This window comes from Scomber scombrus, chromosome 2, assembly GCF_963691925.1.
Source record: "Scomber scombrus chromosome 2, fScoSco1.1, whole genome shotgun sequence".
NCBI classification, from domain to species: domain Eukaryota; kingdom Metazoa; phylum Chordata; class Actinopteri; order Scombriformes; family Scombridae; genus Scomber; species Scomber scombrus.
This window is the reverse complement of record NC_084971.1, coordinates 8,946,101-9,017,269: the sequence shown is the minus strand read 5'-3', so window position 1 is coordinate 9,017,269 and position 71,169 is coordinate 8,946,101. Positions and strand designations below refer to the sequence as shown.

The following is a 71,169-nucleotide window of genomic DNA, read 5'->3' as shown; positions in this document are numbered from 1 at the left end:
ACAATTTACTTTGACCACTTTTGGTGCATTATCTTTATGCAACAGGTGTTACATCTCAGAACTGCAACTGCAAAATTACATACAACGACCTTAGACCTTCAAGAAATATAACCCTTAATAAATAAACCTAACTTAGCCCGACTCTGTAAACCTAGCTACGACTGCGCTGACCCATCAATGTCCATCTGTGCTGCAAAAGAATGAATATGTTTGAGGGGTACCATGGGGTAAGCGAAAGTGTGAAATGGCACTCTGTGACACGAAGAATGTGGCATGATGAATGAGTGAGCAGAAACAGGAGCATGAGCTCACTAGGTAGAGATGGCTATTGGGAGAGTCGAGAATAAAAGGAGGGGTGGAAGGCGTAAAAGTATATCATCACCACAGGAGTCAAATATCCATTCTTACCTCTTGGTGATCACTGTATGGGAAAGGCAGGAGGGAGCAAATACAGCTCTGAAAATCACACAAACAACAGAACACAGTCATTTCTAGGCTTTAGTCCATCTTCATTTTTATCACCTGTTGCGTATTAGATCTGCTGTTATCATTTGGACAGGCAAATCACATTATGTTACTTAAAAAATTTGTGTTGGCAACATACGTGACTTCTCTCAGGGAGTTCTTGAGCTCCCTGCCCAGGTTCTGTATGTACTGCCACTGCTCCGTGGATAGACTTTGTCCTCCCATATAGATGTTTTCCACTCTCAGCTGCTCCTCATCAAACAGCCACTGCACGACAAACAGAGGGGCTACAGGGAAAACAACCAGAGTTCATTATTAAAGCTGCTCTAATCAACATTTTATATTGACAATGGTTGAGATGGCATTGTGTAATATGAGAGGTCACTAGTAGTGATGAACCCACAGAGAATTATCAGACTCTGCAGTTCCTCTCAGCTCTACTGAGCTTTCTAACACATTTAAACTCATTGTTGTGGTTTGGTTTTACTGCCAGCAACCTACTATTTTGGTTCAATCTCAAAACTCTCATTAACATAATTTCTAATTTTAGTAGGGAGCTGTTTTTCAGCAAAAAAACCCTCAGTGTACACTACCTGTCGAGCAATCAGGAAAGTTAGTGACTAGCTGGCTAACGTAGTTGAGCAATTAGCAGCTAAAGAGCCAGAAATTTCCTGCAGGAGTTCGTGGAGCAAAAACAGCTAAAATGTGAATATTGGATTTATATTAATTAGGTCAACTGAAGCACAATTTCAAATAAATGCTAATGCTGCTTCATGTTTACAAATACATTCACCACAATAACTTTGTTAGGTGATAATATGTCCATGCTGTGTTTACAGTACAGCTTGTTGCACCAGCCCCAAGTGGCCAAAAAAAAAGTCCTATGCCACATATCTGCTACCTCCGCACCTCAATTTGGGCAGCAGACTTTTTTTGCATCTCACTCCTCAACTCTCTACCATTAGTTTCTCTCTCAACTGTCTCTATGTAATAATGGCATAAAATGCCCCCAAAAATATTTGAAAAACAATATTGCTGGCTCAAAGAGCCCATGTGAAGAATTTTTATGTGATTATATCATTTTTCAAATAACTCTAATGGCATATGTTTTTGTATGAAGAAAAATGAGACACTATAGGGTCTTAAAGCTGAGGACACAGACCTACAACATATAAACTGTCCAGAAATTGAGTAAAAGCAGTATTGATTTTCAGTTTGCCATGAATAGTTTTTGTCATTAACCCAGGGAATTTTGGAAGTGTTTTATGAACCCAAGAGTTGCAGAGGTTTTCCAATTCCTAAGGGACTATATACTTCTTCATCATGAAGTTAAAGGATAAAATAACCAACACTGGACTCTTCATATCTGCAGAATCAATTTACTTTTACGCCCTTGAGTAAATTAATATTCAGTGACTTTCGAATTTTAGTGCACATTTCTGTTTAATGCCTTAAGTCCCAAATTTAGCACCTTCGGTCTAATCTGATATGATGGTAAACTTAGTTGACAGGCACTCACAGGTCAAGGTAGAGTACAGTCTGTGGCCAAAGAAGCACTGCCACTCCTCTCCTCTCTTGTAGAGCTGTCGACACCTATCAGGCACAACCCCATTCCACAGCCTGAGAGAACAACAAACACTGTCAACACATACACAAAACTAGTGTTCAGACACGTAACCTAATTACTGTGAGCCTAAGAAATCAAATCTTACGAAAAACAATATTTTTAGGTATTTTTACCTGAGTCCTATCTTGATAGCATCTTCAGGCGAGCAGGAAACTGTCTCAGGACAGTTTGGTGATCTCTGCTGCTTACTTTCAAGAAACCAGCCAGAATCCACTAGACCCCGGACCTGAGTCTCTGCACCGAGCTGTGTCAGCTGGCTGGCCACTCTCTCAATGTTCAGCAAAACACCTATCCCCCCAGCGCTGTAGGGGAGACGAGAAACCTACTGAGTAATTTGGCTTTGAGAGCAACATTTTACTGAGGGGCATCAAAGTGATGGTACGTGCCAGTTAACAGCAGGGAAGTTCAAATTTAGTAGCTTTACAACCATAATAACAGTGGATTCTGTTTTAGTCCTCAGGGGTGTCCCAACAACCATGTTTGCTAACCTGGCAGGAATGTTCACCGTTACAGGGCAAACCCCTTTAATAGACATTATGTAATTGTTCACAGTTGACTGTAAAGATCTTTATTGTTGACAGGAGGATGCACCTAAAATAGGACATGTTAGGGATGGAGATGTCCAGAAGTGGCCCAGGACTGAGCCAAAAATGTATTTGTGTGCAGAGGATGCAGGCACTTGTCCAACAATTGTTGACAAGTGGTCAGCATCAAAGCACAAGCAGGAAAATAAGCTTACCTTGTGCCAGACAGCATGACAACCTTGGCCTGCTTGATTCCTTTGGGGATGAGGTCTTTGATGACCTCACGGATGATCAGGGATCCCATGAAGGTGTACTCGGCTGATAACAAATATACAGATGTATGTAGATAACACACATTAAATGAAGGAGAAGGCCAAGTGAGCTATTTGTGTCCTGTTATGAAGGATCTAACTGAAAGATTTCAGAAGTAAGTCTGAAGAAACTTACTTGTGTTTGTGTTTCTGTCTCTTACTTTCTCTCTGCCTTGCCGTTGTCTCGGGGGAGGGGTTGGAGCAGGACCAGTGCCACTCCATACATCACTGGAACAGTACGGGATGAATCTGCAAAAAAGGAGACACTCGTTGTGTGTGTACACCATGTGATGACACCCTTACCGATCACGACAATTCTTGACGTATATAAAGATATCACTTAAGAAACTACACACAGTAAACACTAAATCAGAATTTAAAAATGTGAAAGTTTCTAACATTAGCCACCATAAGTTACAGACCATACCAGAACAAGTAAGGCTATAGAAGTGAAACTCCTGTGTATAAATTTAACTTATTACTTTCAAAAGCAAGTCTAGCTTTAAAACTGCACAAATCAATATTTTTATATATCTATTTTAACAATTGATCATGACTTAGTGTAATATGAAATGGTTTGAAATGATGAACTAACAGAATTATTATTCGACTCTGCATTTCCCCTCTATGGACTCTCTGTTTTCTTATCTGTCTCATTTTCATTATTTTGGTTTTTCAGCTCTTATCTTTACCATTTTGGTTCAGTCTTAACCGTCTCATCAATCTCATTATGAGCTGAAACAGGCAACTGTTTTCAAGAAAAGGTCCTGATACACCCATTGTTACCTGCCCAGCACCAAGCACCAAGCACCAAGCACCAAGCACCAAGCACCAAGCACCTAACCCTAACCCTTACCCTAACACATTTATCAGATTTGAGTATAATGATGAATACAAATAGATGCACAAACAAAACTGATTTTCTGCTGTTGTAATGTATAAGCCATATGATCATATTTTACTGTCTACAGAACTGTATGTTTAACTTTATCTTCAGCATGGATGGGTCCAGGTCTAATAAACTTTTATTCATATATACTGGTACTTACACAATGTTTGCATTATGCCAATGTGGGTTTTCCTCTGCTTGAGAAGACAAAATTCCACTTCCTGCAATTCAAGCAATCAGAGATTAGACAGATGTCCCTCTCACTGAACATTATGTAAAACAAGTAACACAACATGTTGACATTCTAAAACACGGCCAGCTGACCTACCTCTTTTTGTCTGGGGCCACCCCGATGAGCTCATTAGTCGAGGGATATTTTGGTACCTGGAATCACAGGTCTCTTTGCTGTAGCAGCACCATCCACCTAAAAATAATAGAGACTAATATTAGACATTCACATCCGGAACAGCACAGGAGACCCTCGTTAGCTCATTATAAAGGCCTGTGAGGAATGGAGAGGGAAAGGAATGCACCTGTGGTCTGGTCTGCTAATGAGAATGCACACCCAAAGAGGGCAAAAAAGATGGATGAGTCCTTTAATTTGTAAACTTGCTGTACATTTTTCATTAATTGACTTCCAGTATGTGTGATGTGTTTTTACTGTGAATGCAGTATGTTATAAGGAAGCTGGTTAAATCTGAGTTAACATTTTTCTACAGCCAATTTATTTGGTTCTACTGCTCGGTCAAGCCGAAGCTCAACCCACATAAATTCACCCTACCGAAGTCCATCGAAGTGACAGGCGGAAACCAAAAAAGGAGAAAAATGGAAGATGACGGAACAAGATGACATGCTCATCAAAATTCCAATGGGGGCGTCACGCCAAAACAAGCTGACCTTTGGGGACCAAATTAACCAGTTGCGTTTTTAAATACTCACCTTCCAGAAATAACAGCCATCGGCGGCTTCCTCTGAACTCCTTTAGGTAAAACCTGTAGAACCACAAATAAATAGGAATGAGTGAAGACAAAGTAGCCATGTATGGACACACCAACTCCAGTAGCTTCTCAAATCATACACAAACAGTAAATGGAGAAAATAGAGTCACTGAATTTCCTGTAAAGAAAAAAGAAAGTTGAAAGAAAGTGTCCAAGAACATCTCACCCAGCTGCTGTTCCATCATTACATGTGACTTGGGTGTTCTTGAGGAAGTGCAGCCTCATATCATCTGTCTGTTGTCCAGCTGCTCGAGCTCCTGCGGTGCCCTCCCGTCCTGATTCAGCTGTGCCTCCAGTGCCTCGATTGTTCCCAGTGCCTCCAGTGCTTCCAGAATTGTGATCAACCTCAGGTGGAGACTGGCCAGCCTCACCTCCATGGTTTCCACCAGACTTCCTGGTGGACTTGCCACCAGCTTTGGCATTACGGTTGTTCTGACACCAGATTCCCCCGAGCAAAAGCAGGAAAGCAACCTGGCCCAATAACTTCATATCTGCACAACATGCAAAGCAAGAGGTTCATTTTTGATACTCAATCATGATCTGTCTTGGTATATGTATATACAGAAACCACTAAGACCTAATCTTTCAAATTGTTTAAATTGTCCAAAAAATCTTAGAAACTTGAAATCTTACCTGCTCTGAAGACTGTTGCTGAGGCACCTCAGAGGTCAGACAGATAGCTTGTGCTGCTGAGGAGAGAGTGAGAAGTTCAGAGCACAGAGACCAGGTGTGAGAAGAGGATGCCAGTCATGAGCAGTGATGAAGCCTTGACCAGGTTTTGATGAAGCCTGCAAATCAGCGGTGAGTTTTATAGTGCCACCATATGGATCAGATTTCCTCCCATTTTCTCTTGCAGCTCCTGCCAGGGCCTGAGATAAGCTGCTGACGACACACGGCGAGGGGAGGTACTGGATGACCAGTGGCGAGGAGAAAAGATAACACACGCTTCTCCTCAACATATTTCAAGTCTTTGCACACACCCACCACCAAGCACTTTGCCATCTGACTGTGGCTCAAGAACAAGCTCTCCTTCCCCCATCCTCTCTTCTCTTCTCCCTCCCACCGTCCGCCTTTGATTGCCAGTGTTTTGATTTAAACATCTACATGGTCGGCATAGCTGCATAGCCCCTTTGTGTGGTATGTGACCCCGAGGTCATTGGAGCACACACCTCAAACACTTTCCGACACAGGAATGAGCGGTACCGTAAGGTTGCCGCATCGTCAACCATTTACTGGACACTCAATGCACAGGTGGTGGACACTCTGGTTGGCTGCAAGCATATCATTCTCCCCAATTTTCCTCTTTTATAACAGTGACAGAGATTTAGCACAAGCAGCTAAATAAGAGTTTCTCCTTAACAGGCCTCAAAATGGTAATTACATAACAAGAACATATTTTCTTTTTGTTGATTTTTGAGGTCACATGAAGAAAACTATTTAAAAAAGATTACTGTGAATAATAATATGACTGTATGTGACTGCAGTGAATACATATTTATTTAGCTCTGCCATGACAAGGTAGATGTAGCATCCATGCTTGATTGCTAAATACATCTTTATGCAGCCATTGATAATGGCTAATAGAAATGTTCGAGAGCTAAATGGCTAGATGGCTAATTTAAAAATTACACCTAAAATAAGTAAAACACAAATTACAGCTCTCCATTGATTGGACAAAAATGGGACTTAATTAATGTTCATTAACCATAAACTGGATGCCAATAAACCTAAATTCATGCTGCTACTTCAGGTCTTAGGCTCTTAAATGCAGTTTCCTGGTCTATTCTTAGGTTCATCACTGAATATAACAATAGCAGAACTCAACAGAATTTAACTCAATAGTTCAGATAGATTAGATGACAGAAAAGTTAAAACATTTCCATTCTGCAGATTGAAAGGTTTTGTACAGTGTTGTGTGATAAGGTGTTTACCTGTGGAAGTGTCCCCGTCCAGGTCGGCCTCTGCAGGCTTTCCTGGTTGGCAGGTTAGATTGGTTTGCCTTTGGTGAAGAAAGAGACCGAGTATTTGAAACTGATCTGTGGCCGTACCTCTGGGATGGCTGTAGGGTGACGTACCACCGATCGTTGAAGGATCACGAGCCTCAGGGCTCTAAAATTCTCATCAATGAAATGCACACCATCCCGACGTGTCAATCATGGCGAATAATGGTCTTTTAGAAGGCTAGTGCTATAGAGGCTGCACAGGGGCTACTGGGGCTGAAAGGGCTGCAGGGTGGCAGGACATCTGTGTGAGTGAAGCACAAAAATTTAAAGATTAAATGTTAGAATAAAGGCAATAAACCTTCAGTGCTTATCCCTGTAGACACACTGACAACAGCAGACTCACTCTACATTCAAAAATCTGAAATATTAGACAGATGAAGGGTTTTACAATGACTTCACTTTTATAGACACTTGTAAAAACATTATGATTAAGTCAGAGGTGCTACTATAAAACGGTAGCAGAATATCTGTCTTTATTCTGGGTGTGTTGAGGATTATCTATCTCTTTTGGCAAGTGAGCATCAAGAGCATTCAGTATGTTGTCTGCAATTATCAGGTAACCATTTTAAGACTTACAGTATAAACAAGGCAGACACATTTATCAAGGTTTGTCTCATTGCTTTGGCAGACCAAAAATGGTATTTTTGTCTCATTGTCAAGCATTTCATGCTATTTTAGTTACTTTCAACTATGGCCAGAAAGAAAACAAAACTACTCAAAAATATGTCTGTGAGATCGTATGCACCTACGCGCAATAAAAATGTACCCTAAAGACATCACTATACGGAATTTGATCTACCGAGCTGAACAATTCTTCATTCCTTCAGTTGTCTTGAAGCATGCACACCACCATCTGTCTTCCCAGAAATCAATGCAACAATGTGTTTAACAGATACCTCAAATAGCTGAAAAACGAAAGAAGTTGCTGTAAATCTATCACAGTTTCGCCAGAACGTCACGAACAGAGAGATGGCATTGCTGCTATTTTGTTTTTCTTTGATATGGGATTGGACAGAATGATACGTTTTTCAAAGCAGGACTCAGATCAATGGATTAGAGCGAAGACCTCCATCTCAACTCTTAGAACCCAGTCTCGGGTCAAACATTGTCCCTTAAAGCATCTCCAACCCACACACACACACACCACTAAACACAAAGAGTGAGAACTGACACATTCCTGTAGTCCATTACATTTTTCTCTTCACCTTTTAAAAACAAACATTTTGCATAATCCTGCCACAGAATGCACAAGGGGCTCATGAGACGTGTTGAACTTCACCCTGACAGGGGCAGCAGCTTGACCCCTTGTGCAGCATAGGAGGCATTCTTTCTCCCCTTGTGTTGTTATTTTTCACAGCCAACCTCCAAGGTCAGGACACCTAAAGCCCGGGTGGTCCAGGCACTTTGTCTGCTGAGCATGTGTGTCATCACCAGCCTCAAGAGCTGAGGGCCTAGCCGCGAGTGAGAATATTTGTCGGCTGATAGCTTCAAAGAACAACGAGCCAGAGACAGCAGTCATATGCTAGATTATTTTGTCCGTGCCACGGAGCCGAAAAGGGGTCAGCTCTATGTTCCCACAGCCCTATGTTCCCACAGCTCTATGTTCCCACATTACTTAGACTTTAACTTTTTTTCAAAATTAGGCCCTATGTTCTCACAGCTCTATGTTCCCACAGTCCGATGTTCCCACATTTCTAATTTTTTTTCCAAAATTAGGCCCTATGTTCCCACAGGATTAGGGTTAGGTTTATATTTTACAACTGCATCCATTACATTCACCCCCCAAAATTTCCCCCACACTCATCCGGGTCTACGGCACCGAGTGTCACGCGTGAATCTTTTCGGCCCAAGTGGGAAACAAACCCCAGTCTCCAGCATGATAGTCAGGCATCAGCAGATTGGATAGAACTTCAACATTTAAATGAAATTTGAAAATTCGGCTCCGTAAGTCCCTGGTTGTGCCAATGCTCAAAGCCCATGTGCCATGCCGTATCAGATGGATGAAAGGAGAAAAGCCTGGTCTACCTGATCTTGCGAGTGCAAAAAGACGGCCCAATCAGGACAGCGTTGTGCCTGCCCCGGTGCTTAATTTGTAAATTAATGCTCATGAGGGACTTTCACTCGTAGCCTCACAGAGGTACAAAGACACCCCACATGTCTGTGGGACGGAGGGCTGTGGGAACATAGGGTCTAAATTGTAATAATCTCTTAGAATTGTGGGAACATAGAGCTGTGGGAACATAGGGCCTAAATTTTAATAATCTCTTAGAAATGTGGGAACATAGAGCTGTGGGAACATAGGGTCTACATTTTAATAATCACTTAGAAATGTGGGAACATAGGGCCTAAATTTAAACAATTTCTTAGAAACGTGGGAACATAGGGCTGTGGGAACATAGGGCCTAAATTTAAATAATGTCTTAGAAACATGGGAACATAGAGCTGTGGGAACATAGGGCTGTGGGAACAGAGGTGCTGTGGGAACATAGGACTGTGGGAACATAGAGCTGTTGGAACATAGACACGCTCCCGCAGAAAGGGTGCAACTCACAGGTAACAACTACGTGAGCAGCGGATTCAAAGTGCAGAGTGGTCCAATGATGAACTCTTCTTTTAAGACAAACTGAAACAACAATGTTGGATGAAGCACAAAACAGTGTGCAAGGTTGTGATCCACACCACAACAATGCATGCACTAAAGCTACCATTGCCGCGTTGCGTGTAATTTGACAATCTGCAGCAGCATCACTCCGAATCTATGTTGTCACCAGTAGTGGAGGGCATAGCCTGGGGAAAGAGGCCGATGATTAATAGGAGATAAGAGTGGCATCTTTACAAGCTACATGAAAACGAGCCTCGGGCGAGAGATATGAGACCTGGCCAGAGTAACACTGCCAGAGCTTTGCATTCAATCAGTGAGAACGACAGACGGGGTCTTAGCGGGATCGGTGTAAAGTGCTGAGCCACTACAGGAGGCAAGCAGGTGGGGTGGGCAAAGCTATCCCTAAAACCAGGTGTTAAGAGGTCTAGCGTGGTAACCTTCTGCAAACTGCCAATGCATCAGTGTGATAGATGGAGGAGGGGTCGATGGCAAGGATACAAGGCGTTGGATTCAGGAGGGGTGGAGGCAGGTGATGTAACAGGCATAGAAAAGGGTAGCTGACAAATGAAAAAGTTTTGTGTGTGTAAGTGTAGTGTAAGAAGCTGCAGCTCATTCTGCTGAACCCCACGCAACCAACTATGCGCTCTGTCACTTTTTTCGACGTGCCAGACGCACCTTCGTCCAAGCCAAATATGTTCACCCTCAACTATGAATGCCACAAACACAATCAGTAAAAGATGCGTAAAGGACACATGAAATTAGGGAACTACAAGTATAACAAAATAATGTCTACAACTGTAATTCTTATCAGGTCACGAAACCCCAAACAATTTTGGCTACAACATGTGGCCTTCTCCATTTGAGTGGAAGTAATCTTTGGAAATAAACAGAGCATGTGGGTGAAAACTTGTGCAACCTGACATTTAATTGTTCTAATGGACTTTTTAAGCCTTCGCAGGTTTGCAGCTCATTGCACTTTGTTGCATCAAAAGGTTCCCCTGGAAATGAGTGTACATTAAACCAAATAATAACCACTTCTAACTGCATTCTTTCACTCCCTTCAAAAATTTTAAATGTTTATTATCTGATGTGTTTTATGACGCTTGTAACTGTTTTCAGTCATGTTAATTTTGTGGCTGTCTGGCTTTGTGTTGTTTCTGTATGCTGGTTGTGTGCTTGTCTGATTATGAATGTTTTTGTTCTCAGGTCACTCTGGAGATCTCAATCTCTTGGAGACTACCTGATTAAACACATTTTGAATTAAAAAATAATAATTTGAGAGGTAAGTGACCTGTTGTTCACCTCATACCAGAGAGCCTCACTTAACATGTAGTCTGCAGGCATCAATTCAAAGCCTTTGCCACAGTCCTCATGCCTACATTGGCTATTGGTTTTGAAGCGGGAGGAGGGAGGCATAATGTGCTTCAGTGAACAGCTTTTACAGCTTTAAGTGTCTTTGAGGCTCATGACAGAGTGGAGCAGCAACGTGGCCTTGGAGTCATGCTGTATGAACAACCAGGCCTGTCAGTGCAGTGATGGATACCAGCGGAGGGGTCATGCCACGCTCAACACCGGCACTCGACAGTGGGTCCTTTACAAAAGTCCCCCCACCTGATCGACAATACAACAATCATGCAACACCGGACAGCTGTGCAAGTCCCATCTGATAAGGGGAGATATATGTAAATGTCATCCTGAGGTCATGGTTTAATTAAATATATCTTAAATCTTTATACAAATTTGAGCACAACCTGCAACTTTACTGCATATGTTCTAGAAATCTGTTTAGTTTTGAAGTGTGGAATTTACATTTTACATGCAACTATTATGTACAGTACATAAGTCTACATACATAGTGAATGTTAGAACAAGTATTTATACATGCAAGCCTAAAATATATACAATATAATCAGGGTTTTAAGGCAGAACATGTATCTAAATGTAATTTGTTTGTTTGTTATTATCTTAAATATAGCTTATATTATTACAGTAATACAATCCACACCCTGAAAACTTTAGCATAGTTTTTTGGCAATGACATGCTTTGATGTACAAGTACATGTTAGTACATCAATTGGTACAAGAACTTAATTATACATGCACGCTTCAGATATCTAGAACATGATAAGGGTTCCTTAACCACCACTGTGATTGTGGTTATTGTTTACTGCATGCCTGTTGATTGTTAAAATTGACATATGATGAAAATGGACACAATGTTTCATTATAAGGTGACATTTTACAATTTTTGATTTTCAATGAGCCTTCCTCAAGGCTGACCTTGTGTGTTTTGTCTTTCTCCAAAGCAGTTCGTAGATGGTAGTGTGTGACAGGCCGTAAATCAGAAATTCCAGCTGAAGTGATATCAGCTCTTTGCATCATGTGTTGTAGCTTCACACTGTGAAAACATGTGCACACATGTTCACAGCTCTTTCAAGCCACACACGCCTAAATCACCCGAAAGATTTATCATGGGTGTAAGTATTCAGATGCAGGTGAGGTGCACAGTATACTTTCAGCACACATATATTTACTTAGTAGCAAACAAACAGGAACAATTCTATATGATATCTTAACTTAGCCACTCTGAGTAACACAGTGACATCACTATACAGGTATTTATATGTATAGACATACAGTACCACAGAACAGTAAAAATGTTTACTATTCACTATTTATAGAGTTGCCTGTCTGTGTGGCTGTTTTTCAGCACGTGCTGCTGTATGTGAATAGTTGACCTGGATAACCAGAAGTACATGCAGAGCTCAACTGAGTCAGTTCAAGCTAAGGGACCCTCACTTCTGGGAACCCCTTGTTAAAGGTTCAAGGCAATGCATACTCTGATACTTACTGGTGAAATGACAGTCAGCATCTGTGTTACCGTTATCACCCCAGACTGTCAACTGGGCTGAGCTCATCAGACATAATAATAACGAAACATAATGTCATGCATGTCCATGCTTAGCCATATACGATACGATACGATACGATACGATACGATACGATACGAGACGAGACGATACGATACGAGACGAGACGAGACAATACAATATGAGACGAGACGAGACGTGATGATACGATATTACATTGGTTTCTAAGATTCCTGTGTTTGGGGATAAATCAGTGCCTATTGATGGCAGGAAGTGGTGAATTTTGTGTCTTATAGTTAGTATTTATCATTAAAGAAGCTCATGACGTCATTACTACTGAGAGCTATAGGAGTATTCTGATCATTAGAGTTATGACTCTCTGTATGACTGGCCAAAGTGCTTAAAAGAAACCCTTGGCTGTTTTTATTCACCTCTATAAATGATGAGTAATAGGCTGATCTGGCATTATAGAGGTCCTTTCTATATGTTTTAAGACTATCCTGCCTGACCCAGTGAGATACGACCAGCTTGCTGGAATGCTATATTCTTTCAAGTATTCAAAAATGTTAGCTTTAATTTGCAGGTTTGAGTTATAAAATGCAACTTAACCACTTATGTTTTCCTCTTTTCTAACCTCTTTTTTAAAGGTGGCGATGGAGTTGAGTACCATTTGGAGTGAGCCTGCAGCACTATCAACAAGATGATTAATTTGGGAGGGGCTAAATTTCGCCTCTTGTATTGAGACATTGCATTGAATTCAGTACTGATGGAATCACTTCCTTAAATGTAGCTACAGTAATCAGATAGACATCTAGAGAATACATTTTTGTCTAATGGCATGCAGTCCAGCAATAGGAATTTAAAAGTTATTAAGTAATGGTCTGATAAAATGGGATTTTATTGAAAAAGACTATTAAATGTTCAGTTTCAATGTCATATGCCAGACTGAGGTCAAGAATGTGGTTAAGACAGTCAGTGGGCTTATTTACGCTCTGACAGAAGCCAACTGAGCCTAATAATGAGATGAATGCAGTGCTAAGGCTATCATTATCAACGTCCACATGAATATTAAGGTCACCTACTATAATTACTTCATTTATAAAACTCTGAGAACATTCGGAGTACATCTGGCGTCCAAATATCCTCACGGAACAGATGTTTGTTAAAGGACGATTCTGTATATTCCATCATTTAGAAGAGACTAATGTGAGATGAAATCCTGTATGTTACTGTTTAAAGCTGTCAGACATGTGAAACAATATCTAATCCCCCAAGGCTCCTCAATGCTACAGATGGACCTTATGCTACCTATTAGTTACCATAAACCCCAGACAGGCCTGCTGACTGACAGTCTGCATAAATCCAAGCCAAGAGGCGATACAATCTGTATCCGAAAACTTTTATGACTGATAGGGATTTGTATTATTCGCGCTGCTCAAAATTTACAACCACAATTATTCACGGATAGCAAGACAGTCCCAGTCTGAGTTTTATTGCCCTTTTTCAATTTCTTGTTGCCAATTGCTCAGTCAGTGTTTCAGCAGATTCCTTTGGACGTGATTCTGAGAAAAGAACCTAAACAATTCACACGAACTCCTGATGGACATAGATGGCTGCACAATGTAGCTTCAATTATGTAGACAGAATGTATTATATAAAGGTGTTATGTAAACTACTATATTAACACGTATTATCTTATTATCTACCGTTACATACAGCGGCTAATTTAGTTGTAGAGTTAATGGTTTAAGGTTATTAACACCTGCATTGTGACTGAGTCATCACCCCTGTTTTTATTTACCGGTGATTTCGTCACTCAAGATGGCGCTACAAATGGAGCTGTACATTTGTTGCCTTATTTAAGCAGGTGCACCTCGCTATAAACCTGTCAGCACTGTTAATCATTGGGAGAGTTAATGTATGATGATCTACCTTTGATTTGCAAAGCTGCCCAGTGTCTCATGTTTCTCATGTATAGTAGGTGACCTCCTACAATCAGTAAAGTGACTTTTATGACTCTTTGTGCAGGTCATATCAAAACAAATACACTTCTTGTTAATTTAGCACAGGGAAAATACTGAAACTGAATTTTTAAAATTTACAAAAAGAAGAGATAATTGTTGCAGCACATCTGGCTCAGGTTTCATCACAAACAGCTCATCTATTTATAGTCAAGAAAACATAAATTATTAGCAGTATAAAGGCTAATACCAGGATGGCAAATTAGTTAATATAATAAGGTGAACAGGGTATAAAAGGCTCCTTTAAGCACTTCTTATAGAGTTGTGTTGACTAATTGTGATTAGCTGATTACACCTAATGCCATTTTACAGGGTGTAGTAGACATGTGAAAAAAAGCAATTAAGCTGCTTGTGATCACTGAAGTTTATTTCTTATTTCAGGTTATTTACTCATAAGAAGATGCACTTAAAAAAAAAAAAAGTCTCATAATGTCCATCATCATAACAAACATGGCAAGCTGGGAGTTGTTTTACTTGTAGAAGGACCTATTTTTATGGAATGGGGGCCATACAGCACGTTAACCCTTAAGGTCAAGTCTGATATGTAAACCCACCACAGCTAAAATAACTCCTCTGACCTCATGCTCGGCAAAATAGATTAGAGCCTGTGAACCTGGGTAATGGCTAAACCTCGGTGGGACACTTCTAGTTTTAGAGATTGAAATGTGAAAAATTAAAAGAAAAACCAGAACAAAATAGTGAGAAATAATCAGCAAATGCAGTGGGTGTGAGAGGTCACTAAATGGTTTGATGACTTATGATTGTTTTCTTGACCGACTGATTATTTGATTTAAAAATGTCAGAAACTATTGAAAAATGTTCAACAAAAAATCCTAAAGCGCAAGCTGACGTCTTAAAAATGCACAAGAGTATAAAAGCAGCAAGTCGTCACAAATGAGAAGTATGAATTAGGGAATGTTTCAGCATTTTTGCTTGAAAAATTACTTCAATTATTAATTGATTAGTAGTAGCCAAATATTTTTTCTGACAAATCACTAACTGATTAACCATTTAAGCTGCAAACTAAAAAGCATGAAATGATGTAAATCATTAGGTATGGCCTTCGCTTTCACCACATCTGAGAGATTGAAGCAGTTCAGGTGCTTTGTAGTGGTCAAACACCTTAATAAGACATTATACAGTGTGTTTTCTCCTTTAATTTGTCACCTATCTATATAATAAATATCATTAACCATTCAACAGGTTGCTACAGGCAAATTTCCATTGCAGGATTTCTGTGAAGTCCTATCGGCCGCTAGCCATAAATCACTACATCGTTGTGTCCCCCAGTGCTTGAAAAGGCTAACCCATGGCCTTGGGTCAGTACTCAATGTACAGTGAGGACAAACTGATCAAGTAGAATGGGAATGAACACTTTGTTCAACCTGCTGAAAGGCCTAATAGATTAGGGGCCCCTGGACAAGCATCTTCGGTGACCTAATGTACCCAGAACAGCTGTGTGAGGGTGCTCAGCAGTTAGGCCAGGATGACAAGTCATTGCTCAGCTTGATATATGAACGATTACATGTGACAGAGGAGAGTTTGCTGAAGGGTATGATGGCATGAGTATGTCAGTATCAATGTCCTTATTATGTCTATTTTAGGTATTTATCTTTTGGTGACTTCAAGAGTACGATCTTTAAGTGAAGGTAAATATTGTCCAGATGCACTGGTAAGCACAGGGATACTTTAAGCAGGAAAAGAGCATTTAAAAATGTTGTTACATAAGGTAACTCCATCATACTTTTTGTGAAATCCGATTATCTTCATTCAAAAGTAGTTATTCCACCAATTTTCTCACAAATACCACTTTTCAGGCTAGCTGCCTTTAGGGGGCAGCAGTGCAACAAACATGACAAACAGTGTTGAGGTCTGCCATTTAATCAAGAAGGGTCACCTCCACCTTCTTAAAACAGAGTCCATGTATTAAACACTGCACAAACAATCAAATATATTTATGTGATCGTTAAAGTTTTTATACCGCACTTTTAATCACAAGGTGCTTCATTTACAGTATAGCAGAATCTGAACATCAATTCAAATTCAAGTCAAGGTATCAATACAAAAAATACAATTTTTTTTATTTTAAATACAGAGTCAGACACGTGTAGAGACATATATCGCAGCTTTGCAGCCCAGCTGTATAGCATTTTTTAGGAGCCAGTATCCAGGTAGCTAAAAACAAAAGAAAATGACATTCAGTAACAACAAAGCAAAAGACAGCAAAATACTGCTATATATTATGATTGATATGTATGTGTTTTGTACTTATTTCAGTGTACTTTGAAATCAAAAGGTGTTCTTTGATCAGGTTTTTGTGAAATCCAAAGTATTTGTGTGGATTGTGCGGGGGCAGGATAAGTAAATATATAACAGATTGCACTAAACTAAACCCAGAATGGAAGAACAACTCTGCAAGAAAAGATAAGCAGCACAAATATAATTACCCAACAACATTCTTTTTCTGTAACTTCATAAATATTTTAAGCAATTGCTCTATCAGAGATTATCCTATACACACAAGTTTGATAGAATATGATAAAATATGTTTACTGTTAAAACAGAACATCATAAATTATACTTACTGTTTCAGCGTCATGCTCCAATCCAGTATCATGATGTTCCATCTCATCATCTCTGAATTCCTTTATTATCTATTAAAAATATAAACAATCAAAGATACAAAGATGATTCATTAAGTAAGTCAACTTTAACTGGACAAAAGTCTCAAGCTTTTCTGACAGAACTGACCAACAATGACCAAACGTACGTGTGTGTGTATGTGTGTGTGTGCATAAGAGCACACACTTTTTGAATTGTATTGTATGTCACAACATCATATTTATTGATACAGATAAACTGTAAATGGTGCTGGCATTCCAGTCAGGACCACTGCAGTGCAAATACGGCAATCAGGATTTGGTCTGGTGAATACTGCCAGTCTTTCGGGTCATCTCTTTAAAACATACAAACTCATCTATCTTATTTATGTCTTCCTTAGGAGATAACCTTTTTCAGCTCCTTCCAACATTTGGTCACCCACTTCTTTAGGATCTATCTATTCTGTGATAAAATCACACCAAAAATGTATTCAATGTGATGCCACAGAGAGCCCTTTGGCAATGGAGGTGAGAGAATTAAGTGGTTGACTCACTTGTAACAGTTCAGTGTATCTCTCTGGGTCCTTCTCCATCAGAGCTCTTATCTGGCTGTTGTAGTGCTCTGAGATGCTCTCCTCCACCGCCACAGTGCAGGCCATGGCCCCCTCCTTTCCAAGCATTGCAGTGGATGCCCCTGTAGGAGAATCAAGAGAAAGACCATTAAGATTCAATAAAGCAACACCTGACTACATATCTCCAAGGTCAGCAACCTTGTTTATGCACTTGTAAACTCATACATCAAGTTCTGATATGTGGGTGAACAGATTCAACATGATGATGAAAGCATTTTTGCATTTTCCTGGGGCAGATACAACTTTAGCCCTAACCAAACTAAGCTACGTTAACTTACAAGGAATCCAAAGATCCAAGCGGAAGTACTCTGTAAGCATCTTCACTGTGTTCCTCAAAGTAAAATATTATATAACTTTATGAACTCCACTGTATGTTTAGAGGTTGTACCAACCTAATAAAAACCCAGCGACGTTCCAGAGGGGCAACAGCGCTGTGGGCCGAACTCTGTTCTCTGCTAGAATTTCATTGAATTTCTCAAAGTGTTTCTTTTCTTGATCCCACATTTCCTACAGAAAAACAAAATGAATACAGAGTGTCAAATATTACGCAATTATACTCATGCAGAATTTGTCGTTTTTAACCACAATACAGCAACCAAAAACACTACAATTTCTCTATGTATTAGCAAAAAATGATCATTTTGGATCATAAGACATTTAAAGGTGCAGTATGTAGGATTCAATGGTATCCAGTGGTTAGGTTGCAGATAGCAACCAACTGAATTAGGCTTGTGGTGGTAGGCTGTGTTACCAGCGTTGCACGGTGTTCAGGCATACACCAATTATATTACTTGCCCACCGTCATTTTACTTTTAATTTGTTTGTTTTCGTCAGAAACGCTCCCGCTTCTCTGTATTGCAATATCCCTCTTCTTCCAGCTGCAAAAGTGCAAAAGAAGCAGAATTTGGCAACAATGTGCTCTGGCAGCATTCTGACTTGTGTGCAGCTCTCGGTAAGTTTGCAGTGATCCATAACTAACTCCAGTGCGCCATTCGTTTTTATGATCTTCGCACACTGGTAAGATATATCCAGACTCAATGTAGAAAAATGTTTTGTAAATGAAAATAAGTCTCACAGAGAAGCAATGCTGATCACTACGATCTTTGTCTCTTCTAACCAGACATTCTGCTGGGTAACATATTTGCCATCTGCCTTTTGTAAACACACCACCAGTAGCTCTGGGTAGGAACAAGCTCAATGCATTCTGGTTGTTGCAGGCTTTCCATCTTTACAGCAACAGGACAATCTACAGCCTTTTTCTCAGTCTTCATAGGGCAGGTGACCTAGTTTTAAGAAATAATCCTTATTTATAGTGGTGACATTCCTCTTTAAGGGAAAACAGGGCATTGCTCTGTGTGTAGTTCAAGTTCTGGACACTTAGCAGTTTTCAAACAACTTATCATTTGGTGCCACCAGTGTGCACAGCTAGCAGGAAAGCAGGTATGCTGTCCTACTTAAAGCCACATGTCTCACTCTGTTCATACCTGGATGAGAGGTCCCATCCTAGATCTACCCAACACTGCCATCTGGCCGGCGTAGATGCGGTTGGCACCATATTCACCTGCATGGTCCACGCGCAGGATTCGGTCCAGCATCTCCTTCTCCTCACTGTCCCGAGGGGGTGGGACCACACTGTAAGCACGTGAGCTCAGCTGCAGGGGCACTGCTACAATACAGGAAAACAAAGAGCAGGTAAGTGCTATATGGCTATTTCAAGGACCTTAAGGCTCAAGGGTTGTCCCTTCTCTGCAACCTCTAGCATTTGTCTTGAGTTTCAAGTTTAGACAGTTTAACTTAAAATGAACAAAATGTCACAAGCATTTGGAGAAAATTGTACTACATGTGCACTGTAACCACACTGCTGAGGCTTTATGTTCCTCTGTTGATAAGCAAGAGTATCTTTTTTTTTTTTTTAACTTTATTTACACAATAGAACTTACAAAAGATTAACCATTCCAACAGTAACAAGGTAATGTATGTTTGAGGTAGTATACAGATTATAATACATCAATACACAACAAAAATGAGCAAACATAAACATTAATGTTGTAACATTACAAATCGAACTACTTCCACAAAGTCCTAGTTTTCACAGTTTTAGAGTGTGTGCAGTATTACAGTGTATGCAGGTAGGATTTTAGGATTTTAGGTAGGACATGAAGAAGATAGTAAAGTTGGGTCTCTGTTTTGCATATTTGCTGGCCTCAGTTTTGCTTTATGTGGACTTTTACTAATGAAGAAACAAGGCTAATGACAGGCATTTCATCAGCAAAAAAACAAGTGAAATCAATTCAATTTAGAGTTTAAGTATCATATCTTAATTTTGTGTTAAAAAAAGGTTAAGTTAAGGTCATATCAAAAAGTCTGACTAAATGTCTCAAGGAGTGTCAGTTAGCTAACAAGTCTGTTATGAAACGTCCAGTGAGGCAGCTGTTTACCTGAAACATGACTTACAGCATACTACACTACTTAAAAAAACTGAAGAGCACAAGTCATATAAACTTCAAACATAACCGAATATGAGCTACCAATATTAATACAAAGTCACCAATAAAGGACCCGGGGTGTTTTTAGCATATTTAGCATGTTAGCTCACCGCTGTCGCTGTAAGCTACAAATGCGCTGCTCACCTCTGCTTTTCAAACACTGTCGTATCATCGCTGCACTGACTGTGTGAGGCCAAACATACAGTGCTGTATGTGCGGCTCTTTGCATGGTAGTCGGTTTATACTGTCACTACCTTTAGTTTGTTAATGAAACGTCGAAAAACGTGTGCAAACTGTCATTGAAAGTGCCAGGGGGTAGACGTTCACGCAGATGTGTGACGTAATCGCGCTACGTCTCGTACGCTGGGCATCCTGCGTCACTGGCGTTGTTACTATGGTTACTACACTGAAAGAGGTTAATTCAGTGTATTAATGTTACATTTGTGGCTGATATAGCTTTATTGTATAAACATGGCCTGTTTGGGTTTTTAAATTCAGACTGAGATTGAGGAACTAGTTTATAACATCAATCTTATTATGATTTTAGCTAAGTTTTATATCATAAATGTAAGTTCGCCAACAAAAAAAACTATTTTCAATCTTGTATTAATAGGTTGGCTGTAACAACTCTTAATGACTGTATTTTTGAAAATGTCTTCAATTAACTGTTATGTTGTTTTATTTAATTTATGTTTTTATTTGTATTCATTATTTTTATTCTTTATTGTTTTTCCTTTTTTCTATGTCTTATGTGTTGTTGGTGATTCTTCCTGGCATTATTTTCACAAGAGTGCATGTTGTCCTTTACTGTACGCAATTAAATTTTAAAAAAGGAAATAGGGAGCCTATATTTTAGTTTATCAAGACAAGTGTAAGTTGGAATTGCAGGCTAAGTCATTTTTTTCTACATAGGTCAAAGCATCTCTGCTGACCTGTGACAACCCTTTATTTAACCTAATAATACATATTTACCACTCTCTGAACAGTTACATATTTTTCCTTCAAAAAGGAAAACATAGTTTAAAAAGAATATCAAACGTAAGGGATTTATAATACTGTTGAAGTCTTTAAACACAACTCTCTTAGGAGACACTTAGGTTTTATTTGAGGTGTTGAGGGCTTACAGCTGTCAATGAAACTGCCTATAACATTTTCTCAGTTTGTGCAGCTCCAGGGTTTGTCCCTAGATGGCAATACCACGAAGATATTTCATGTGAACAAGAGATTTGCTCAAATCAAAAATTTTACTGATGTGCAATACTCAGTAGAAGTAACAGGTCAGTAATGAATCAGTAGGTCTAAATTATTCAGCATGGAGGTACATGCAGTTCTTTGTGAGTGCAAGAAGAATAATTAAATTGACATTAAAGGTTATTAAAGGTTATTTGACCATTAACTTTTAGCATTATGTATTTTTTGTAGTAAACATTTTTTTGAGTTTTTGTTTTAATATGGATTGTATCAATCAGGAGGACCATCCAGTCTATAGCTGCCTATGCAGGGTCACAGGGTCAGCTCCAGTCTATCTCTGTGCCCTGGACAGGTCACTGGTCTGTCGCAGGGCTAAAGCTTAACACAAACAAATCCACACATAGCAGCCAATGTAGAGTTCACGTAGTTCACCTGGCTCAAATATCTTTAGCCTGTGGGAGGAAACCAAGCATTTAAGTGAAAGAAGTAAATACAGAAAATTACCTTTTGGCCAGACACTCTCCAGACACACCAAACCTGACAACAAGGCACAAAGAAAATGGGAGATTTTTTTTTTGTAAGTTTGTTGAGCAATCAGAGTTAGTATTGATGATCTGCAGGTGGCAGTGTTGCACAGATAAAGGCAGCCTGGGGCAACTGTACCATGTGGGTCCCAGTTTGGAGTAATATATGAGTTTCAGTAAAATATGTCACTGTAGACATCAAGCAGACCAATAGGAATGAGATGAGATGAGATGAGATCAAAAGAGATGAGATCAGGAGAGATGAGATGATATAAAGATGCATTAGTCCCATGATGAAATCTACAGTGTTACAGCAGCAAAGTGGATAGCAAATAGTGGATAAAGTGGATAGAAAAAGCATCAATAAAAAATAAAATAAATAAATAAATATTGCTTGCAAACAAGCATTATGAACAATGGAACAATGTGAGACAAAAGGAAATATTAAACAAATAAAACATAGAGACAATTTAACAGAGGAAATATAAAAAATAGGAACAGTATTAACAAGAGGAATACTGGTATTGCACAATCAAGTAGCTTCTGCATTATCGGTCATCTCCATTCACCTTCATTATATTAGTCACCATAATTTAATTATACCTGCATGACTCCCACCTTTGATGAGCAGATTTTTTTTTTTTTTAAACGCACGACTGCTGCAAACCATATAAAATAGTGCTGGGATTCAGGAATCTGTGGAATGATGGGGTTGAGTGCTGCAGAGCTGTGATGGTCATGAATAAACAGGACTAGGGCTGTGAATGGTGGGGTGTGTCAGTTTCGTCTGTGTATGTGTGTATTTGTGTGTTTGTGGTGAGACGCCGGTTATGTGTTTCCTTATCTGTCTGTCTGACTGTGGGTGGCTACACATGTGTGGCTGTATATCAGTGTGTGGGTGTATGCTTTTGTCCTCAGTGTGTGAGTGTGGGTATAGTTCTCAGGTGTGATCCAGGCTGGATTAACAACAGGAAAGCGGGTAACTAGCCCAGGGAGCCAGAGCCCTACAGGGACCCCAAAAGCTCTGAATTCACTCTGTGTCATTTGTTTTTTGGTAATTGAGTGAATTGTACATTTGTTGAAGAATTTGCACCACAAATTTACAAAGATGGATTTTGCTTTTGTGGCCATGTCTTGTAAAGTGGTCCTGCGTCAAAATGTAATTTAAAGGGCTTAATTATTTTTAGTTTATATTGTGCTCGACAAAGTGCTTTACAGAGACTAAGAAATACAATCTAATAAAAACACAGACACAGTTATGAGCATCAAGAGAAACATTTATAAAAGTGTAGAATAAAATAAATAAAAATGGCATTAAAAATCCTAAAAACACAACAGCATTGCACAGAAAATAGAATTTATAGAGAGAAGAGTGTAACCAATTATGTCTTTGTGATGACTATTAGAAGGCTGAGGAAAAGAGAAGGGTCTTAAGAAGGGTTTTAAAAATATGAGTTAAGGGAGGGGATCTAATAATAAGAGCCAAACTATTCCACATTTTAGGAAACAACTATGGGAAATGCCAGAAATGGTAGAAATGGTAGAAAAGGGAGAGAGGAGCTCCGAAAGATAAGCAGAGTCAGTCCATGCAGTGCTTTGAAAAATAAAGCTGACTGACTCATTCTGAAATACAGAGAATTATAACAGTCTGTGCAGGCGAAAATAAAAGTGTCTCCAAATCCTTAACAAAAATAAATGATTTTAGTTTTAAAAGTGAGAAGGAAGACACTGGTGCTGACTAATTTTTTTTATCAAAGCTACCATTTAGTCTTCAGTGTGCACTATAACTGATGAGAAAAGTGTATGTGAAAGTGTATGTCTACAAGGCACAAATAAGGAGAGGTGTGGGTGGACAAAGGTGGTTCAACAGCAAATTAGCCCCCTGACAGGTTAACCCAACCATGCATGTGAGGAATCAGGTGTTTTCAAAGGTGAGTTTGCTGTGAGCCTTTTATGCAGCCTGAGTGCTCCATGCTGGAGTGTGTCTCACACACTGAGGCCACCTGGTTGGAGGATCTGTGGGGAGAAAACTGAAGCTTGTAACACAAGTGGAGAGGCTGACAGGTGTACCGTCTATCCCCAAAGAGCAAACAGTCTCTGTCAGATTATGACGGATATGTGAGGTAAGCAGCGGTTAGGTCTGAAATTCAGTAGTGCAAATGAAGACAAGAAAGACCAAAAGAATGTTTTGTTGCTGTGTGTGTTGTGACTGATGGAAGATGGATTAAAGAGCAAACCACAGACATGGAGAAAAGAGAGAGACCGGCTTATACATGTGTCTTTGTATCTGTATGTATGTGTCTGACTGTGTTTGTGTAATGTTTGCATGCATCCATGGATGTGTGTGAGTCTGCACACCCTTGCTCCGAGGCTCTGGTCAGACAGTGCATAGCTGTGGTGGGACGCAGGCTAAGCGCCTCTAGACTACAGTGAGTCAACAATGTCTGCTCTCACTGAGAGGAGACATGATAGGTCTTGTCTCATTTGGTCCTTGAGTGGTGTGGTGGGACACCCACAGCTTGTGTGTGCGTGTGTGATATGTGCATGATTTTAAGTAAAAAGTTGTTGTTTACCCAAATGTAGAATATATGACAGCAACATGCGTCAGCGCCTGCACTTACACGCACAATATGGTTCTTGACAATGCTCTCCTTAAATACCAGAAATGATTGTTTAACGATTTATACGAAAAGTCGACCTATATGAGTTACATAAAGCCCAACAGTTTAGAAATGAATGAATATTAAATTATCATGATGGCTAAAACTGTTAAATAAAATAATAGATCTGGGGTAAAATCCATTAAAAATCATAATAATATTCTTCAAGAATATTCAAATTTAAAGGAGCAGGGTAAATATTTAGGTCAAGCTCCCCAAGTGTTTGAAGTTTGAAGTTTAAAGTTTTTATTTTGCACAATAATAAGACAAAAAGAAAAAGATAAAGAAATAACAACAAAAGAAAGGTGCAAGGTAGCGGCAAGAAACCCAAAAGGGCTTATACAGGGCCTCTACCTATATTAAAATTCACAAGTTAAATTAAAAACAAGTAACTATGAAATAGAAAAAAATAATAATTACCATAAAAATAAAGCAAAATTATAATAATATTAAAAATAAAAATTTAAAAATAAACAAAAGTGTAGAAATTTGTGTGTGTGCATGCGTGCGTGTGCACACGCGCCTGTGTATGAGTGTGTGTACTACTTAATGACCTGAGCAATCAGAGCAGCCCCTAAACTGCTCTTATATGTGTTAAAAGAGGAGAACTGTATGGAACTATTAAATTGATCATTCCAGAGTATTGTACCTCTGTATTTTAAGGAAAATTGACCAAGGGTAGTACGATACTGAGGAGGGTGAAGTCTTGTCAATTGTCTAGTATTGTACTTATGTAATTGTTCGTTGACTTGGAAATATTCACTGAAATTTTTAGGAATGGAATTTGGAATATACATATACTTAAAGATAAAAATGCATATTTGGTATATATTGATCTGAAAAATTGTCATTATCTTGAGTTTTTGGAAAAGGGGAGCAGAAGGATGTAGTCGTTTTGCAAATGTGGCAGTTCTAACAAATCTTTTCTGAACTAGATAACTACTATGGAGGTTCGAGGCATATGTACTGGCCCAAACAATGTTGCAGTATATGAGGTGTGGATAAATCAAGCTATAATATAAAGTAAGTAGACAGTTCTAATTAACCAGGTCACGAATTTTCCTGATAACACCAAGCAATCTGGTAACTTTACCACATACCAGATTGATGTGCTCTTTCCAGCTTAATCTCTCATCAACCAGTACTCCTAAACAATTTGTGGAAGTAACCTGGGAAATTTCTGTTCCATTGATTATAATTTAAGGGAAGTAAGATTTGTATTTGTCAAGATCACATTGGTTTCATCAGCAAAAAGTATGGGAAGTAAGGTGGAAGATATAGCAGGAAGATCATTAATATATATGAGGAACAGCAACGGTCCCAGAATTGTTGCTGGAGTCTACATTTCTTATGGTGCAACTTGATATCATTTTTCACTTAACTTCACTTAATTTCTTTCAAACCTCACACCTCTATTTTATAAAGCTGGCTTTCTGTTAAAATTGTGTGTCCTTATTTTTTCAGGTTTTGGAGCACTCCCTGCAAAGCCACAGAAGAGGCTCAGTAGTACTTCTAATGATGAATAACCTGAACTGGATGTGTAAAATCAGTAGAATGCCCCTTTAAAGTGGATTCAGTAAACTATGGATGAGGTCAAACTTGAGGTCTTGGTTGTTAGACACATGCGCAGCACTCATTATCCACTGGATAAACAAACACACTGTGCTTTCTACATCAGCATGTGTCTTTAAAACAACAACCAAACTGGGGAAAAAAAGTGTTTCCCTGCCCACTCAAGAGTGACTAAATTGTCCAAAACCTGCGCAACAACCACTCATATTATGTCACCATAATGGCACAAAAAAATGAAGAACTGAAAAATGCACAACCACATTAAGCCAACGAGCCTTGAAATCACAACCATTTAGGATAAACAAATGTTTTTGTTAATGCTTGAGGGCCACCAGGACAGGGCGAGGCCCTGTAGACGTTGTTGTTTACCTAGATGCCATGGACCAGCCCTGTACATAAGAAAAGTTAAATGTTCCATTCATCACTTTTCTATATCCTACAATTTTAATTCAGGCACAGCTGGGAGAGAAAAACATATTCACTCTCACACCTGAGGGACACTGGAGCACCCACGGAAAGTGTATACAAACATGGGAACAGCAGTGGCTTATTGGGATGGTCGCTCAGTAACAGGGCAAACCTGCGTTTTAATATCACACCTTTATCCTGTGTTTTGCAGTCTCCTTTTAGCAGCTACTTATTACTGTGGGAAAAAGCAAACTTTGTGGTTTCTCTACTGGAAGGTCAAAGTGCAAGTTCAGCTACAAGAAAGTTCCCTTAGATGTGCTAGTTGTTGTCTTGTGTTCACATCAGTAGAGCAAAGGCTTATTTGTATGTGGACTTTCCAGTGAAGTGACTATCACTCTCATATTATGTCACCCTGGTTTCCTTTATGACCTTTGTTGATATCCAGAAATATTAGTTGGGCTGTCCATTGCAATAAACATTCTTTAACTGCATGGTATTCCCCAGTTGTTGTTTACTACGTAGTTGTTATTCATCCCAAATTGTTTCAAAACTAGGTTAAGAGAGAAATTAAAGTTATGCAACATTGTTTAAAAAAGCCAGCAATTTTATGGTTTGGTGGTATCCCTCTGGAAAAGGCAAGATGTCTCATAAACTAGGACAAAAAAAGAGATTCATTTTCAGATTTAAATTCACCAAGTCTCCTTAAAAGCCACCTAACCATTTTTATAGATGGCTGTACAAGATTAAAAACAGAGAAAAGTGATTTCTCTTCCACTGTTGAATTGTTTACACTCAAAAATCTATCTTGTGCACCATACAGAGTAGTTAAATCAAACTCTAAACCGCCTGTTTTCATGGACACTGGAGAGTGTATTTAGCCTTGTCTGGTACAAGTTAAATGGCCCTTGTCTGTCTGGCACTATTCCTTCAGTGATATTTTTTATACTAAAGGGATAGAAGATAATGTTCGTTATTGTGGGGGAATTGAAAACTCAAGCGTGTTCAGGCAGTCCTTGTCAAAACACTTAAAGCGATTTCTGAATGAAGCAGTCAGATAATAACTACCATTTCAGATAGGAATGGCCACCCGACACAAGACTGTTTGAAGGAAGTATGTAAGCAAGCTTAGCGAAATGAGGCCAAAGTACAGTCTAGTCAGCAGGAATTAGATTTAGTAGCAAGCTCAGGCACATCGGCTAGTTTATATAAAGATGTGTGTGATGTATGGGAATTATTTGGGAAAGGTGATGTGTTTGAAGAGAAGCTGAAGCTGACTCATCCCTGAATGAAAGGATCATCTTGCATGTTTATAAAAGGCACCAAAAGCAACTCTGGATAACGTCATCACAGTTTTTCACATTTACGTATTTACTGTCAAACACAGACGCAGATAAACTTAGAGAAACAATCCATTTACAGGGTGTGATGGTAAGCAAAGCAGCCCTCCATTTAAGAAACCTGTCATTTAAACAGCATTTCCTGTTAGCCACAGGATGTGGCTCTCTTTTCCTTCCTTGCCTTTGCTGTCCTATATGGTCTTCCGGAAGTCATGTTTGTACTCTCTTATTTACAAAGTGCAAACTGTGGGTTGCCAGTGTATGAGCACGTACTGTAGTACAAATGGCCTTACAATAGGAAGCTGAGTGATGCGTGCTACTGTCGTATTCTGGACCCGCCATGTGGGCAGAAACATGATTTAATGTAGCGCATGTTTCTTATTTTTCCAGCACTTCTGTGACTGAATTTAAATGAAGGAAAATGGTCATGGATAGTATGAATTCATGGAAATAATGGCTTATGTTTCTAAATCCTTGAGCATTATGTTAACAAGTTTAATTGGCTGTCAGGAGGAAGTCCTAACTTCAAGCACGAAAACTTTAGGGTGAAAACAATTATTATATTCCTGGATCATTTTGTCACTTAGGTGCTGCTGACTGGCAGGCACATGTTCAGTATCTTTGCTACTATTGTGAAACAGCCATGACTCAAAAGACTGGAATGAATGTCAAACAACTGGCAGCAGTCCAAAAAGCATAAAACAAGAAACGAAACAGCTCAAAATGAAGACTGTGGCTATATTCTGCGGTATTTAGTACACAGAAATATTATATTAAAACAACAAAAACCAGTGGGAGAAAATCTGCTGGTCATCAATTCATCGTTTTACAACATTGTACTCATCCCATTTGTTTTCCAGTCTGAAAAGACAATGTTTTTACAACGCGTATGGGAGTGGATGATTCCCTAATAAATGTCACAACCACAATCCCGGCCTCCCCCTCAGTTTTTCTTGGTGATATTTTTAGAGGGGTTCGGTCAACAATCCACAAGTGAAAAGGCGAGGAAATTGTTTTTGTTGATGTTCGTCTTACCACTTCAGTGTGGTGACTCGTGATGAGCTGGTGCCTTCATACGTCACGAGAGGCCAGATTGAGTGGGAGTCAGGCTCCGCGCTCTATTAAGGGGGGAGCCAGTCACACAGGTTATTGGGCAACTAGTGACGGGGACCGTCCCGTGGATTTCCACTCGCTGCTATTTTGGGTAAGCAGCAGGTCTGTTTTGAGTTTAGAGAGAAGCCACAATATCCTATTAAGCATTGTTAAAGTAATTGAGCAGTGTTTACTCAGAGGTGGTTAAACTGAGGCTCCTGAGTCTCTGTAAATGTTGTGTGAGACACATCAAGATTACTGGCTGTGGATGCATGAATTAGTGACTTTATCGTAATCTGCGCTTTATACATTTTATATTTAAATTAGAGGGTGAAAAAAACAACAATTTTATGTGAAATGGAGCAGTCAGAGAGTTTGCATCTGATTCCTTTGCTGCAGCTGCAAGAGTCCTGCCATTCTGTGTCCTCCTGGCTCACAGCCAGCATCTCCACTTTGTTTAAAAGCTGTCTAAACCGGGCTGGACTGTGGCTGGGTCAGCTGTGAGGCACAGCTAGGTCAGACCTGACCAAAACTCACCACTGACTGACACATGAAGCAGGGCTACCCAATGTTGTGCATGTGGCTTAAATTTTTGTCCTTAAAAAATAGGCTCTCTTTAAAAAAAGTGTCCTTTTACAATAGTTTTGGTGCGTTGTCTATTTTGATTCTGTTCAAGGAGTTAATGTTGACAGCCGACTGATTACAAAACACATTCATTTGTATTTCACACGGGTAGGAATTGAATGTTACGGCAGATTTAAACTGCAAACTGCAGATAGACTGCCAAACAGGTCTGTCAGTCCAAAGATCTGTGTTGATGCTTAAGAAAAAGTTGACAACACATCATTTTTCTTGTTTCCATTGTTCCAGAGATGGATGGGTGTCTTTGCTTCACGTCATAAGTAACCACTGAACTCAGAATATTGTTTGTTTACCCATTCATCTTTTTTTAGAGACTTTGCTTGAAGTCTTTTATCAGGAATTTAAAATTAGTATAACTACACAATCCTACTTATTTACAGTATGCATTATAGCAGTTAAATGCAAAGTATTACTGACATTTATTTACACTGTATGAGAGAGAGTGCTCCACCTCTCCTGCCCCGGCTGGCTGTCATCCCGCGTGGTTTTCCTCTGAAGGGTAATCACAGCTCAGTCTCATTCAGACACCTTCTGGTTCCAGGACTGTTGGGAAAGTGATGGCAAACCATCTGCTGTCTGAGGAGAAAAAGAGCATCTTTACTGTGTGTCTGAGGTTTGAGATGTCAGGTTGAGATTAGAGGCACTAAAAAAAGAGACTGCAGCCCAGCAATTACCTTGCTAATTCTAAATTGGTTATGCAACTGATGAGTTGCCTAATTCATGAGTCAAGTCATTCATGAGAGCAGAAATTCAGAGTAAATATCATTTGTGCAGACAAGAAGCATGTAAACGCCTTTGCTGATGAGCCTTAATCCATGGCCCTCTATCTGGTGTTAAAGAAATAGTTCAACATTTTGGGAAATACTTCTTGAGAGTTTCTTTCATTTTTGTCTGGCAACAATCATCAACTGTAGAGCCAACAAACTGAAAACTGTGGTTAACAGCTGGCTAGCTCGGTCCCATGGTAACAAAATCTGCCTGTCATCACCTTTTGAGCTCACTAATTAAACATTATTTGCTGTTTGTGTAATCATTAAAGACGTTTCTACCTCCAGCCTATAAATAGTCTGACAAAACCACAAGATGACTCATTCTTTTACAGTTTTTATACAGATTGAACAAGCAAGGTACAACGTGTTAATTAGTGAGCTTTAAAGGTAAAGTGGGTCAGATTTCATTACCCTTGGACAGAGCTAGGCTAGCTGTTTCCCCCTTTGTCTAGTCTTTTTCCAGTCGTATGCTACTACCCCACTAGAACACTGCGCTCCCAGAATGCGGCTTACTTGTGGTTCCTACAGTCTCCAAAAGTAGACTAGGAGGCAAAACCTTCAGCTATCAGGCTCCTCTCCTGTGGAACTATCTTCCAGTTTCAGTCAGAGAGGCAGACACCCTCTCTACATTTAAGAGTAGGCTTAAAACTTACTTATTTTTGATAAAGCTTATAGTTAGTGCTGGCTCAGGCTTGCCTTGGACCAGTCCCTAGTTACGCTGCTATAGGCCTAGACTGCTGGGGGACTTCATATGATATACTGAGCTCCTCACTCCTCATTTTCCTCTTCATCTGTACACATTCACATATACTTTAATACTAACTTGGCTTCTCCCCTTGAATTTTGGTCTTTCTCATCTCACAGGTGACCCTCGGATGCTGTCTGCTGTCCCCTTGGTGCAGTTTAAAGCCAACTGCTACTACTATTAGTATTAGTTATATTTCTATAATTATTACTGTGGTCATTATTGTTGTTACAGTGCTTCTCTGTGTCTCTCTCTCTCCCCCTCCCTCCTTCTTTCTCTCTCAACACAACTGGTCAAGGCAGATGGCCGCCCATTTAGAGCCTGGTTCTGCTTGAGGTTTCTTCCCTTTACTGAGGACCTTTTTCATTGCTGCTGTCACAATGTGCTGCTCATGGGGGGATGTTGGGTCTCTATAAATTAAAGAATATGGTCTACACCTGGTCTATGTGAAAAAGTGCCCTGAGATAACTTCTGTTGCAATTTGGTGCTATTTAGATAAAAATGGCTTGACTTGAACTTGACCTGACTGTTTTGCTAATGTGCTGCTGGCCCCAGCCATAAATTTATCAAACAAATACGAGTGGTATCGATCGTCCCCTGTAACTTTTGACAAGAAAGTGAATAAGTGTGTTTACCGAATGTCCAACTATTCCTTTAACAGTATATGAGTAATCAAGCTGTGAGTTTTGGATTTCTTGTGAATAAGCGGCTCCTCAGCGGGTGCCAGGGCAGCAGGGTGGTAAATACTTTTAGCCTCATATCACTCACAGAGGCATGTGAGACAGGTCTGCAGTCTGCAGGCAGAGAGGAAACAGGTCTGATGCATACAGCACACCTTCCTCATCCTTTCAAGCACTCTTGCACAACACATCGGTCCCGCCGAAAGACAGGAAGCATTTCACAGTCAAAGCTCTGTCTCAAATAAAGAGCAAGGCCGTGAGGACAGATTAAGATGGCACTGCGGGTTAAAGCGGGAGGGAGAAAAAAGCGGAAGTCAGAGCCCAGTTATAATTGCTTGCTGCGTAGGCTGACACATCTGAATTTACAGGCTGCACTGGAGCTGTGCCACTCATTTCAGACTGCTTATTTAAGAGTTAAGAGAGAAGAAAAAAAAAACAGAGGAGATATTTTGTTCACTTGTTTTTTAATCTGTTGTAGGCCCCTCCCTTTGCTTTTCTGTTGCTAAATTTGTCTCCCCTAACTCAAACGTAAGAAACCAAAATGACACCATTATTTTGACTAGACTGTTTTTCCTCCCAGGGAGAGAGGCCAGAGGAAGTGTAGGTGACCTAGACTGGTTAACCACTGCTTGACCACGGGTTGGCTGAGGCACTGCCACCCCCACAGCACCCTCTGCATCCACCGCTTGCCAGGTCCACATTACTACTACTACACGCCATGACCACAAGTAGCCCAGCTCCAGCACTAGCCTCTTATTGGGTCTATGCTGGGTGCTTTCTCTCTCTCCCTCTATTGGTGTAAACAGCCTGCAGTCTAGCCATCGGCTGGCATGGACCTCATTTGGGTCGTATTTACAGGCCAGGCGTGTGTATGTTTGTATATGTTAAGCCATCTTGGACCTGTACCAGCAGTTTGCACAGCTCTTGCTCTTTATTGAATGCACACAACTCTGTGGTGTTGTTACTTTTTCTCCATGAATTGCAACACCTCACTCTGATCTCAATCCCTGTCTGGAACTGGGACCTATCAGCTCAGGAGTCTTGGCTCAGAGGCTGCAATGAATTTTATTCTAGACGCAGCAGGAGAGATATTACACCAGCTCTCCTTCAGTCAGAAAAAACATAGAATCTATATGCACATTTACTGCACATAACAACATTTATGGTCAACATTTACAAATAGAAAACACTGCAATTTCTGAGCGTACACAAGACGGCACAAGTAAACTTGGTCACCGCAGAGCACAGGGCCCCTTTTTTTGAGAATAGATCTTTAACACACCCCTAAAAATGTCCTCCTTAAGCCAAGCACCAGATGTTGTCATCTGTCTCGTGTTGATTGGAAAACACAAACATACTCGGCCACAGAGATTCAAGCATGTCAGTAACATGAGTTTAAACAGAAAGGAAAGCCATGCCAAAAATCTCTGTGTTTGGATCCAGGGTATTATTTGGGACAAAATGTGGACTGTAAACACTGGAGCCTATGTTACGGTCGCACACACACAAGTTTGTGCAGCTATCCTTGTTATGACATTGCATTGATTTCCATTCATTGTGGACAACCTAAACCAAACCCTAACCCTAACCTTTAACTGGGACCTCAGAAATGACGTTTTGCCTCATTAGGAGCGGGCTTCGTCACACACACACACACACACACACACACACACACACACACACACACACACACACACACACACACACACACACACACACACACACACACCACACACACACCGCCCACCCCACTGGTTGTGGTACACTGCCTGAGGTGTTTCGGACCATTTCTCGTTAGCAGCAACTCTCAGCCTTTAGGACTGAGACATAACACAACAGTTGGTTAGACCATGGATGTTCTTTTGTTTAGATCTGTCTGGCATTAGACTTAGTTACACTAATTTATTTACTCTTAATCCTCCACTGGTTTACGTTGAAGCCAGCAGGGTAAACTTTGGGACAGAAAACGGTCATTTTGAACTTTCTGACCTTCTGACCACACCTCATAACAAAGCAAACCTAACGCACATGACCTCAAAAATATTTATTTCAACCCAGTATTTTTAACCACAATTATAACTTCAGTTCCCCGTCTCTATGTCACCTCGAGTTGAACCATAAAACAACAGCTTGAACTTTTTTTTGTATTTATTTCACATTCAAATGAATTCACATGTGTCATGTTACATAATTCTCATCGTTTTGCAGCAGGATCTGAAGCCCCAAATAAAAGCACTCGCCGGCCTGAAAGAAAAATATAAAATGATGACTCATTTTTAAAAGAATAATAATCTCATATTTGCACATGGCGAGACACTGGACCTGGTGGTGGTCTGCTTCTCTGCCAAGCTTTCCATGTTTCTTCTGTGCGGTGGTGATGATGGCGGCGGTGTTAGTCCCAGTCAAGACAGTGTCATACTTTCCTGCGCAGCTGCTGTGCTGAAGTTTTCCCCTGGGTCTTGACCAGGGTGACCATCATCACGCCATCGATGATGCTTCTCAGCAGACTACAAAGGGCTCTAAATACACTTGTTTTTATGCATATAGGGGGTGGACTAATACATCCGGAGACAGATTTAGCCTTATTTTTCATTTAACAAGTGTTTTTTTAAACCCCAGTGGGGTTTTGTGTGTCAGTATGTCAGTTATTGAGATATTTGTGCACATGCCTTTCAACACGCAAACAGCACTGATAACTTTCTGTTAATGTTGCTATTATTAATTAAGTCCCTCTTGTTTCCATCAGTGTTACTTTACTGACAAAATTGCCAGAGTTTATGACAAAGTGGCATGATTACATCATATTTTCCACTTACATTGCAATTCCCAGTCCGACATAGATGACTAATTAACCAAATACACAGTTTTCTTACAATATCAGCAAGTTTTTCTTTAGCAATACTTGGAAATGCATGTGATGCTTTAAGTCATTGAGGTGGTTTTACATTTTCCACACAACAGCAAATAATCAAATCAATCTGTTTTGGGGCTGAAAAAATAATTCAATCCAGTATGTTACAGTCTACTTGAGGGGGTTTCTAGTATGTTGAGCTTTGCACCACATTGCTTATAGATTTGAAAAGATGTCACACAACAACAGTGAACAGTGGTTCCTAATATCTTGGATTTGAGTTTAGGGAAGATCTTGAAATCATGGCAATTATCTGAGCGTTGCTAGTCTCATTTTGCACAAACAGACACTGTGTGGTCAGACAACTGGTGGTTTGGGATGTGGGGAAAAGAAGGGGGGAAAAAAGGAGCTAAAAAGGAGGTAAGGGGTAGCGAGGGAAAGTGGGAGGAGCGTGTCTGGGTGTGGGACTGTCATCCCATTAAGGGGAGTAGCTGTGGTGTTTTGATCGAAATCCAGCAGATGTGGGAGAGAAGAGAGGGGTGTGAGAGAGAGAGAGAGAGAGAGAGAGAGAGAGAGAGAGAGAGAGAGAGAGAGAGAGAGAGAGAGAGAGAGAGAGAGAGAGAGAGAGAGAGAGAGAGAGAGAGGGAGAAATATTTCCACCCACCCAACAAGGAGACACACTCATAAACAGCAGGCAGACGGAGAGAGAGTCAGAAAGACACAGGATCTCAGGGCAGCAGCAGTTCAAACAGCAAGGCAGACAGAAAAAGAGTTTCATTGAGAGAAGATGTTTTATTAAAGGGGAGGAAAAGTCACACAGAGATACTCAAACACTCTCACACAAATAAACATAGAGCGTGCCACCCAGACAGACAAGCAGGAACAGGCTAAACCCAAGAAATACTACCATTACCTAGAGGAGAAAAGTCTTAGAAGGACACACGCCTCACTCTTAATCCCCACTCACACATACACACAAAGCACACTGGTGCTGAGTGTGTGCTGCCCAGCGTGAGGAGTTCGACCCCAACAAGTGGAGCATCAAGGAGGAAGGAGCAAGCGAGTGGATGGATGCCTTTTGCAGACTCAGTGGCCTGGACCCTCTGTGGGTGAGTTTGAGATGTGTTCACTGACCCTGAACTCTCATTTATTTATGTAAACCATCTCCACAACAGGTATAAAAAGATGGATTTTTTATTTTTTTTTGCCAGTCAGTTAATGTTGCAGAATGTCATGTTCATTCGATAGGCCAAAACAGTAGTCATGTCTATCAGTTACTAAATATTTGTGTTTTGGTAATTTTGAAGTTGAATGTTGAGCATCCACTGTTTTTTATGGAAATTTAGATACATAACACAATGAGATCATTTTGATCTACTAATAAACTAATAAAATGGTTTAATCCAGAAAATAATTAATGTCACTAGCTTTAGTAACATTAGCCATCAACCATTCTGCAACACATTTTTTGCAGAACAGACCTAGATTTTGACTAAATAATAGAATGAGAAATACCAAGCGTCCATGTTTGTGCATATTGGAGGAAAATGGGGACCATGTGGCTACTTAAAATGTGAGCACATAGCAATGCAGGAAGAAAAGCACCATAGCACACACCAACCTTCTCAGTTTGCAGCCTGTGTACCGAGAGTGCATTACAAATCCAATCCAATGCAAGGCTGAATGAGAAAGTTTGTCTTTGATGTGTGTCAGAGTTACATTTACCGTCACTGCTCTATGATTCAGCAAAATGAGATGCTGAAAGGAAAGAGATGTGTCACACTGGATGAGCTGCTGTTGTTGGAAAGGCTCTTGTCTTGTATATTAGCAAACCTCCACATTCTGTATCTCGGCTCGAAAATATAAGGATGGCTGCAATCCAGCTGGCATGCCAAAATGATCCCATCTAGCCTCTATTCCCACTCTTCCCCTCTCTCTCACTCTGTGTTTCTGTTTCTCATTACAGCTCGTTCTCGGTTTTTGCTCCTGCAAACCCTGAAAAACAACAAAAGCCATCAAACTTTGCATACAAAGTGAAAGTAAAGTGTGTGTCATCACATGCATCTCTCTTTGCAGTAAAAGTTCAAAGTACAGATAATGTTATTATATTGTTAGCCAGAGAACATCCATTACATAGCAAGGCCGATGTTTTAACAGATGTTTTTGTCTCATGTTGGCAGCAAAGTACCTTCAGTTTTTAACTCTAGTAATCAACCTTCCACATGCTTTTGAGATTGCGTCACTGCAAACCCACTAGTCACAGCCCCGGGGTAGTGATGGGGATTTATGTGGCTAAACGTGCACGATCCAGCTCAGCAGAGGAGGTTTGATCCAGAAACACCTAGCTTTCAATCTCTTTAAGGTGGACAAAGGGGCCAATTTAGGAGCTAGCATTGTGTTCTATTTAAATCAAGTCATCCTGTAATTTGGAATCAGGACAAAGTCTAGAAACTGTCAGGACAGTGATTGATGTAACCTAAAATTACATGGTGTTTAATTTATCCTCACCACATACTCACATTAGGTGCATTATGCTGTTTCAAAACCAAACACACGCGCTTTTGGCTAGTGCAAGATTTGATCAATTCAGCCAATTATTAGCTCATGCATTGCATTACAACAGGATTTTAGATACTCAGCCTGTCTATCAAATGGTCATGATGTAATAAGGACATTAGACAGATTTGCAGTACAGTGAAAGTCTATATTCTCTGGTTTCACATCCCTGTGTTTGTCAGGTAAAAATAGGACCCAAGGCTCTGGCATGTACTAGTTTACTGTAACCACTTTAGCCAAAGGTGATGAACGGGATAAGTACTGAGCAAAATGCACAAGAAAAATCTTGGACTGTGTTTGACGAGTTGGATTACATACAGAAATCGCTCTGTTCGTCCGCCTGCCATTTACCACAGGAGTGAGAAGGGTCTGTGAAAGCAGCCTCCCACTCACTGACTCTCAAGAGATTTATCACTTAAATGGACTTTGGTACATCAGTGCGCACAGAGACCACTAGTATACAGTACGTGCAAAAACGTGCATTCATTATATAACCCTACTACTACTGTGATGAGTATATATGTGGGAATATTACTTTTGTGACCCTGTGGTGAAGTAGTCAAAGACACGTACCGGCTTTGATTTAAGCCGAAACAGTTAGTGTACAGTCGGCGCATGATTCAGATCCTTGTGACTCCTGAGGCAGCAAACTGTAGCAATTGATGGTAAACTTGAATTAATCACTATTCATGCTGGGACATGCCCCTCCTGTTTACCTGTATAAAGTGCATCTCATCTGCTGCGGTTCACTGGAGGTGCTGTGGGTGAACAGTTGTTACATAATGATTCTGCAGCTGCCATCAATTGTGGTCACTCTCCCCTATCCCAGTTGGGAGTCTACCAGCAGGGCCAGACTGCTCCGCCATGCTAGAAGCTTTAAACCACTTCCTGTGTGGTGACTCCGCAGGGCAGTCTCGTTAGCACAGCCAGACACCCTGCCCCTCATTAGGCCAGTGAGGTGATAAACAAGGGAAGTAAGACAACAACAAGTCACTTAACTATTTTTTTTTTAACAACAGACGACCTATCGTGGTTCTGTTGCTGTTACATAATCTCAAAACATTTGACTGCATTTCCCCAGTATTATTATTATAATCTCTGACCTCGTGATTTAATGTGTTGATAGTTTACATTGTCCTACTCAAATTAGGACACAAGCCAGAGACATTGGTTAGAAAAAAATCCAAAGTCAAGTGACTCACTCTCCACTGCCTTGACAAATGAAATGTAGGACCTGCACCTGCACCCTCTGTCAGATGATATAATCTCACAGTATATGTTCAATTTTTGACTTTTAGGTATATTCTCATGTTCTTATTTTGTTTCTGTTGCAGGACTGGAACCGTACGTGGTACACAGCCAACCCAGACCTGACCCAGTGTTTTCAGAACACGATCCTGGTGTGGGTCCCATGTGTCTATCTCTGGTTGCTGGCCCCCTTCTATTGCCTTCACCTCTACTGCCATGACCGCGGTCGCATTCGAATGTCCTGCCTCTGCACCGCCAAGATGGTGAGACTTCACACTGTTTTATCTTTCACTGAGAAAAAAAAACAAAGACAGTACATCTCTTAATATGAACTCAAATATACTTGCAAATTTGAACGCAGTCTCCTGTTATCTGCCTGTCCTGCTCAGGTGCTTGGTTTCCTGCTTGCCTCTTTTGGCTTTGTGGAGTTCTTCTATATCCTGCTGGAGAGGAGCCAGGAGATTCAGCATCACATGGTCTTCCTACTCAGCCCCATCATACGCAGCATGACTGTGGTAAATACTGAGGATCATTTTTACTTCATTCTCCCATATTTGTTTGTTAGACACTATCCATCCATGCAGAGAATTATTCAACCAGATTGTGTGTGTGAAAAAAGCTTTGCCTATTGAGCTATGCCACTGATTCACTGCCCAAATCACACATCTGACATCACTCCAGTGTTGTTCCAGGCAACAGGGAAGTTTTGTGAATATTTCGGCCTGTATCCCGCTAGCTCACATGCCGATGTGCAGACACATGAAAGAATATATAGCGTATGCACCATATGTTGGCTAGACACTGAGGTGCAAAGCTGCTCAACCAGGGATAGATTTATCATGTTGCAGGCAATGCAAATATCACAGTAACCTGTAAACACAGGCTGTATTTGACCATCACTCATCAGTTTGCGTACTTATGTACTAACATCAATTAGTATTTGATGTGGAATCAGTATAAACAAGTGGACAGTCAGTGTTTGTCCAGTCAAGAGTCAAGTTATAGTTATATCATGGCAGATTTCTTTATGTGGTCATCTGCTCCACATACTTTGGGGGGTAGCCATGACTCCATTAAACAGCAGAGCAAGGTAAAGTAAGTTGTACTACTCTACTCAAGGTGTGCTGATCCTCTGCAGCTCTTCATCAAACATCATCATCACTCTGGCGGATTCTGCCTGTACTATTCCATCCTGCATTATTTTAAACTGATCCGCTGAACAAATAGTGACAAATATAAGCACATCTTGTTATTTGACAGTTTTTTAGCATCGCTAATGAAGCTGTGCTAATTCAGTGAGGAACACGCTTCACTTCTGTAAATTCTTACAATAAAAGTTTTTTTTTAGTCATTTAAAAGATTTTAATCTGAAAAAGTAAAGCAGAAAATGTTGGGTTTGCATCAGCGGCAACTTAGCACAACTAATAGGCTGCCCCTCTGCAGCTTCTGGAAAGCTGGCCAATCAGAACAAAGTAGGGTCATCTGCATTAAGGAGACAGGAGCTAAAACTGCCTGTTATGGCGCTTTTCCACTACACAGTTTCAGCACGACTTGCCTCGACTTGTCTCGGCTCGCCTCGACTCGGCACGGTTCCTTTTCCATTACAAAAAAGTACCTACTCAACGTGGGCGGGGTCGTCATAGCACGGCTCCGTGAAACTGCCGTGACTTTGTTTTATAAGCGACACAAAACACATAAACAATGGAGGACATTGAGGCAGTGGTGTACTTGCTGCTGTATGTGGCTTTTTGTCTCACACAAAGCAAGAAAATTGAGCCGTATGGCTGTAACTATGGTTGTAACGCTGCTGCCGGTATTTAAAAATGCCGGGTTTGATTCTTGTGTGGGACGGCTCATGACTCTTCCAGCGACAACTACCAATCAGCGGCCAGCAGTGTGTCGACGTCACATTTTAGTACCGGCTTGGCTCGCTTGGAACCTCACCAGAGCAGGTACTAAAAAAGGACCAGGTACCAGGTACTTTCCCTAGTGGAAACGCAAAAAGAAGCGAGGCGAGTCGAGGCGAGGCGAGTCGTGCTGGAACGGTGTAGTGGAAAAGCGCCTTTAGAGACAGAGGCTAAATTGGGGGTCTACATAAAGGGCCAGTATATGATAAATAAGGATTTTTTAAAACTGTGAATCCTGCAAAGCCACACTAAAGGAATCCAAAAATAAAACTTAGTTGTAAATAAGCACAGTAGGTCCCTTTAAGGTGCAACATGTTTAGTTGGAATGTCTCCGAAGAAAGGAAGAAAAAAAGACATTTATGCAATTTACCGTGGAACAAAAACCTGTAGCTTTAAATAAACAAATGTGACAACGAAACCATACCCAAAATGGAGTATGTAGTAAAGTATAAAGAGAAACATCTTAAACAACTCAAATGTTTAGATCAAAATCAGCGCAAGACTGGTGCAGATGTATGCAGTCTAGATGAGAACTATAATCTTCACAAATTTTGTTTGTCTTTTCTCTATTTAAACATCTTGAATTAAACCATAATGGCTCCCGTACCTGGATCCCGGTGGGTTACAAAACATTATTTAGAGGAGATAAGGACTGGTGTGCAATCACAAAAATGATTTTCCATGGCTTGTGTTGATGGATAATGAGTTTGAATGTTTCTCAAGACATTGATCCTACTCGTTTTCTGCAGATTTTAACCGACGAGTAGGAGCACATAGAAGAGGGGTGCAGCTAACTACATGGGTGGCATTGCAAGTATAAAATGCTGTTTATCCCGCACAGAGTGATGTAAGATTTACAATGCAGCACAACAGTGCAAAGCCCAGAAAGGAAGGCTTGCTTGTGTGCCCACAGAGCCATATAGCTTTACTCACAAAGCTTCCTCTCTCTGCAGCCTTATACAATTTCTGCACAGTCTCACTCTCTACAGGTCAGACAGCCTTGCCCACCTGCGGTCTTTACAGACTCCTGAGTAAATACCATACCATCACGTGTTTGGATAAAAATACACTGAGACATCTCTTATATCAAGGGATATATTTCAAAAAAAGGTAATTTATTTTGAGGATATCATCTATCACAGCTGCAGGGCAGAAAACAAACATCTGCTGAATGATATAAGAGCATGTCACAAATCTTTAAGATCTACTTGCCAGACCTATTTATATTAAAGGATATAATTTTCTAGATGTTGATTGTAGCCACCCACCACCACCCATTCCTTGAGTGCAGGCCTGGAACACTGTGCTCTTGTTACTCCAACCAACTTGTTGTATTGCCCTAATGTATGGAAACTGTTTTGTTCAAGTCATTCAGGCCATGAATGGATCGTGGTAAATATTGATGAAAAGTCCACACGACACTGACTATAATCAGCAATACCATGACGTAAAATTCCTATTCCTTCCCCAGCACTGCACACTTCCTATGTAATTATAAGTTAGGGTTTTGATTTGGGGCTTAGCGATGACTTAGTTCCACCCACTGACTTATACAAACAGATGGGCCGATGGCGTCAGAGCGGAAGGCTATAATAGGACCTTGCCCTCAGATGCTGACCTGAGCTATACATTTCCATCACTTATATGAAGGTTTGGACTAGGGCTGATGCAGCCTTAACCAAAGTACCAGCAGTCATGAACAAAAAGTTCTTGCCTTGGGGTTAGTACTAGTATACACATTGCTTTCCCTAGAGTTCACCTAGAGGCATCAGCTGCACTGATCAATATTTTTTATATAAACAATGGATCAAAAGACTATGTGGAAGGAGTCCCTCAAATGATGAACTTGCAGAAAATTAGTTTTTAGCATATTTCAGCTCATTGTTTTAGTTTTACATGCTCCAAATTTACTTTTTTGGTTAAGCGTCACAGCTCTCATCAAGATTTCCAGCAGCATTAGACAGCTGCTTACAGAAAAAGCTCAAATAAAATCAGTGATATTCAATTCAGGTTGACTGGAGAATCTAAATTCCACGAGTACGAATAAATGTCTTTCTACAGTCATTCCTCGATGGACTGGCAAGCTGTTCCCCAGACTTCTCCGTGTTTGCTGAGATACATTACAAACCCCCCTGAAAAGTTTCAGGTTTGTAGGGAGAAAGAACAAGTAAAAAGAATAAATAATCATTTTGTCAACACACCAAATGTATTAGAATTCTGGACGTTGTTAATATCAACAAGGCACATAAAGACGTTCACCCTCTGCACATGTCTCCCCTAAAATGTATCAGGTTGTTGATGTGAAAATATTTCTTACTGTGGTTCAACAGCAGATGCATGACTGATGTCCAAAGAGCCATGTCCAAATACTGAATCAGTCCTATTTTTGAGAAAATGTCACAGTATCGAGGTTTCTTTGAGGAAAGTATAAAATGAAATTAAGCAATGGCAATATGTGGAAGGCGTGCGGCATACCGTACATGTGTCACTTTTTATAGGCGGAAGTCAGCAAGATCCCATCTGTGTCTGCGGCTAGGGAAATCCCAGAAACCCAATTCTTTCTCAAAACCACCATCCGCTGCATTAGATCAGACTAAATCTTCTATGCTCTGCTAGAAACATTGGCAGTGACTGCTAATACAGGAGATATAGTGCTTTATTTTCTTCTACTGAATTAAAATGATGTAGCCATAAGTGGCTGCTTGGAATGGAGTTCTCAAAAAAGAAGTTTGTTTTTGATGGTTTAGAACTGATAACTATAATGTAAAACTGGTAAAATTGGTATGTAAATAAGATTTGAGTCCAAAAAGTCAGTATAAGCTTCAAAATCTTTTTTTCTGTCATTGTAGGACAAGGATTTACTCCAAACTGTTCATCATTGTGGCGCCAGAGATTGGAGATTTGGCTCTCTGCTCTCTGGGACAGAATGGTTTCTGTTACTCACATGTGAATTTTTAAATTCAGTCTTCATTCTCTCTGTCTCTGTCCAGATCCTGACCTTATGCATCATCCAGTTGGAAAGAATAAGGGGCTGTCGTTCCTCTGTATTCCTCTTCCTGTTCTGGGTCTTGGCTGTTATTTGCTCCCTAGTGCCTCTCAGAGCGAAGATCCAGCTGGCCATGGATGAGGTATGTTTGTCCTAACAATTAACATGGAGTATAAATACCATACCGGATAATATGAATATTTTTACCCTATCCTTCATGTTAACGTATAATGCTGTTTATTCCAAGCTTTCAAAAGCACAGCAATCCTCTAAATGAAAATCAAATCACAGTCAAAGTGAATGTGTTAGTCAGGCATGAACTCAGTGAACCTGCAGTGTCAAAACACCATGCAGGGATATCTAATCAGGCCTGCTCCTACCCATAGTCTAGACATAAGACTCCAGCAGCACAGCTTGAGATATACTCTGTGTCAGCAAAGAGTTTCTTTTTCATCTCACAATTTTAACCAAGGTAACCTAAAGTTAACCAAGTGCTGGGGTATGACACTGCCAATTCTGGTCAAGCCTGGGTGTGTTTAAGTTTTTCTTTTCTTCCTGCGTCTTCTGTCAGACACTGCAATCATTGTTGTATGGGGTAAGTTTCTATTTAAGTGATTGAAGCCGTGGGGCAGTGCGTTTGCATTTCTATAAAAACACACAAACACGCACACATCCATATTTCTGTTTTATCGCCCTCAGTGTGACATTCCCACACTGCTTGGGGGAGAATAATGATGGCCCTGGGATAAATGCTGGTGAGACATGGCAGTCCAGGGTCAGACCAGAGGAACGTCAGTGCTGTGTTTATGGGCCTACACTGCTGTAAACACAGCCAGATGGAAATCTATGTATCCGCACATAATGCAAAAAGCCATTTCGATTTTAGACACAGATGTTTCCATTTTATACAACCGCATACATGCACATAGGATACACACAATAACCACCCATATAATTATTCCCCACATCGCTTATCTACATACTGATGACCTACATTGATTAGTCACGGGAGTCATCACATCAGGTTTTATAAATGTCAGATTTTCAGATGATACAGCCATAGTTGGATTTTTGGAAATGATGAAGAAAACTATGAAGTTCATAAGATGGAACAAGCACCACTCACTGCACCATGAAACCAATAAAAGAAAGGAAGTCATACAAAAACTAATGACGTAACACCTGTTGTGGGAATAGTTTGTCAGGTGTTTTAGAGAGTTCTTGCTTTTTGCCATATTGGTCCTTATGACTGTTAAGCTGAACCAGTCTGTTAGAGAAAGTGCTTCACTGTTTGTCCAGTAGGTGGTGGAGAGGGTGGTCAGGATTATCCATAACAGATAATAGTTTGTTCAGTTTGTTCTCCTCTCCACCACAACTTCAAAGGTGTCTGATTTGAAGCCTTGTCAATCAATTCCAAATCTTCTAATTCAGTCTGTTGTCCATATGGACGCTGAAGTACTGGGTTGCGTAGCTGTCCTCCTCTTTCTGAAGATGATCACCATCTATCTAGTCTTGGCTGCGTTCGGAAGCAGATGATTTCTTCCAGGCCACTAAACAAAATTGTCTATCTGTGCTCTGTACTCCTCCGCTGGCACATCACGTGCACACCCAACCTCTGCAGAGTCATCAGAGAACTACTGCAAGTGGGGAAACAACTTGACTGGCCCTGTAAAACTGGTTTACCAGCCTCTCTAAAACTCACAAATTAACACATATTTAATTTGCTTCATTCATATCTATACCTTTGGACAGACATGACATCTAACTCTTGACAAGAGAAAAGTGTATTTCCCAAAATGTCAAATGATTTATTTAACATCTATACAGCTACAATAGAAACTGCTAAGGATTATATACCTTGGTCCCATTATCAGTTTAATCTAAGACAAATATACCTCATTCCAAAAACATACATACATACAAATATGTTTCTCTAACTTTAAAACTCTCCATTACCCATCTCATCCTTTCCTAATTCATCCCAACCAGTATTAGTTTTCTGAACTATTTTCAGTATATACTAGTATATTCAGTAACAGGTTTATGTTTATGTGTTCATGTTACAGCATGTGTTGTAAAATGTTTTACTATAGTTAATGCATAATATAAAAGTATTTTTCTTCTTTGGCAGACAAACCAGGTAAAAGAACAAAAGTGACACAGCACAGCTCATTAGTTTTCCCGTGTCTACTGTTTCAGCTTACATTTACATATCGTACTGACACATTTTCTAAATATTTATAAAGATAGTGTCTAATTCACATCACAGTGTTGAAGGCTTGAGTTAACAGAGTTCATGTTTGTGGACCCTTGGCCATTCTTAGATGCTTGACCTACATTTTTCCCACCCACTCCCCGACCATCCTGACCCTGTTTTTCACTGTGTGGCCGGATCCATTTGGCCCCTTCGAATCTCCTTTCTGGGCATAGCACCACACTTTTCATAGAAAATCACTTTACTGTTTACCATGGCTCTGACTTTCTTGCATACTCACATGCATGCACGCAAACAGACTGGCTGTGGCAGTGGTATCAACCCAGTAGTAAACAATACGTCTGCCAAAACCCACAGTTTCTGTATGTCAAGAATAACATGCAAGTCCTACATTTCACAAAAGTCGACTCTGAGCGGTTAATATCGCAGCTGCTCCTTTGATTGAAACTAAGTGTGCTGGTTTGTAAAACCACAATCTCCCTATTTACAGATATGGGCTTTTAGCGTGACTGAAAGGCAGCTTTAACTATCACTTCATTTATTTAAAGTAAACCATTAAAGACTTTGGGTTTTCAAACCGATGTAGCTTAAAGGTCCAAAATACACTTTATTGTGTCTGTGATGTTGGTGTATAAACCATATCCTCTGCTATACAATGTTTAAGCATAGGAAAAGCAACATAATGAATTGAGTGCTGTGACTGTTGTGAAACTACACACAAAGCCACAGTGAATAAATGGCGCTGTATACCACAGGATGTTGTGTGATTTGTTAAGCAATGCTAAAAGAGATGAGGCAACCAACATAAAATGTAATCCTATTTAAAAACCTTATGTCTTGATGTAAGAACAATATTATTTTCTGTGAAATGCACTTAATCACAAAGCAAATTAATTTTATCACTGCTTTAAAATAAAAGACTGACTTAAAAAACTTGTCTGTGACAGATTAAACTAAATTTTAAAAAAACTTTAACTTAAAATGCTTTTTCAGCTTTTAAGCAGTCTCTCTGTGTTTTCTTATTCCACAGGGCATCACCTCTGATATTGTCCGATACCTCGCCTTCTTCTCCTATTTCACAATCCAATTGGCCCAGCTCTTCCTGTGCTGTTTTGCTGACCAGTCTCCAGAGGGAAAACCCGTCTTGGAAAAGGTAGGCAGAGGAGAATGTATCCCACTTCCGTCAAAACGTCCACTCTAATCCCGTACCCAGGAAAGAAAGTGCCTGAGCAGCTATATTGTGGTTTCCAACTTTTGTTGTCAGAGCACTTTCCCTTTTGGAGGAAATGATGTGATCCACCTCCTCCCTCCTTCCTCTCCCACTCTCCTTTCACCGCTTTGGCTTCTTATGAGGAGAGTGTGAATGAGCATGTGTGTCTCTGTTGTTGTTCTCCCTGCATACCATGAACGCGAGTCACGCACTTCAGCGTTGAATAACATAATAACCACTGCTCACACAACAGCAAAGCCATTACTTAAAACAAGTCCACATCTCACTCTCCCATTAAACATGAGACTGACCAAACATTTTCAGGCCCAAAATAGCAAGCGGATACAGGGCAACTGACAGGTAAATGAAAATGAGCCCCTAATCAATCAAACAGACATGTGATGTCATATTTCCCCGGTGATAAACAATCAAAATAGCTGGAAAAGTCCCTCACGGATTCTTGGCCGGTAGCAAGTCGGCTGAGGGTATAGAAGCCACAGTCTGGCGTGGTGGACACACCCATTGGTCGCTCCTTGGTGTGTCCTTTTCTTCCTCCACCTCCTCCGCCTCTCCGCCCCGTGCTCTGGTTAGAGTTACTCACAGGAAGAGAGGATGTGAGGGACGAGGAGCGAGAGTTCGGGTAATAAAGAGAGCAAACACGCTGGTGAGGGGGTGTCAGGGTGGAGAGATGCCTTAAAGCACAAAGGACAAACTTTCTGTATGCGTGTATCCATGTGCATGTATATCCCCTATTGGACAGTTTGTGATGACACATTTCCACTCTGTCTGCACTAGACCTCAAAACGTCATCTTCACCCTGAGTTAAAATTGAACTCTATTTATTCTGTCCAATGGTTGTTCACGGCCTCTGCTTCCTACAGTGGGCCACCTGACTGTATCGTGCCGTTTACACTCATTTGCGTTCCTAAACACACTCCTCACAAGTGCACCATTCAACCACCAATCAACTGTCTCGGTGACGCTGTCTGTACTTAAGTGGTGAGAGATTTACTGCGAAAACAACAGTAAGTTTGGTCTTTAATCTGTTGCAGAATCCCTGTCCAGTGAAAGATGCCTCTTTCCTGTCAAAAATCCTCTTCTGGTGGTTCACTGGGTAAGATGGTTTTCCAAACCCCCTCATTTCTAGCCATTGGTTGACTCACTACAGCAACCGTTTGTACTTGTTTACAATAATAATGTGTGTTTTGTTGATGATCATGCATGTGAGTCATCCCCATGCTCTCTCCCCTCAGGCTTGTTGTGAAAGGATATCGTTCTCCGCTGGTAGCAGAGGACCTATGGACGCTGAGAGAGGAAGACACATCACAGAAGATCATCTCTGAGCTGCAAGAGGACTGGACAGCTGAATGTGCCAAAATTCAAAAGTGAGACTTTCTGATGATTGACATCTGTTAGTTTAAAGGGGAACCCTACTGATTTAGTGTGGTGCTTCCATACTATTGAGGGAGTCTCAAGAGACATAGTACATAAAGAATGTTCAAAATCGAAGAAACAGAGGACAAGACATCCTGACTTTTAGTGTCCAGTAAAAGTCAACCTCCAAAAACATTACATCTCCCATAATGCAACAAAATATTGTCTGTCCCTTCTTGCCTGATGAACAACTGTTTGCTGTGGCTTGCTAGCTGTAACTTGAACGCGCTGCAGAGGACCAATTTTCACAGGGAAACGACGACATGTGCCGCACGTGCACATGTCGTCTTTCATGTTTCCTCTGGCTCATATTGTGCCTGGTTGCTATTTTAACACAGGCCTGTGGTCCAATGTACTGCTTTTACTATTGTCATAGCTTAACGGCCAAGAAATCAATTCCATTTTATTGCAATACGGTCAAACAGCAGCATGGTACTGTTTGAATTAATGTTCCAAGCAGAGCTTGACTTAGCTATGATTGCGGTTAATTGAAATTCAGGATGTCTCATCACAAGAGGTATTCAAGGCCAAAAATAGGTCCAGAAGAGTCCCTTAAGGACATCCAGTACCATAATGTTAAGACAAGAGCCCTCTGTCATTTTCAAGGCTTGTTAACATGATCCTTTGCTTTGAAGATACGCTGTTAAGTCTAATAACTATGTCAGAGAATAATGCTTTATACGGCCCCTGGCGAATTCTTGAGTCCATCAGTTATGGCACAAATAACAACATTTGTTTTTATAGTCTGTTTTACATTAAAGACTTAAAAGGCGCCAGCATCATGTTGGAGTATCTCTGACACAGATGTCTTGTCTGTAACCATATGCGCTTCTCTCCCTCTGGCAGGCAGGAGAAGGCCTTGGCGTCGGGTGTGGCACTGGGGAGCAGACTGCCAGACCAAGCTCAGCTCCTCAGGAAGCTGCAGAAGGAGCAGAGCTCTGGGTTCTTCCTGCTCAGGACGCTGGCTCGCAAGTTTGGTCCATACTTCCTGACTGGTACCATGTGTATCATATTCCATGATGCCTTCATGTTCGCCATCCCCCAGGTGCTGAGGTAAGGCTTGAAGGGACAGAGCACCACAACCCCTTACTGGCAATAAATAGCTGTGGTGTGATTCATCACATGCTGGGAGATATTAGGTGTATCTCAACACAGAGCCATGGAACTTTGGTTTGTGGCGGACCAAAAATAACATTTCTGTGTTGAAGATAATCCACAGATGTTGTTGTGAATAGTTTGTTAGTTGGTTCCTCTCTGTATGAAGATAGAAATCAAGATGTTGTGCTTTGATAAAGAAACATTCTCAATACAATTTCTTGTAAGAAGGATTATCCCAAGTAACCATATATTTGGAGAGAGATTACTTTTATAAATATAACTTGTTCAGTGCTCTGAGTCCCACAAACCAAATGGCATTGAATGCACTGTATTAAGGAAAGCTGCAGCCAATATTTCCAAACCTCAAGTCAGATTGAAATCACCTGAATGGACAACAATCCAGGCTAGAGTAAAAATAGGTTTTATTGTGTTTTTGGGAAGAACTGTGCAATTCAACTTGGAGATTTAATTGAAAGAGATTATATTTTCTTGGTATGGTCTTTTAAAGAAACAGTATTTAGATTCTTAACAGTCTAACTAACACCCCCATGGATATATACATATTAAATGTTTATATCATCTCAGATATCACCTTCGTTGTGCTATTTTTAATGATTTGTGACATCAAACAACCAAACAACAACAGAAGCTGGTAGCAGTGAAAGCAGGTCATGGTTAACCTGCTACCCGCCACACCATTCCACTTGCCAGTCTGGAATGTTGTTGTTGATGCACAACACAGAATCAGTGGAAGTGTTAATTACGGTCATGGAGCTGTGAGCAAGAAAAGTAGACAAGACCACAGCCCTCTGTGCTCCAGTTAGGGGGACAGCGAGGCGCTGAAAGGCAATGGGCAGAGAGAGGAGGCTCTAAATGGCAGAAATGCTGGCGGACCACAATAAGGAAGCCACTGGCCAAGTGTGAGGGCAGCCTGGCCACAAGCTGAGCACTGTTGTGCAACCCGAGCTACTTTGTGTGGACCAGTCGGCCAGCAGCCACAGCATCGCTCAAGGCAATACCATTGGTTTAGAGCACAATGAAAGACAAATAATAACAGATTGAATGAAAAAAAGAGTAAAATAATGTGTTGACTGAGTAAAAACGTGTATGCATCTGTTTTGATTTATGGGATTCACTACTTTCCAGGAACAATCATACATAGAAAAGGGGTTTTGATACATTATATATAAAACTGAACACTTGCAAACTACTGAAGATCCTGATTAAGTCTCAACCATATCTCCATTCACAGTCTTCTTCTGGGTTTCATGAGAGACGAGGATGCTCCATTGTGGAAAGGCTACTTCTACGCCACTCTTATGTTCCTGCTGTCCTGTCTCCAGTCCCTCTTCAACCATCAGTACATGTACACTTGCTTCACAGTGGGCATGAGGGTGAAGACAGCTGTTATGGGCTTGGTTTACAGAAAGGTGGGTAAATCTGTGTCCACGGACATGTAGCCACTAACCTCTAGACACAATAAATTACATCCTAAATGGCAAAAACAAAAGATTTCTTTCTTTCCTGACTGGAAAACAGTACACACTGTATGATTAACAGCTTCTACCTAAGATGAACGATCGTCTGAAATCTTTACGAGGGTTTAAAATTATATTGTACAAACACAGTGCACTGAGGGCTAAAATGTCTTTGTCTCTTTTGTTGTCAATTCAGTCTTTGGTGATAAACAGTTCTGCCAGGAGGACTTGTACTGTGGGCGAGATTGTGAATCTGGTTTCAGCAGACACTCAGAAGCTCATGGACTTTGTGGTGTACTTCAATGCTGTTTGGCTGGCACCTATTGAAATTGTTCTTTGTCTCTTCTTCCTCTGGCAGGTATGTCCAAATGTAGTGTTTTCACAATGCTTCCCATTCATGCACAACTGCATTTTAACTGAAAAGCCTTTGACACAATTGTATCTTTTTTTCTCCTCTTTGTTTAATTTTTAGCATCTTGGGCCATCTGCTTTGGCAGGAATTGCCACAGTCATCCTTATTTTTCCACTGAACGGATTCATAGCAAAGAAAAGAAGCAAGCTGCAGGTAAAAGCTGCTAAAGGAATTTTTCACACTTTCACTCCAGTAGCCCCGACATCTGGCATGTTGGGTCAGGGATGCCACAGCTGGTTTAGATAGTGGCTGAAAAGCCGTGTGGGTGTTTGGCCTGAATGGTACATTCTCTCTTGTCCTTTTGATGTCTGCCCCATATAATGTGTTTGAAAAACAATGACAGGAAAGGGTGGGTAGTAGGAAGACATCATTTTTCATTTCTTTGGAGAAACAACAGACGGTTCTGTAAATTTGGATGCCAATTTAATCGAACTCTGCCTTGAATGCGGCGACCACATTCCTGGCCCTTTGTTGTTTCCTTGTCATAAAAATCACTAAAATGTAACGAGCAATAAATTCTTACTGAATTAAAGAAGTTCTGTGATGTTCAAGAAAACTACTACAGCTGTAATAAGAGCAGACAAACCCATGTTCACAAACGCATGTATTGGGTTTGGTCTGGTAATTGTTTTTCCACTGTGGCCTGTTCTTTAGATAATAAAATGTAAAAACATCTTTGTCTGGTCAATAGGAGGTCCAGATGAAGTTCATGGATGGCCGCATCAGACTGATGAATGAGATCCTGAATGGAATAAAGATCTTGAAGTTTTATGCTTGGGAGAAGGCCTTCCTGGAGCAGGTTTTGGGCTACAGAGAAAAGGAGCTCAAGGCGCTGAGGAAGTCTCAGATCCTTTATTCCATCTCCATTGCATCCTTTAACTCCTCTTCATTCCTGGTAAGAGCATTGAACTGAACATGCTGGTATTCCTTATATCTCTCATTGTCAACAAATCCCATGAAAGACCGATACCAACAATGCACTCATCACACTAAAAAGTAATGTCTGTTTTATCCAAAACTACTAAAAACACATCAGTGAGCTCAACTGTTGCACTGACTGATGTGTCCCTTCATTACCATAAACATGGGCACTGTAGTATAGTTTGGATCAAAGCCATATTCACCATTCTGCTGCTATAGATTTCCAACTAAAGCAACAAATGTGTATTAATCCGCAGCTAAAAAACGTGCCCAACAAATTAACAATTTATTCCTGTTTGAATAACATTTGCTAAAATATACTGTGCCCAGCTGTTTAGGAAATTACTCAGCTATTAAATGAAACCATATCTTTCTGGCTTGTAGTTAATGTTTTACATCCTCAATAAGAACCTGTGGGTTTGGAAATGAGTGCTACAGAAAGGATTGGAACAGTATTAAGGGAGACCAGCCCATTGTTGCTTTTTGTCTTTTTTTGGGGGATTTGTTGATTGTAAGGGAATTTTGGATAACACCTGGTAATCCATCACACACGTTTCAGTCTGTGGATGTAACATTTAATGTCTTTCTTTCCACCCAGATTGCCTTTTCCATGTTTGGAGTCTACGTGACGCTCGATGACCGCAACGTCCTGGATGCACAGAAGGTTTTTGTCTCGATGGCGCTGATCAACATTTTGAAGACCCCACTTAGTCAGCTTCCATTTGCAATCAGCACAACCATGCAGGTAAGTCATATTTTATTTTAAATTTGATACTCATGGATGCTCTGATAGTGCCTGATGAGGAATATTCTGTTGTTCCCATATGATGGACAAAGGTCAGAGAATTAACCAGTGACTCTGTTTCAGGCTGTGGTTTCACTGAAACGTCTGGGAAAGTACCTGTGCTCAGAGGAACTGAAAGTGGACAATGTCTCAAAGGCTCCATTGAGTTCTGGTAAGAGCTCCACCCACGCATAAACTATTACATTGAATGAATAAACTACTATCCTGAGCTGTTTAATTTCCACAATTTTGTTCCCATAGTGCATGCAATCATAGGCTGTCAAAATCAATATAAGCAGCCCACATGATTTTGTTGTTTATATCTGTGGAGTACCACAGCCTTGTATGGATCATATGCACTGTCACTTCCTGGGTCCAGGCCTGGCTGGTAGACAGGGTAATTATAGTACATTCCCATTTAGTGGTTGAACATAAATCACAGGATGAATTCAGACATATGATTCATAGAAAAATTGAACAAAAAATACTGCACTCCTCTGTCTGTAATCTGTCAACACTTCCTAAGACAGCTCGTGAAAAAGCAACAGCTCTGTAATTTGTATGATTAAGCAAATTCACTTGTAACTATGCCCAGACCACATTCTGACGAGTATCTTCAAGGGGGCAATATTGTTTTGAAAGTTTTGTTTGTTGCTCAGGTTGGAAGAACATATCCTGTCTTCAATTTTCATTGTAGCTTTTGCTCATCTAACCTTATTTTCTTACTTAGACGGTGAGGATGTGGTGATAGAAAATGGCACTTTCAGCTGGTCTGCAGAGGGCCCTCCATGTCTTAAAAGGTATGACTTAAAAAAATAGAAAAATACTTAATCTACAATAAAATCAAGAGACACTTACAGGACAATTCACCTCTTTGTTCACAGGATCAGTGCCCGTGTGCCACGGGGTTCCCTTGTCGCTGTGGTTGGACATGTGGGCAGTGGAAAGTCCTCATTGTTGTCAGCCATGCTTGGGGAAACAGAGAAAAGAAACGGCCAAGTCACTGTTAAGGTACAGGGCTTGTGTTCCATGTGCAAGGTCTATTCATAGTTGCGGGTTTGATTTAATAAATACTGACAGTTTCTCTTTTGACATCTGTCTTCACAGGGTTCAGTGGCGTATGTGCCCCAGCAGGCCTGGATCCAGAATGCCACAATCCAGGACAATATCCTTTTTGGTCGTGAGAAGCTAAAGACATGGTACAACCGTGTGCTGGAGGCTTGCGCCCTGCTGCCCGACCTCGACATCCTACCTGCTGGAGATTCTACAGAGATTGGAGAGAAGGTATTTGAAGTTGTACTTTTAAAATAATTCATGTGAGATGCTGCCTTGCATCTAAAGTATATATCTATGAGTTATGTCTCAAAATTATCAAACAACTTTGTCCATGTAGGGACTGAACCTCTCAGGTGGACAGAAGCAGAGGGTGAGCCTGGCAAGGGCTGTCTACAGGAAGGCTGATGTATACCTGATGGATGATCCACTGTCTGCTGTTGATGCACATGTGGGTCAACACATCTTTGACAAAGTCATCGGACCAAAAGGAGTGCTCAGAGACAAGGTAATACACGTAATGAAACCTTCAAATCAGCCTGTTCAATTCAGCTGCAAAGTCTCAAAACACAGCTTTAAACCACCTAAACCAGAAGTTATTGTTATCATTAAATACGAATCGCCACTTTGCTGACAATTTTGCATTCATGAAAGGCTCAATTTAGTGTTGGATTGTGCATACATTTTAATTTTCTGACTCGTGTGGCTTGCTACACAGACCCGCGTTCTGGTGACCCATGGGATGAGCTTCCTGCCGCAAGCTGACCTCATCCTCGTCCTAGTAGATGGAGCAATCACAGAGAGTGGCTCCTACCAGGAGCTCCTTAGCCGCCATGGAGCCTTTGCTGACTTCATCCACACCTTTGCCAACACAGAACGAAAAGAGAGCGCCATACAGAGAGGTGAGGAGTCATTTCATCTGTAAATCTAAAAGACACAGTTTAGTTTATATCAGTTTTTGACAGTTGTTTTAATTATTTCTATTGCACATTATAAATAATAAACATGACTTAAATAACCAATAGCATTTATAACTTACAATAATAAAAACGGAACTCTCCTTCTTGTAGCTGGCTCCAGGAGGTCCAATGCTCGTCTCAGCATGGTTGATTTCATGCCATTCTCCAGAGACTTGTCACAGGAGCAGCTCATTGGGTAAGTAAACAACCCTGTAAACTGCAATGTCATTAAGATGCTCGGCATCCCAAACGTCTTTCTTTCTTATCTTTCTGACCTCTGGCCTCTCTGTGTCCTCCAGGGGTGACACCACTAATACTAACCTGCAGAATATGGAGCCCGTGTCTGAAACAGACCAGGAACAGGTCCCTGAGGAATTGGGCAAGCTGATGGAGGCTGACAAGGCCCGCACTGGAAGAGTAAGATTGATTCTAAAGATGGCAAATGAGGCTTCAGCAAGAGTCTGCTTCAAATAAACACATTTGAAAAGACAAAGCCAGTTATCTTGTAAATTTCACAAACTCACTGCTATTTTTTACAGGTGAAGTTGGAGATGTACAAAAAGTACTTTAAGACCATCGGTTTAGCCATCATCGTTCCCATCGTCTTCCTGTACGCCTTTCAGCAGGGCGCTTCACTGGCCTACAACTACTGGCTCAGCATGTGGGCTGACGACCCAATTGTTAACGGCACCCAGATTGATACAGATCTAAAACTGACCGTCTTTGGGGCACTGGGCTTGGCGCAAGGTTAGTTATTATCATAGAATTTAAAAAAGGATAGAAAATGGATTTAGATATCTCTATGTTGAAATGTTCATTTTTTGCAGTCTTCTACAAGGTGTGAGCATAGAAGAGTATAGATTCATCTTTGGTTCTGGTTTACATCTTCTCATCTCTCTTCAGGCGTCGCTATCTTTGGTACAACTGTTGCTATCTCCGTCTGTGGCATCATAGCCTCTCGCCACTTGCACATGGACCTGCTGATCAACGTGCTGCGCTCTCCCATGTCTTTCTTCGAGTGCACGCCCAGCGGCAACCTACTCAACCGCTTTGCCAAGGAGATTGATGCCATTGACTGCATGGTGCCAGAGGGTTTGAAAATGATGCTGAGCTACGTCTTTAAACTCATGGAGGTCTGCATCATTGTGATGATGGCGACGCCCTTTGCAGCTGTGATCATCCTACCCCTCGCTTTCCTCTACGCCTTTGTCCAGGTACATTTTTCACTCACCATTTCAACCCACCATTGATGACTTTGATCTTTCTTTTCTTTTTGTTTTAGACAGCGTTTTGTTAAAGGTGGCTTAGCAACAGCCGGGTTCCATTACAGATTGTTATTGGAAAGCTCCTGTCTCCAAAACCAACCATGCTGATTTAGCCATTCACTTCTGTGTTTTGTTCCCCACCTGCTGACATAGATGTTACAGACATTCACTATGGATTATGGGAAAACCCTGAGTGCTCCCTCTTTGGTTTCACTCATTAAAGCCAGTATTTTACTTTTCCACTGTGGTCTACAGAGCTTCTACGTTGCCACATCCTGTCAGCTGCGGAGGCTGGAGGCTGTGAGCCGCTCGCCCATCTACACCCACTTCAATGAGACAGTGCAGGGCGCCAGCGTCATCCGGGCCTTTGGAGACCAGTCCAGGTTCATTGTGAAAGCCAATGACAGGGTAGACTTCAATCAAACCTCCTACTTCCCCCGATTTGTGGCCACCCGGTGAGATCATATGTGATAATCATAAAAGGCTTTAACTTAATTTGTACATTAATTTTTATAGTTGACAATTGATGAAGAGGCAATGATTCATAGCAACGGTTACTGATGATTGCTTTATATTACGTGGTTAAGCATAATGACAGTTGGCTTTAATAGTGAGACAATTTTGATCAGGTTGGAACTTGCCTGCCCTCAGCTAAATCAGTGTTACATCCACAGGTGGCTGGCAGTCAACCTGGAGTTTATTGGTAATGGTGTGGTGCTAGCGGCTGCCATTCTCTCTGTGATGGGAAAAAACACGCTGAGCCCAGGCATAGTTGGTTTGGCCGTTTCACATTCCCTCCAGGTAAGAAGTTGTGCCCACAAACACAAACACACTTACACAGTAGCCCTGGCGGAGTCCCAATACATAACTGATTAGCATCAGAGGAAATTCTTTTATAAATTACACAACAGTGTGGGAACTGACTCCCGTTGCATGCAGCTTGAGGCAATCAGTGTGAAACATCAATGCATTAACTGCAAATGCAAATAACTGCATTATCAGCAAAAGAGAAAAAAACAAAACATATTGTGTCGTTGCATTTTACAGGTGACTGGAATCCTGAGCTGGATTGTGAGAGCCTGGACCGATGTTGAAAACAACATTGTTTCTGTGGAAAGAGTAAATGAGTATGCTGAAACTGCTAAAGAGGTCAGTGTTCCCACTATTAAAACACTATTAAAATAGGCTTTATTCATTTCTTTTGTGACTTTATCAGTAACAAATCATTGCTCGAGACATTAAATCCAATGCTATACAACCAGAGGCCTTTTATGTTCTCTACTTACTCTTTTGTGTCATCTAATACAGGCCAGTTGGAGTATCGAGGGCAGCTCCTTGCCCCAGGCCTGGCCCCAGAATGGCACTATAGAATTCCAGGACTACGGGCTGCAGTACCGTAAAGGCCTTGAGTTGGCTCTGAAGGGCATTACTTTAAACATCCATGAAAGAGAAAGGGTGAGTCTTCTTGTGTTATAACACACTTTCACCAGTCTTAACCCTGGATAAATTTCACTGTTTACTGTGGCTTTCACAGAACTCTGTCTGACTTTAAAACAAACCTTTTCCAGGTTGGAATTGTGGGCAGAACAGGAGCAGGAAAGTCCTCACTCGCCTTGGGGATCTTCAGGATTTTAGAGGCAGCAAAGGGAAAGATCTTTATAGATGGAGTCAACATTGCCGACATTGGACTCCATGACCTCCGATCACGCATTACTATCATTCCTCAGGTACGACAGCAGTACTAACAGAGACTGAGCCCCTGGCTTTTCTCATATAAACTGTTTGCAGAAATAGCAACCCGTGGCCAATACAAATCATCCGAATTGTCCTGTTGCCAATGTGGTCAGTTTTGTGATAAATAACATCTGCTGTCCTCTCTCCCAGGACCCTGTGCTGTTTTCTGGCTCCCTCCGAATGAATCTTGACCCCTTTGACGCCTACAGCGACGAAGAAGTGTGGAGTTCATTGGAGCTCGCTCATCTCAAGAACTTTGTCTCTAATCTGCCAGACAAACTCAACCATGAATGCTCAGAGGGAGGAGAAAACCTCAGGTACAGATGAGTCCTTCTCAGTCAGTCACTAAAGTATTATATATATCTGCACAGAATTGCAGCATACATACAGTCCGTAACTAAGAGATTATATCCCTTCCTCTTCAACTTCTCATCGTCTGTGTAGTCTGGGTCAGCGCCAGCTAGTTTGCCTTGCCAGAGCCTTGCTGAGGAAAACCAAGATCCTGGTTTTGGATGAGGCGACAGCTGCTGTGGACCTGGAGACAGACACACTTATCCAGTCAACAATCCGCACACAGTTTGAAGACTGCACCGTCCTGACCGTCGCTCACCGCCTTAACACTATCATGGACTACACCAAGTACGTTAATACACTATGCATTCAATAAAGCATTTACCTCGACTTGTGGCAACATAATCAATGATAGTTTAGATAACGAATTAGTTATTGAGGTCATTACCAGTAAAAATAACAAAAATGTGATTCTTACTGCTTACTGCTACTTGTATTAGTTTTATCTGTCTGAGATTATATCTAAAATAAAAATGTAATTCTTAGTTGTAGCCCTACAACCCACTATTACATCTAACCACATGCTAATCAAATATCCAGTTATACCCAGAACCATAAACATTGTCCTTCACATTACTGTCCTTCACATTACTGCACTATACGTTACACCAGAGAAATGAGAAATGCTGAATCTAAACCCTGTGTTTGTCCTCCTCTTGCTGCTTTATAGAGTCATTGTTATGGACAGAGGCCATATTGCTGAGATGGACACCCCAGCTAACCTCATCGCACAGCGGGGACAGTTCTACCGAATGTGCAGAGAAGCTGGGCTGGTCTAGGTCTTCGCAGGGCCTCGTACCATGGAGCTGGTTACCTGGTGTACAGATGTGGCACCGTAGTTGTGTGGATCTCCAACACATGTTGAATCGGCCATTCCAAGCTTTGTGGCAGCTCAAAACTCCACGAGAGCATTGTCGATGAGTCTCAACAGAAGGTGCTGACACAGTCCGTATTTGTAGGTTTTTAAAATACACACCTACATGCTGTCCTAAATCAGGAAAAAGACATTGTTAACCTCAGATTATGAACATTCAAAAGAAAGCTACAGTGGATTGTTGAGAGTCTGCAAGCTATAAATATTGTATATATTGTAAAGTAGTGCAGTCTGTTTATTCCAGGGAAAGGTTAAGCCAGAGGCTGGAATAAAAGACCACAATTCTAAGGATTTTCATTCTCTTTTTGAATGGGAGCTATATTATTTTTCTAGTTTTTGTAAGTGTTATGAAGCACATTACATATTTTTTGATGTCGTCTCAGGCTTAAATGATGATGTTTACTCACTTTTTTAGCCTTGTGTATCAAAATGAGGCACTTTTGTAACTGTAAATTGATTGAAATCTATTTTGTCTTCTTGGCCCAGAAACTGGGACAGGAAATATTCTGACACACTAACCTTCAGAAGGTTCACCCTGGAAAATGTAGGGGAAGTGAGGTTTTCATAGCCTCCAAAATCCAATCTTGAAGCAACAAATTTAGAGTTTTTATATGTCAGGGGAAAAAAGGAAAACATTGAAGTGAGCCAAGACATTAGCATTCGTCCAACTATGTTGTGGCTGTTGTTTATTTCTGTCAAAGTAAACACATAAAAAGTCAATAGGGACCTTGCTGGTCAGATTTAACCTGACGCCGGAGGTGAAAACCACCATGAATGAAGAGAATGCCTCTTCAAAACAATAGTGAGAAATCTCACTGTGTGTGATTGTCTCTCTGCCTCCACCACACAACTCAGGCCATACACATATATGCAGAGAGGGGGAGAAAAAAAAAATCAGTATTGTTCTTCTGGTGTTGACATGACAGACTGTAAATAGTCCACATTGACTACCAAATTGACACTTTACTCCTGATTCAAAGAACCCTATGAACTTTTAAAGAGAAGAGGCATTTACTGTTTTTGTCTTACTGGTTTAGACAATATATTCAAAGAGAAACACTATAGTTTATTTATGTCATATGACAAAATGTATTAAGTGTCCTTAAGATTCAGAGGATTGTATTATATTTATACTTTTTTATAACAAGCTTGTTCATTTTTCACTGACCATTAAATGTTGTTGTACTGTCTTGTTCCATACATCATGCTGGATAATAAAATGTATTTGAATCTACATTATAGTTATGTCTGAATTCATATATATTAAAGGGAGCGTATATGGGATTATAAAATGATTATAAAATGTATTTGGACTTATTAGAAAGAAAGACTAAGGCAGGTTCAAATGACATAGTGGTAATGGTTTAGCTGTAGGTTTTAACATCAGAGATTAATATTAAGTCAAATCTCAGTCTTTCGAAGTAGATCTCGAGACCTTCAGAACAAGTCTCCGTCTCATTGGCTATGCCAGATAAATACTAATACTAATAATAATATGTGTAATGTCTGCCTGACACTGTCTTTATTTATTGTTACTGGATTTAAACAGCTCAATTCATAGGGTAATTAGAAGCACAAATGACCATCTTTTTCATTATCAAGCACAATAAAGAGAAGATTTATACAATGTTTATGCACATTTTTTAAGGGAATAAAAAAATATATATTTTTAAAATATAATATATTTTTAAATGAATATTTACATTCATTTGAATGGAGACATTAAAATAATATTAAACTGAGAAAGATGAACGGAATAATGCCTGTAGAGGTTACAGTAACAGCAGATGTTTTGGCTGTCATAAACTCATCCACTGGATGGCATCAGACATGAAGTCATTGGCTGCATGCAGGTTGAACATTTGTTTACACTTGTTGCAATGGCGACCATCACTGAGCTGAAGTGTGGTAAGCTCCCTTTCAATCGTGGTTTTGTTGCCTTAATATTCTCAAATTACATGATAGACGAGTAAAGACTGACGTTTGCGCTGAACAAATCTGTCTGATGGCTAATAATACTGCTCAACTAATGTCACTTTAGCTCAAATAAAGCGAGCCTCTTGCCCTTTAGGAACCTCCATTCAACAATCTGACAATTAAGCTATCTAAATGGTTTCAGTTGTCAGAAGACTTGAGTCTGAAAGTGACTTCACACGTCGTATTTCGTAAAAATATGCGTTTCAATTCGGCATATAAAAATATTACCCAGGTGTCACATAATTATCGTTTTGTGTGCGTTTTCCCACTGCTAACGGTGGTTAGCTCGGTTAGCTTAACGTTAGCTAACGATAGGTTACTTTTGTACGGAAGCCGTTTGTTTTCTCGGTATAACCGGATAACTTATATCTCTATCTCGAGAAAACGACTTTTATTTTAGTGATAACGGAATAATTTATGATGAACTCGAAAATGAGTGTCTGGTTAATTTGACCAAACTTGATTATTGACTTAAAGATGAATGTTACGTCCTGACTGTGGATGAGGATTCATCAATTTATAAAAGTAGTAAAGTGTTACTATAAGCTAAACAAGACAGTTTATTAGTAAATAACCATTATTAAATAAAATATGACAGGAAGCATTAAACAGGAAAGCGGTGAGTTTACTTAAATATTGCATGTTTCATGATATGTTTCCTTTAATCCATACATGTGAAATGTCAAAGTTGCCCAGCAGATGTCGCCAATTTGGCTCTCAGATGCTTTAAAACAGTGAACCATTTTCAACACTATGGACTCAGATTGAGTAACTGCTTCAGAAAGCTTTGTTTTCCCCATCACTAATGCTGGCATGGCACTCCTGACCTCTGACAGACATTATTACTAATAACAGGAAACCACCTTTTGTTTTCTCGAGATAACAGTGTTAAAAAATAGCTGCACATATGGCTGTCTCCTGCTTCTGTACTTTGACCAAAGATTGAATGTTAAGTAGGCCTATATTAAAGATACGTCTTGCGATTTTTGGGTTGGTTAATTATTCGGACTGCATATTTTGGGCAAACTTGAGCTGAATTTGCTGGCCTATAACACAGCGCAAGCTCTCAGACATAAGACCTGACTCTTGTTTCAAAACAAATGACACAATACAACCATTCATTGTTTTCTGAACTCTTGACTCCATTAAAATATTGCATTTTTTTAAGCTGTGAGGGAAACGCTGGAGTCCCGCGGTGTGCTGGGCCAGCTGAAAGCTCGTATCCGGGCAGAGGTTTTCAGCGCCCTGGATGACCAACGTGAACCTCGTCCACCGCTGTCCCACGAAAACCTGCTCATCAACGAGCTCATCCGGGAGTACCTGGAGTTCAACAAGTACAGGTACACTTCATCAGTACTGACAGCAGGTGGGTGAAAATGTAAAAGTCTCTGGGTAACAGTACCAATATCTCTTTAATGATTTTATTTTGAGGTTATTAAGCCTATTTGGTTTATCATTCAATGCTCAGTAATTAAAAGCAAGGCCTTTTCTGTGTAATGTTGGTTAATTGACTGGTGTGACAAAAAGCTGTTATTGTCGGTATTAAAAAGACAGGAATTTATGTGTTTCCTTCCTCCTCTCAGCAAGCATTGTCAGCTGCCTCCAGTAGCAATCCGTAACGTAGAAATTATAAAAAGTCACTTCATACAAATATCTGGGTGTTATGAGATGCCACCATATCATAGACTCCTCATATATAATTGACATGTAAGAAGATAAAGCAGCGTATTTACTTTCTTCATAGACTCAGATCCTTTGGAGCTGAATTTGTACCAAGGCCAACTCGTGGCACACCCTTTAAGTAGCTCACAACAAGAGCATGCTCAGTCAACTTCTGCCGTCTTACAAGTGATTTTAGAGTGCCTCCATTTAAGTGCAACAGGCTCAATATGTGATGTGTATGACTGTCATGACTGTTTGATGTGTTTTGTAAAGTGTCATATGTGTAGCTGTCTGTGTTGCTGCCTAAGGATGCAAAATGAATTTCAGCCTAAACTGACAATAAAGTTATATCATATTCGAAAGCAGCAACGTTACTTATGAAAAAGGCTTATTTTGATTTCAGACTCCAGCTGTTGTTTTTGATTAAACAGTTGTTATTATAGAGCAAAGTGCACTACTTCTAAACTCTACAGTGTTTGTTTTCTTAGAATCAGGCCAACCAGAAGTTCCCCTGGACAGGCAGTTCCTGGCGAATGAGTTGAGAGTCGCAGAGGATACAAGCTCCAAGTCTGTGTAAGTGCGTAAGCCCATGGTTTTTGGGAAATGGAAGTACAGTGTTCAAAATTCACTGTACTCTCTAGAGTTTGAGGGAAAGTAATCTTAGAAGCTTAAAGTTGAAATCTTGAAATACTTAGAGATTTTCAACATTTCTCTGGGGAGGTCTGTTTTTTTCCTTATCAGTTATCTTTGTATACCATCAGAGAAAACAGAAAAACACATAATTAACATAATTACTGCTGAGTCATTTTGATATAGTGTATGTAACCATAATGTTCTGGTATTTATTCTGTCTAAGGACCTTATCAGTCAGCCCATTTTTTCTCCAGTCTTATTTTCAAAAACAATTATTTAAAAAAAAAAAATGAAAAATGTTAATTCCAAGTTTGTTTTTTTACATTTTACTTTCCAGACCTCTTCTGTATGGCTTGGTGTCCCATTTCATGAACAGCAGTGATAATGGAGGGAAGGTGTTTCTGCGGGGTACCTCTCTGCCAGCCGGTCCCACTGCCAGCAACACAGTACCAAGACCTGACGCCTAAAATATGACGCTGCACCGGATACACACTGTGAACAAAAAGATACTTTGACACTTGAATGGCTTACATGAAATTGTACAGCATCTTTTTGGCCTCTATTGTAAATAAGCTGCATTTGTGATTTTTACTTGAGTTTCCTCTACAGGCAGTATATGAGTTCTTCTGAGCTGATAACATGCAGAAAGCCTTTGTAATGTTTTTTTGTGTGATGCCAAATGATCCCAGGTTGCCTTTTTATGTTTTAGTTTTAATATCTGGCTTTTAAAAAATGGCTTTAGCATCAGATGAAGTTGCACTGCTTGTAGTAATCCTGTTCAGAGTGACATATTTCTTGCTCTCTCAGTAATAACTGTTTAGATTACATTCTTTGATTTCTTTTCTATTTCAATTTACAAATGTTGGATGTTGTTTAGATATTGAAAATAAAAGTTTTATATTTATACACCGCTCTAAGAGTTGTTGAAGTGCTTATTGGGTACCACATGGTGGCAGCCTCACCAAAGAGAAGACTGGAGACTCGCTCATAAGCTGTTGTGGCCTCATAGCGGCTATCTCCATCTCTGAAGTGTGGCGTTGTGCATTGAAACTACTACATAAAACACGAGGCAGATGTTATGCTTTTGGTCTGTGAAACGTCATCAAAGTAAACCTGATAAAGATAATATGTGTGAGCTGTAGTAATAACATGTATAAGGCACAAGATATGAAGCTGTGTAACAGTAGAGGAATGTTAATCAACCTGCAGACAATAACTCAAAACGATGATGAGACTCTGATGATAAAGGGCACAAAGGAGAAAAGGCCAGCAGACTGTTTGGCTCCAAATAGTTTAATTCTTTTTCTCTTTAAGGTAATGTTGTGACATTCACGATCCTTGTTGAAACGTTGTCTTGAAAGGAGAATTAATTTATTTGGAGCTTAACGGTGTGCACATCGCACTGCAGGGAATTTTTTTTTTTGTCTCACACCTGTATATTTTTGGCAGAACTTGTTCCCTTTTCTATAATAAAGCTCATAAATACCACACAGACACAGCAAGTGCATTTAAATTCAACTGCATGCATTAACACTGTGGCTAAAATGATCTCAACACTTTTATTTTGCCATTTAAACAGTTTAACATGGAGGTAAAAGAGATAAAGAGGTTTTCATCTGTCATGTTTATATGGCGTGTATTGCTTGTAGTCACAGTTGTATTTGCGAGTGTGTACTTTTGAGCATTTCCTTTATGCAGTTTTCATCACAGGACAGTGTGAATAGTGCTGAATAACCCAACCTGAAAGTTGTCTAAATTTACATCCAGTTACTTTCCTGTGATTGTCCTAACATTTTGAACCTCATTGTGTCGTCATGTGTGACTAAACCCACCCATGCCCTTCCACTCTTGGCTTTGAGTTGGTCAAAATGTATTCAGCAATGCTACTTCCCCCATGTTTGTGTGTAATACTGTATGCTAGTTGACACCTCATGATCACTAAATTATGAAATACCATCCTTCCTACAGACTGAATGAGCTACAGAGAAATGAAACTCTCAACTCACTTGAAGATTTTAAAAGATTTTACTCAAGTACCTGCAATTCCACTTGTAGTTGCACTTCTTGATTTGAATCTATTGTCTAACTTGGGTGTGTGAATTTTTTGTCTGTCCATGTTTATTTGTTGTGCGCAGGTCTGTTTTGAAAAAAAGATCACCATCATTCTAATATTTCATGACTTTGTCTTTCAGTTTGTTCCGAATGGCGTAAATATTGTTGTTAACTGTTTCTTTTTTTTTCAGTGCTTTTCAAAAATACCAATATATTCAAAAGCACCCAATTCTGCCTATGTAGTTTTAATAGATGGAACCATTTATTGAGTTCATGTTTGTTATGGGTCCTAATTCAAAGCATCACACACTATCAGGAAGCTAGGGACATTCTGTCAGGTTGTTATTTTGAAGTCTATGTGGAAAGCTTGTACTTTTGATAAAAGCTGCAATTTGTATGAAAGAAAAGTAAATATTTTCATTTTACACAGTATGAAAATTAACTGTAACTTTCCTAAAATAATAATTTTTTCCCCCAGATAACATTAATTACATAACTAATGATATTTTGAGAATAAATACGTTTACATTTTGCTCTGACGGTTGTTTATTACATTCTTAGTGTCCCCAAGGACCCCAGTCAGTAGTCCTTGTATATTAAATATGTTTGTGGGATGAGGGTTAAACTGATTTGAACCTCCACACTTTTCTGTAGCTGCTCTCATGATTGTTCTCCTTTTTTTACCCCTTTTAAGTTCTCCACAGCATAGGAAGAGTGGCTGCGAAGGCCTTTTCACCTCCTTAATTTTAGTTTATTTTTACAGTAGCTATGTAAGCGTAACACTTACGCTTGTGTCATGCAATTGTAGATGTGTATTAATTGTGCAGCAGATTGATTACCTTTAATCAACAAAAATATGCTTACGATAATAAAATAAAAGACACAAACCACCACATGCAGCCCAGACCCCTCGCTGGACGCACAAACATCTACTGCAACAAGCCCGTATTTTTTTGCATCTCACTTCCTCTCTCACCATTTAAGGGAACTTGACATTCTTATCTCACACAACTTAAAAGCCCCAAGTTTCTGGAACTGATTATCTACAGAGCCGGCCATTTATTTTGCATCTGATTACTGATCCTAAACACTTGAGTTGTACTTGAGTTCTACCCTCCATAACATAATCCATTTTTACCTTTATTTATCCATTCCCTTCTGTCATATCTAAATCTGCCATTCTTTATTTTAGAGGCTTTGATAGGTGAAGTCATTGCTCTCAAATTAGTTCATTGGAAGAATGAGGTCAGAAAATTGAGCTCACAGGCTTGTTTTGCTGAATTTAGCCATGGCTCTGATGGAGTAAGGAGCTGTAAAGATGAAATGTAACCACTAACCATCCCAGCAGGCTGTACAACAAGATGTAATGTCCACTTAACTTTATACGGTGTCCTAATTTATTGTTTCTCAGTCCCATTAGAAACTATAATGTGTTGTTTAGTGTATAAAGGTGCTAAAAATAGAACCACAGTGAGCTTCATCTGGGACATTTGCAGTTTATCTGAATTTACATGGCTTGTTTGGACCAAACTGTATCTGCCCTTAATGGCTGTGGCCCCGAGGCGTCGAGCTTATTGGCACCAGATATGAGTGTTCCCTCGAAAATGGCTATATAAGCGGAGGAAGTTGAACAATGGCACATGATTGTGAAATTGGCAGTTTGCCTTATAATAGGTAGCCTTGCTCCTCCATTGTATAAATTAGTTGTGTGTTAAAGAGACAGCTGTATAAATAGTAGTGAATGCAGTGGTCTTTTGACTGCAGCAGAGCGAACTGATGTTTGCCCCGGGGCTCAAATTAGAATGCAATTGCATTCCACTGGGGTCAAATATATCCATAAACATATTTTCTGTCTGATAGATGGCCATCTATGGACATGAGGGTGGAGAAAAACACTAAACATACGGTATGTAAGGTATCTCTGCTTTACAGTTCATGTTGTTATACATCCACATGTAGGCCATCAGCTGTTGGTTTAGTTAGCAGTGGTGTTCATAAATGAGTCTCACAGAATAATTCTTCAAACCAATTATTATTACAGTACAAAATGCACTTTTAAAATTGGATTCACTGACTGCTGTTTATTTAACCATCCTTCACTCAGAGTTTTAATCCACACTCACTCCCAGCACCTCCTCTCCTCCTTGTCTCTGTGCACTTTTCATATGTTTATTAATTGCTAGGAGGAATTGGTTAAACTGAAAGATTAGGATAGACTAATTTTTGTCGTCACAATGTGTCTGCATACTTCCACTTGAGCCTGTCAGGGTTTTTTATTTAGGTTTCTGTCCTCCCTTCTGCTTAAATGGATCATCAAACATCACATTAAAATTTTTCAGAAATGACCTTTTCCCCTGGCAGCAGTTTACTGCCATGCAACGCAAAAATCATCTGACAGACTGTCTGTTTAATCAGGGTGACTCAACATTGCATATTTTCATATGTCACTCTTCTTCAGTAACAGGAGAAGTATCCACAATAATATAGTCTTCATCGAGGACCAACAGCAAATATCCCCTTGTTGCCGTGGGGATCGACAAACTGCAGACCATTTGTCACAGCTAACTACAGGTAAATAACAAGAGTTATCCCCATAGAGGCAACTTTGTTTGTTTGAACAATGCTATTGCTGCTGGACCATATTTAGTCACTGGGGCTTGGGGTGCTTGTCTGTGCTAGACTTTGAAAGTTACACAGAAAGCAGCTGAGATTCCATGCAGACCCCACTGTCCTTATATGGCACACACTGCAACCTCTCTGTTCAGTGTATCTCCTGCTTTCTCTCCCTCCTCCTCTGACTCCCTCCATCCACTCCTCCTCGTCGTCCTCCCGTCTCGTTCTTCATCCCTCCCTCTGCCTCGTCTCTCACCCCTGTTTCTCCCTAGTTTTTCAACCCTCCTTCCTCCTTCGTGAACACTACCCCGCCTCCTTGATGTTGGCCAGAGGGAGCCCGGAGGTCCTCTATGTTGGTCTTTGGTCTGTCATCAGGTTTCACACACACACACACACACACACACACACACACACACACACACACACACACACACACACACACACACACACACACATACACAAACACACACACCGACACAGTGCTTTGCCTCTCTGGCACATAACAGGCCTCGGCTATCAACCAGCAGCTTGATTTATTATAGCCAATAGAACAGTGTCCTTATATAGGAAGTTCCATTGGAAAGTAGCTGGAAACAGGAGGGATGCAGCAGAAGGAGAGCGATGGAAGGGGGTAGGGCTGTTTGTGGTCGTGGAATTTGATGTGCGTAACAATATAAGGCCCATGTGTGGGATGTGCACACACACAAAATAATCGTTATGTGAAGTATGAGTTATTTGTGTTGGGAGGGAATCTCTCTGGAGCGGTTACAGTAAAGGGGATTCCGGTTGCTGGGGACAGCTGGTTTGCCTTTTGAGGAGAGGGAGCTGATTGCATAATCTATACGCCGTACAGGGTGTGAGATCGGAGCATACAACCATTGGGTTTTCCTTGTCATGGAACCATCACATAATTGGGATGCCTTTCCATTTTTTTTTACCCAATATTTTACCTGATATGCTGTACACTATATAACCCTGAGCACACCACAAAAGCTGTAGAAGCTAAAATTGAAAATACAGTGAGTGTTGGTACCTGCTGGTGAGCTCTACAAAGCTTTTAACTCAAGAGGAAAGCATACAACCTCAAGTATGCACACAAAAGCTCTTAGGGAGCTGTTGATGAAGTGGGGATGGGTCATACAGTAATGCTGTAATGTAACCTGAGCACTGAAATAACTTGAAATTAAAAAGGTTTTGTATTTAGATATTTTACCAATAGGTAAAAATAATGATAATATACTCAATATGCCTTTTTATGGAAGACATTTTGTCATGTCACAGTTGGAAAAGCATAGGTGTAGATAATGAAATTAATGAGTCAGGGTAAAAAATGTGTGAAAAAGTTCTATGACGTGTCCTGCATTCAACATGTTACTTAAGTTAAAGTACATTATGTGTATGTATATGTACCAAAGGAAAAAAGAACCTTCACCCTTTGTGATTAATACTGACACATAAACATGTTGTAGTGGCTCATGGTACCTTTATACACTGTTAGGTTGTCATTTAATCTCTAATAGTCTACTACAAATATTTTATAAATCATGCTCTGTACCCTACGATGTAACTACCAGTTACCTATAGTGGTCATATAAGTGGAGTGCAATAAGTACAATATCCCTTCTGACATGTACTGCAGTAGGAGTATAAAATAGCATTAAGTACAGTACTTTGAGTACATTTACTCAGTTACACTCCACTACACAGATACAGATATTTGACACCATATTGCACATGGCCAAACACACAAACGTCCTATTTTCTATTTTTATATTGGGGATCTTATATCTTAATCTCATATCTTAATCCTCTGTCACTTAATGCTTTCTCATCCATTCAGCACCACTTCATTCACATCTTACTTGGCCGGGACTCGTCAACCTGCCGGTGTCCGCAGTGCGCATGCGCACAGCCTCCAAGCCTCCTGCACGGTGAACGATGCTGCAGGAGGAGGGTCGAGCTCGTGCGGCTCCACCCTCGAGCAACAGTGCGCAGTTTAAATGGTAAGGCTCTGAATTTGACGGGGGTCATTTGGACTGTTTGTTTTTGGAGTACCTCGCCAGTGCCGGACCCTCCAAACCATATCTTTCTAAATCCAAAGTTCCACTGTTCAGACATTTCTTCATATTAGGCTGTGTAAGTATGCCTTTCTTTTTTCTCGAGTGGTGATGCTCAGTTAGTGCACTGTCAAACCGCATCCTCCTCACTCGAAACAAACTTAGTGTGCGTTTGAGGAAGTAGACTTTTTTTTTTTCATTTCAATTTTGTACATGCACTCAGTGTTAAGTGTAATGAGTAAAATGGGACTTGGTGCTAGCAATTATTTTTCTGTAATTAAACGTCATTTAGAAAAAATAAGCTTACCTGCATGTTGAAATATTTGAAATGAAAGTGTGTCTTTGTTTGCTATTTGCATTACTTTTCACTATTTTTCACTATTAAGAGAACATGAGGCTGTTTGGGGCACAGACAGGTGCTCATGTTGATGTAACGAGTGTATGCATCATTCTCATTAATGCTGACCAAGTGTTTTACAGAGTAAACTGCATGAATACATCTATATACAGTCTGTGGTAAAGTGTTAAGTTTTGTTAAGACCTGCGAAATGTTAAATCTGCATTCACCGTACCACAGCGCAGTATAGGAAGTAAGGGGGGGCTGAGTACCTTAGTAAAGACATGGCCATGATTGTAACCAAGGAGTTTCCTGTTCTCCAAATATGGTTACATAAAGTTGCTTGTCTGTCAAACCGTTGAGCACTGTGGCTGATGATGCGCACACTAGTGAGAACTGAGCTCTCACCATTTTCACATGTAACCATAAATGATACTGTGGTGCTGAAGGTGTTCGTCAAATCTTCCATGACAGACTGATTTCATTTTATAGCTTGTTTTCTCTATATATAGTTATCCACATTAATTATATAATAACAACAAATGAACTAGAAATAACTTATGCCATTTATGCATTCATTTTGTGAATTTTGGGAAATATTCATAAAGAAAAAGCAACATTAGCGCTCCTTATTTAACTTCAGTTCACTGACGAGAACTCTCAGTAGCCAGGAAGTAGGCAAATCAGAACACGATGCCCATTTTGACAAAATACCAAGGCAAAGAATGCTTGACTTATCATTTCTCTGAAAGGCAAGGAAGTTATATGTTTTTTTGTATGTGTTTTCTTAACTTTTCTCAGAGCATTTATTTATCTCGCTTATTTGTATTTAAACTCTGCATGTTTCTGCCAT

General features: G+C 40.3%; 5 protein-coding genes across 8 annotated transcripts in view; 3 read left to right on the top strand and 2 right to left on the bottom strand.

Moving 5' to 3' along the window:
• Positions 1-5,303, bottom strand: part of notum2 (notum pectinacetylesterase 2) — a 5,772-nt gene extending 469 nt beyond the window's left edge. The window contains exons 1-10 of the mRNA XM_062441325.1: positions 4,981-5,303; positions 4,756-4,808; positions 4,145-4,240; positions 3,977-4,037; positions 3,064-3,176; positions 2,832-2,934; positions 2,206-2,394; positions 1,985-2,085; positions 605-752; positions 409-456 (exon numbers count right to left, since the gene is read on the bottom strand). Coding sequence (XP_062297309.1) covers positions 409-456; positions 605-752; positions 1,985-2,085; positions 2,206-2,394; positions 2,832-2,934; positions 3,064-3,176; positions 3,977-4,037; positions 4,145-4,240; positions 4,756-4,808; positions 4,981-5,303 — 1,235 coding nt within the window. The remainder of the gene's footprint in view (positions 1-408; positions 457-604; positions 753-1,984; positions 2,086-2,205; positions 2,395-2,831; positions 2,935-3,063; positions 3,177-3,976; positions 4,038-4,144; positions 4,241-4,755; positions 4,809-4,980) is intronic.
• Positions 5,304-16,175: 10,872 nt separating this feature from the next.
• coq7 (coenzyme Q7 homolog, ubiquinone (yeast)) lies at positions 16,176-21,786 on the bottom strand. Of its 2 annotated transcripts, none has more exons than XM_062441312.1 (6): positions 21,724-21,786; positions 19,027-19,208; positions 17,935-18,049; positions 17,465-17,604; positions 16,896-16,964; positions 16,176-16,485 (listed from the first exon to the last, which is right to left on the bottom strand). In XM_062441312.1, exons 2-6 carry the CDS (start codon positions 19,135-19,137, stop codon positions 16,408-16,410), a joined length of 513 nt encoding a protein of 170 aa, XP_062297296.1. In that variant the 5' UTR covers positions 19,138-19,208; positions 21,724-21,786; the 3' UTR covers positions 16,176-16,407. The 2 variants fall into 2 exon arrangements, with proteins under 2 accessions (XP_062297296.1, XP_062297287.1); XM_062441303.1 differs by lacking the exon at positions 21,724-21,786 and adding an exon at positions 20,173-20,460.
• A 13,781-nt stretch (positions 21,787-35,567) lies between these two features.
• abcc6a (ATP-binding cassette, sub-family C (CFTR/MRP), member 6a) lies at positions 35,568-59,007 on the top strand. The gene is made up of 31 exons (XM_062441115.1): positions 35,568-35,609; positions 38,391-38,567; positions 38,694-38,819; positions 43,202-43,339; positions 46,443-46,565; positions 47,675-47,736; positions 47,876-48,007; positions 48,903-49,109; positions 50,407-50,584; positions 50,829-50,990; positions 51,105-51,197; positions 51,736-51,939; positions 52,564-52,710; positions 52,834-52,921; positions 53,480-53,549; positions 53,634-53,760; positions 53,857-54,033; positions 54,143-54,310; positions 54,521-54,704; positions 54,873-54,957; positions 55,061-55,178; positions 55,301-55,508; positions 55,665-55,975; positions 56,282-56,481; positions 56,701-56,827; positions 57,074-57,175; positions 57,335-57,481; positions 57,595-57,753; positions 57,911-58,077; positions 58,205-58,399; positions 58,782-59,007. The coding sequence occupies exons 1-31, from the start codon at positions 35,568-35,570 to the stop codon at positions 58,888-58,890; spliced, it is 4,533 nt and encodes a 1,510-aa protein (XP_062297099.1). The 3' UTR covers positions 58,891-59,007.
• Positions 59,008-60,833: 1,826 nt separating this feature from the next.
• On the top strand, positions 60,834-64,348 carry cep20 (centrosomal protein 20). Its single transcript, XM_062435202.1, has 4 exons — positions 60,834-60,893; positions 62,131-62,328; positions 63,113-63,197; positions 63,595-64,348. The coding sequence occupies exons 1-4, from the start codon at positions 60,866-60,868 to the stop codon at positions 63,722-63,724; spliced, it is 441 nt and encodes a 146-aa protein (XP_062291186.1). The 5' UTR covers positions 60,834-60,865; the 3' UTR covers positions 63,725-64,348.
• A 5,572-nt stretch (positions 64,349-69,920) lies between these two features.
• myh11a (myosin, heavy chain 11a, smooth muscle) overlaps positions 69,921-71,169 on the top strand; it is a 29,728-nt gene continuing 28,479 nt past the window's right edge. For all 3 annotated transcript variants that reach the window (XM_062441261.1, XM_062441253.1, XM_062441269.1), the window contains exon 1: positions 69,921-70,058. The gene's annotated coding sequence lies outside the window, so the exon portion shown is untranslated. The remainder of the gene's footprint in view (positions 70,059-71,169) is intronic.

Coding starts and splice junctions, on each gene's coding strand:
- cep20 (XM_062435202.1), top strand. CDS start 60,866: ATGGCGACCATCACTGAGCTGAAGTGTG. Junction 60,894..62,130: donor CATCACTGAGCTGAAGTGTG/GTAAGCTCCCTT, acceptor CATTTTTTTAAG/CTGTGAGGGAAACGCTGGAG. Junction 62,329..63,112: donor TTCATCAGTACTGACAGCAG/GTGGGTGAAAAT, acceptor TTGTTTTCTTAG/AATCAGGCCAACCAGAAGTT.
- coq7 (XM_062441303.1), bottom strand. CDS start 20,257: ATGCAAAGAGCCGCACATACAGCACTGTATGTTTGGCCTCACACAGTC. Junction 19,209..20,172: donor ACAGTGTTTGAAAAGCAGAG/GTGAGCAGCGCA, acceptor CCTGTATTGTAG/CAGTGCCCCTGCAGCTGAGC. Junction 18,050..19,026: donor GGATGGGACCTCTCATCCAG/GTATGAACAGAG, acceptor GTTTTTCTGTAG/GAAATGTGGGATCAAGAAAA.
- abcc6a (XM_062441115.1), top strand. CDS start 35,568: ATGGATGCCTTTTGCAGACTCAGTGGCCTGGACCCTCTGTGG. Junction 43,340..46,442: donor TCCAGCTGGCCATGGATGAG/GTATGTTTGTCC, acceptor CTTATTCCACAG/GGCATCACCTCTGATATTGT. Junction 51,940..52,563: donor TTAACTCCTCTTCATTCCTG/GTAAGAGCATTG, acceptor CTTTCCACCCAG/ATTGCCTTTTCCATGTTTGG.